The following is a 72,089-nucleotide window of genomic DNA, read 5'->3' as shown; positions in this document are numbered from 1 at the left end:
GTTTCCTTTATTTCTTTTTAATTTATTTCTGATCTGATCTTCATGATTCCTTTCCTTCTGCTAACTTTGGGGTTTTTTTGTTCTTCTTTCTTTAATTGCTTTAGGTCTAAGGTTAGGTTGTTTATTTGAGATTTTTCTTGTTTCTTGAGGTAGGATTGTGTTGCTATAAGCTTACCTCTTAGAACTGCTTGTGCTGCATCCCATAGGTTTTGGTTCATTGTGTTTTTATTGTCATTTGTTTCTTGGTATTTTTTGATTTCCTCTATGATTTCTTCAGTGATCTCTTGGTTATTTAGTAGTGTATTGTTTAGCCTCCATGTGTCTGTATTTTTTACAGATTTTTTTCCTGTAGTTGATGTCTAGTCTTATAGTGTTATGGTCAGAAAAGATACTTGATACAATTTCAGTTTTCTTAAATTTATCAAGGCTTGATTTGTGACCTAGGATATGATCTATCCTGGAGAATGTTCCATGAGCACTTCAGAACAAAGTGTATTCTGTTGATTTTGGATGGAATGTCCTATAAATATCAATTAAGTCCATCTTGTTAAATGTATCATTTAAAGCTTGTGTTTCCTTATTTATTTTCATTTTGGATGATCTGTCCATTGGTGAAAATGGGGTGTTAAATTCCCCTACTATGATTGTGCTACTCTCCATTTCCCCTTTTATGGCTGTTAGTATTTGCCTTATGTATTGAGGTGCTCCTATGTTGGGTGCATAAATATTTACAATTGTTATATCTTCTTCTTGGATTGATCCCTTGATCATTATGTAGTGTCCTTCTTTGTCTCTTGTAAGAGTCTTTATCTTAAAGTCTATTTTGTCTGATGTGAGAATTGCTACTCCAGCTTTCTTTTGATTTCCATTTGCATGGAATATCTTCTCTGTCCCCTCACTTTCAGTCTGTATGTGTCCCTAGGTCTGAAGTGGGTCTCTTGTAGACAGCATATATACGGGTCTTGTTTTTGTATGCATTCAGCCAGTCTATGTCTTTTGGTTGCATCATTTAATCCATTTACATTTAAGGTAATTATCGATATGAATGTTCCTATTACCATTTTCTTAATTGTTTTGGGTTTATTATTGTAGGTTTTTTCCTTCTCTTTTGTTTCCTGCCTAGAGAAGTTCCTTTAGCATTTGTTGTCGAGCTGGTTTGGTGGTGCTGAATTCTCTTAGCTTTTGCTTGTCTGTAAAAGTTTTAATTTCTCTGTCATATCTGAATGAGATCCTTGCTGGGTAGAGTAATCTTGTTTGTAGGTTTCTCCCTTTCATCACTTTAAATATGTCCTGCCACTCCCTTCTGGCTAGCAGAGTTTCTGCTGAAAGATCAACTGTTAACCTTATGGGGATTCCATTGTATGTTATTCGTTGCTTCTCCTTGCTGCTTTTTTTCTTTGTATTTAATTTTTGATAGTTTGATTAATATGTGTCTTGGCATGTTTCTCCTTGGATTTATTCTGTATGGGACTCTCTGCGCTTCCTGGACTTGATTGACTATTTCCTTTCCCATATTAGGGAAGTTTTCAACTATAATCTCTTCAAATATTTTCTCAACCCCTTTCTTTTTCTCTTCTTCTTCTGGGACCCCTAAAATTCGAATGTTGGTGCATTTAATGTTGTCCCAGAGGTCTCTGAGACTGTCCTCAATTCTTTTCATTTTTTTTTGTTTATTCTGCTGTGCGGTAGTTATTTCCACTATTTTATCTTCCAGGTCACTTATCTGTTCTTCTGCCTAAGTTATTCTGCTATTGATTCCTTCTAGAGAATTTTAAATTTCATTTATTGTGTTGTTCATCATTGTTTGTTTGCAATTTAGTTCTTCTAGGTCCTTGTTAAACGTTTCTTGTATTTTCTCCATCCTGTTTCCAAGATTTTGGATCATCTTTACTATCATTCCTCTGAATTCTTTTTCAGGCAGACTGCCTATTTCCTCTTCATGTATTGGTCTGGTGGGTTTTTACCTTGCTCCTTCATCTGCTGCATATTTCTCTGTCTTCTAATTATGCTTAACTTAATGTGTTTGGGGTTTCCTTTTCACAGCCTGCAGGTTCAAAGCCTGCAGCCCCCAGGCTACGAACCTGCAGCTACCCATTGTTTTTGGTGTCCGCCCCCAGTGGGTAAGGTTGGTTCAGTGGGTTGTGTCGGCTTCCTGGTGGAGGGGACTGGTGCCTGTGTCCTGATGGATGAGGCTGGATCTTGTCTTTCTGGTGGGCAGGACTGCGTCTGGTGGTGTGTTCTGGGGTGTCTGTGAACTTATTATGATTTCAGGTAGCCTCTCTGCTAATGGGTGGGGTTGTGTTCCTGTCTTGCTAGTTGTTTGGCATGGGGTGTCCAGGACTGGAGCTTGCTGGTCGTTGTGTGGAGCTGGGTCTTAGCGTTGAAATGGAGATCTCTGGGAGAGCTCTTGCTGACTGATATTACGTGGAGTCAGGAGGTCTCTGGTGGTCCAGTGTCCTGAACTCGGCTCTCCCCCCTCAGAGACTCAGGCCTGACACCTGGCTGGAGCACCAAGACCCTGTCAGACACACGGTTGGAGAAGAATCATGGAGTCCCTCCAATCTATTTTTCCTTTCTCCCTCTGTCTTATGGTGCTCTGGGTAGTTTGCCCATCTAAGATCCCTGCGTCTTACGGCTGCTTTAATCACCGAAGCTTCTGAGGTAATTGCAGCAGTGGATGTTTCAGGGTAAGGGAGACACCTACTGTTCATTTTGAGGAGGACAGCTAACTTTAGTCCTTTGAATCCAATGTCGTGTGTGTGTGTGTGTGTGTGTGTGTGTGTGTGTGTGTGTGTGTGTGTGTGTGTGTTTGTTAGTGGGAGGGATTTGTAATCACAATGCCTGGTGGTGGGAGTAGTGAGGTGGCGGCAGGGTTATTTAGAGAGTTCTAGAATGTCAGAGCTGAAAGAGTTCTTGGAGATCATGTTCTAGAGCTGTGCTGTCCAATATGGCAGCCATTACCACATATAGCTGTTTAAATTTAAATTAAATTGATTAAAATTTAAAATCCAGTTTCTTGGTCTCAGTAGCCACATTTTAGATGTTCACTATTCACATATGGTTGGTGGTTACCATATTGGGTAGCACAGATATAGAACATTCCATCCTCTTAGAAAGTTCTGTTGGACAGTGGTGTTCTAGAATCTTCTGGACAAATCCCTTGGTTTTTGTTTTGTTTTGTTTTTGAACAAGAAATAAACTTTTATTGTGTCATCAACAAGGTTTGAGATCATTTGTTACTGCAGCATGACTTAGCCTAAGCTGGCTAAAACAGTTGAAAATTTTAATAATGAAATAAAAATAGATGTATATAAAAGTACAGGTAAATTCTTCTTTTCTCAAACACTTCAAAGTACAATGTCTTAATATAAAATGTCTTAATAAAAAATAAAATGTCTTAATATAAAAAAATATATATATATTTTCTAACATGCAGCCTCGAGCCGCTGCCGTGCCTGCGCTTGGCACTTTGGAGTCACACTGTCGAGCTGGAGCCCGCACTTGCGCATAAATGGGGCCACTTGGCCCCACGGCATCGGCCCTTTTAACTAGGAGCCGGCATCGCCGGGCTGCCAGTGGGTGAGGCACTGCAGCAACTCAGGCCTCAGCCCTTAAAGCCAAGGTTGAGATTTCTTTGGGATATGTTGGGGATCCTGCAGTCTCTGTTACTTAGTGTCCTGCATATCCTGTGCCTTTGCTGTAAGTTTGAGTGTCCTCTCTTTGTGCCCTCCCCTTGTTTTGAAAATGAGGAAACTGAAGCTCAGAGAAGGGGCTTACCCAACTGGTTCCTACTAGAGCTGGGACCAGGACTCGGGTTATTGGCACTTCTCGCCTGGTGCCACCAAGGTGCTTCCTACTTAATTTTATGGCACTGTGCCAGGTATGGGGGGTAATGAACGGTACAATTCTGACCTCTTGCCCTCCTAGAGATCATAGTCCCAGTACATGGGCTACACCAGTGTTTTTCAGATATCTTATTTTTTAGCAGGGAAGCTTCTATTCTCCATGAAATCTTCTGTGGAAAACTACAATATAAAATAGATGAAAACCAGAGCTGCTCTTGCTGAAGCACAATGTGAGTATATGTATATGTGTGTGGCTCCCAAGGCCTTGCCATCCCAGTCTCCTCCTCGTGGCCCCTTCACCTTCTTGGAACTATAGGGCTCCAGGGAAGAGCTGGAAATTTGTGGTCTATACTCAGGCTCCTTAACTGGAGGAATCTGGGCTCTCAGATTTGCAGTGACTGTAAGGCATGGGGATGGGGGTGTGCAGAGGGGGCCATGGGAATTATTGCTTGTCTCGTGCTTCAGAGGCTCAAGGGGGTAGAGACAGAGGTTTGACGATGATGACATGTCTTCCCATTATAGCCTGTATTTCTTGCAGAGGTGTGGAGGGGCAAGGCACGGCCAGAAACATGGGCATTTGAGAAAGAAGTGGTTCGTGGCACAGCTTTTCCCAGACTTGTTGGGCTTTTCTTGTAGGATTTCATGCTTGCATTCATTCATTGGTTTACTCATTCATTTGTGGGATATTTACTGACTTCCTATTATGGGAAACATGCTGACCTAATGTTCTGTGTGGAATGGGTACTAAGGTAAATCAGATAGAGACCTTGTCTTAAAGCAAGTTAGAGTCTAGTAAGGGAGATAAGATAGAAATATCAATATCTAAAATACAAGGTAGAAAATGCCAAATGCAAAGACCTGAGAACTGCTAAAGCATTATGGAATTCTGGAAGAGGAAGAAATTACCTCTAATTAACCATTGGGCAAGGGATTGTGGAGGAGAGGATTGGATTTGGATGTACAGAGGTTGGGGAGAGAGGGCAGAAGTGTCTCTTTCCTCTGAAGGGAGGCTCGTGCACACATGCAGGGATGTGGGAAAGTGTCTGGGGCACAGCAAGCAATTCAGTTTGGTGGGAGCATGAGGTTACTTAAAGCGATTTGGAGGCTTTTGTCTCATCCACCACCCACACCTTGAAGAACACACTATCATATGGAAGACAGTACCAGGCCCAAATCTTGCCTCCATTAGTGCTAAAGAGAAAGGAGTTAGGGACAAAAGCTACCTCCATCCTGGAGTCTTTAGGATCCTGCCGAGGAGAGAAGCCTGCCAAAAGGCTAACTTGAAAACTGCCTTCCTTGACAGATTCCTAAGCAGATTCTGACAACCATTCTAAAGGGGACGGGCAACTCAGGTCTCCACACAGACACCGCTGGTAGTTCCCTGCTGCCAACTCTTCCTGAGTATTGAAAGCTCCTGGTTTCATGAGTTGGCTCCTTTGCACAAACCCTAGAAACACACAACTGTAAGTGAACTGTATCTTGGAGAAAGAGCTGAAGTGAAAGCATTCCATTTTTTGGATCTAGCACTGCCTTTATTCTGGCATGAGGAAGACCTTTGGTGTGTACACATTTAGAGAAAGGATGGGAAGAACATCAGAGGGCCCTGGAGTGGCTTTTGCGAAAATATTTTCACAGGCTCTAGATGTTAATTTCCAGAAACTAAGTATATACAGCTTGGAAGATGTTGAGGAAATTAATGAACATCTTTGAAAAATTCATCCATATTGCTGCATAGAATAGTGGTTCACTTTTTTATTTTAAAAAAATTAAAAAATTTTGCAGGATTTAAAATAATTGTGGTAAAATATACATAAAATAACATTTACCATTATAACCATTTTTAAGTGTTCAGTTCAGTGGTATTAAGTATGTTCACATTGTTCTGCAACCTTCAGTAACATCCATCTTCAGAACTTTCTCCATCTTCCCAGACTGAAACGCTGTGCCCATTAAATAGTAACTCCCCATTCCTCCCTCCCCCGGTCTCTGGAAACCACTGGTCTACTTTCTGCCTCTATGAATGTGACTACTCTAGGTACCCCATATAAGTTGAACCAGACAGAATTTATTCTTTTGTGACTCGCTTATTTCACTTCACATAATGTTTTCAAGATTTTTCCATGTTGTAGCTTGTGTCAGAATTTCCTTCCTTTATAAGGCTGGATAATATTCCTTTATATGTATATACCACATTTTGTTTCCCTATTCATCCATTGATGGACACTTGGGCTGTTGTGAACATGGGTGTATAAATATCTGTTTGAGGCCCTGCTTTCAATTATTTTGGGTATATACCCAGAAGTGGAATTGCTGGATCATATGGATAATTCTATTTTTAATTTTTTGAGGAACTGCTATACTGTTTTCCATAGCAACTGCTTTTTACATTCCCACCAGCAATGCACAAGTGTTCCAATTTCTTCATATCCTTATCAACACTTGCTATTTTCTGTTTTTTTATGTTAGCTACCATAATGGAAGTGAAGTGAATGAATGCCTTTTGAATAATAATAATTTACTTAGCTTTCCACAACATTGATTACAAAACAATTTAATGCATCTCTTTCACCAGGTACCTATTCTAAGTTTCACATGGATGTTACACTGACTGACTTCCTTCTGAAACTTGGACAATTAAATTTGTATTTCTCAAAGCAAATAGAAAAACAATGCCATAGAAATGTGATGAGATATCACATAGTTACTGTGTCTGATGCTCTTGGGCCCTGCAGGACTTCCTATTCATGTTCTCTAACCGAAAACCTCCAACCACAGGCATCTACAGATCTTTGCCTGTGAGGTTTCTCTAGCTGTTGGCGCCCTCTCAGCCTATGAACAGGGCAGCCTGGAGGTGTTGGGGAATTAACACCCCCTGGAAACTGTTCTCAACACACGACTGATGGCGGTTGGTGTAGAAATATCCCAACTGCTTCCCTCCTTGGTTGGGCTAACTCTGAGGCTTGTTCCACATTGTCTTCCAAAGGTCCCCAGTGCGTATTGAGCCCTGGTTGCCCACAGTGATAGCCTGCTCATTGGCATTCTTCCCTGTCTCACTTCCTTGGTTTTCTGAGTGCTTCTTGGAATCACCTCCTAAAGAAGCTATTTGCATTCACATCTGTCTCAGCGTCTGCTTCTGGAGGAACCCAGCCTACGACAGTCATTACAATGATGGATGACCAGGTGGACTATGTTGTTACATGATAAACAGTTTATAAAATAGTGATACATGAAAAGACTATAACTAGATTAAAATTATGCTTGTGTGAAAATAACCTTCAGAACTGGTCATACATTTATATAAACAGGGGTTTTTTTTGGTGGACGTATTCTATGTGTGTTTTCCTTGTGAAGTTATTTACATATGTAATAAAAAAATTTCCTTGAACATTTCAAGGTTTTGATCATCCTGCTATATACAACATTTGAAAATGTCTTGTCTCTATTATCCTTAGAATACAACCTGTGTCTTTCACAGATGTCTTAGGTTATCTTTAATGGTTCAGATTCCTCCAATGTCCTACCTTGGAAAGATGGCTTCATGCTTGTTCCTGGGTATATTATTGTTTCCAGCTATGCTTAATCTTAAAAGGTGAGTGGAACTTGAAGTTCTATTTTCCTTGCTTTACATATGTAGAGAAATATTTATTGCCTTTTCTTTTTGTGCTGAGAGTCTCATTTGTGAAATTTCACCCCATCAAGTCTAATGGGAAATATTTAACATTTTGTTTGATCGGCCATTCTTTGAATTCCCTATTTCCAAATATTACTTTCATGAGTGTCAAGAAGGAAGATGATTTAAAGATTCTTGGGCAAATTACTTCTAGTTAAGTGAGAACATGATTTGCCATAAGTTGCATACTCTGTATGTCTTAAGTGAGGATTTATGTGGAACATGAAAAGTATGTGGTCAAGGAGTTGTTTTTAATTTTTTGAGTGCTACTGGCAGTCTAACTGTTTCACCACAGACTCACTAAAATTTTTTTATTTCAGATGAAATTTATAGCCAGCAGCTCAAGGAAGGGGATCCTGTCCAGGGGAAAAAGGCAGACTCTGAGGAGGTAACTTCTGATGAGAAATACAATTTCCCCTAAAGCTTTGGGGCCAGATGAAGGTTAGATTTAGTTGGTGGCCAAGAATCCTACAAACCAATCTGAAGATTTTCCCAGAGAAGCTGAACCCATCATAAGTGAGGCCATTAACAATTTAAGGAGAAACTGACCTTAGTGTGGTATTTGGTTGTTACGAAACAGGTGGTAGTAAATTGATTTTCCTTAATAATTGATGGAGGATTGGAGGTGAGGTCTACAATTTATAAACTCCTGTAACTCTTCCAGCAATATAAATATTCCTAAGAAGCCCTTCCTTAGAACTCTGGACAATGCAGCAAGGCACTGAATTCCCATAGGGTATGTTCATATTGCTCGGCAATTCCTTCTTTAGATAGGTCTCTCTGCATCGGAGCACTGAGCTTGCTTCTGAAGGATGGGAGAACCAACGGCCAGTGAGTGAGCACCAGATACCATTGTGTATCTGCTTGGTACTGTGTTGGACACTGGGGACACATCCCTGAACAAAAATCCTCAAGGGCAGGGATTATCCATATCTTTGATCTTTAATTGCTCCAGCGCATCCTGCTGATTTCTACATGTGTCCGTCTGCCTCTGTGATCTTGGGAGCAGCATTAAATTTAATATAGAGTTTGTTGGCAGTGAAGTGGTGTTAAACCACCAGTTTATCTTCTTTAACTACCGTCTTCCCCCATGCATCTCCTGTCCCCCATTCATGTTGTCTTTGAGATACAGATAAAACTGTAAAGATGGCGCCTATTATATTTTATTATAATGGAAGCATATGGAAGACTGGGTTAGGCCTTTGATATATTCCGTAGAGGGCTCAGTAGAGGAGAGAAATCACAATCTGACAAAGCATTAAGTAAAACAATATAACAAACCTATTCTGACATAGCATAATTAAAAAACAAAAACAAAAACAAATACCTTACCTCCTTGGATATTTTATCTCTTTGTAAAATGCCCATCCTTTTACAATTTCACCTTTCAGTCAATATTTGTCCATAAAAGAAAACACTGGCTCAAAAGGATACTTGTTCTGGCTTATACCAACTCACAAGAGCCAATTGTTAAATTTTCAGGAAAGTTGCAAGCCAGTTGTTAAACACAGGCAATATTAAAAATTAAATTAGATAAACTTGCAATTAAATAAATTATATAAAATAAAGATAATACTCTAAACTCATCACTTAATCATTTTATGGTGTTCTATTAATATCTGTGCTTTTGAGATATTTTATTTCAGTCATATCTGTGCTATATAAGGATGGATTACTGTGCATCTCTTCCCAACTCCATGTTCAGTGATGTCACATTGGTTGTTTGAAATCAGCTATGGTGGATTATTTATACCACAGAAATTGGCAAACACTATAAATTAGGGCTATTCCCCTTAAGGGCCATCCTGTTGCTAACCATTTACCAGTACACCACTGACTCAGTGCTTTCAAAGGCATTGCACTTACATCACACTTTCAGTGAGACCTGGGGGTCATCTCAAAGACTGAGGCATCACCCCAGCATTTGGTAGGGTCTCTTTCCTCCTCTGCAGGCAGACCAGCTCACTGAGACACACAGGAAGTGGTGTATCCGGGACGCTGGCACAGTGTAACTGGCACTGACTGACTCAAAGAAGTTTTCTCTCTACATTGAAGATGTGGCCCATGGCCAGTTTTAGGTTAGGCTGAGAGACGTGGCCATCAAAACTCTTGTGGGTTCACTTGCCAAGCAGCAATCTTGCTGGACACTGTGCTTTTTACTTTCTCAGTTTTTCCTCTAGAATTGTGAACTTTGAGTGCATTCAGTGGATGCTGTGTAATGGACTATCATCATTTTTGAAGCAACATGTGTGACTGCCCATGTTTAGTGATCACATGACTTAGCTCTGTCTTGGTCACTTGGCCAGTCACTCCCTGGCAAAAGATACTTCTGCCTCTTCCCAGTTCTCTGGGTCTCCACTTGCAGGCTTCTTAACAGGTAGCACCATTGGAGTGTTCAGTTTCTAAAGTTTCCTCTCATACTATTCATGGTGTCTGACTAAATCTGCCTAGTCCTCCACACATTTTTTCAGAATCCTCCCCTTCCCCTTTAGTAAACATAGTATAGATTTTGAGGTCAGTCCAACATGGTGCAAATGCCAGCTCTGTTATTTACTGGCTATTACTATTGGCTGTTATTGCTGTCATCACCCCTAAGTCTAAGTTTACTCAACTATACAATGGGTGCGGACCAAATAACTCTTCGGTCTCACTTGTTTGAGTATATAAAGGAGATTATATTAAATCTGCTACTGGGTGAATGTTCCCACTTGGTGAGAGCAGGACCTCTACTTCTTTTCAAGGTTCTGGGGGATTGGCTGGCAGGTGTCACCTCATCAGGTCCCACTACATCTGTGTCTTTGCAGTCACCTGGGGGAAAACTGCCTCTTTGCTAAGCCTCTAGCCACTGTGCCTGTAGTTCTGGATGCCCCTCCCCAGCTCCTCCTATTGCTGCCCTTTTATTTCTCTGGGCCACAAGTAAACATATCCTTTCCCTTAATTCCTCATAGAACTGCTTGGCTAGGCTGTATCTTTTAAAAGATATTATTGATGACTCAAGGGTAAGAAAAAGGAATTATAACATGAAGAGTGATTATCAACTAGCTACTGGGTGTGGCTTCCCTTGGGACCCACAGGCCCAGGATCTTCTGCCTTGATCTCCACTTAGACCCCAGCCTGATGCCCTGGAGAAGGGGCTAGTGTACCCCTCCCCACGTCTGAGACAGGAAGAATTAGTGAACTAAAATATGGAACAATAGAAATTGCCCAATATGAACAGTAGAGAGAAAATTACCTGGAAAAAAAAAAAAAAAAGAACAGAGCCTGAAGAACCTGTGGAACCGTAATTAAAGATCTAACATTCATGTCATAGGAGTTCTGGAGAAAGGAGAAAGTGGGCCTGAAAAAGTACTCAAAGAAATAATGGCTTGAATGCTTCCCAAATTTGCCAAAAGACATGAATCTAAAGCCGAGTAAATCCTAACCAGGATAAATCCAAAGAAGTCCACACCAAGATACATCATAGTCAAACTTCTAAAACTACAGACAAAGCAAAAATCTTGAAAACAGTGAGAGAGAACTGACATCTTACCTTTAGGGGAAAAAACAGTTCAAATGACAGATGATTTCTCATCAGAAACCATGGAGGTCACACAACATTTTTCAAATGCTGAAAAAAAGAAAAATTGTCAACCCAGAATCCTATATCCAGTGAAAATATCTTTCATGAATGAAGAAGAAATCAAGACATTTTCAGATGAAGAAAAACTAAGAGTTTGTTCTCTGTTGATCCACTCTAAAAGAATGTCTAGAGGAAGTCCTCTCAAGAGAAAGGAAATGATAAAAGAAGGAATCTTGGAACATCAAGATGGAAGAAAGAACATAGCAAGCAAAAATATGGATAAATACAATATATTTTCCTTATCTTGAGTCTTCTAAATTATGAGATTGGACACTCAACTACATATATTATATATCTATTGTCATAAGTTAGAAGTTGAGCTTAAAGCTGTGGGAAAACTTTTTGTAAATTCTGTTCTGTTTTGTTTTTGTTTTTCCCCCTCAAAGCATGGACAGTAAACTTGATCTAATAGGAGTGAAGTTTGTGGTCCTGCCTTAAGGTCAAAGGGTCATGAAACAGACCACAGTAGGGAACAGCCAGTCCAGGAGAGGCCCCAACAGCAATGTTGATTGTTGTCAGAGGGCCATATCCTCCCCCTTGATTACAGCTGCTGCTTCTGTAGCCTGTCAGATGAACATGCTGTTCCAGCCAAAGCCCATCAGTTTCAGGCCCACTTCCTTTATATGTGGGCCTCCCACTAGGAATAAAATTAAGTTTGGAGCCTTCATTTAAGGTCTTCCTTCCAGCCTTAATATCCTTATTTTCTTACTTTCTTGATCTTTTGTTTTTAGGGCAGCAGCGACATAAATAAACTTCATGGGAAATTGTTTCTGAGGCTTCAACTTGCTGGCAGACACTAATGGACCACTAATTGGTTGAAAGACACACAGCAGTCCTCTCTCTTTGGGATATGATTGTGGCAATGCCTGGGGAACCTGGAATTGACAAACTGTTGATGGAAACGTGTTTTGGCTGGATAAAGAGAGTAATTCATAACAAGCAAGTATGGGAGGAGACTCAGTTCTGCTGCATCTGAAGGGGAAGTGTGTTTTGCCATCCATGTAGTGCAGCCTGCATAAGTTTTGCTTGAGAAAAACTGTGACTCTGGCCTTTTGTGACATGATCTATGATCTGCCTCACACCTATTTTCCACTCTTATCACCTTTTCCTCCTATCCCATGCTCCTCCCACATGGAGCTAATTGCTCTTCCCTTCACTTTCATGCCTCTGTGCCTTTGTTCATGCCATTTATTTTGCCTGTAATGACTTTTCCCTCTTATCCATCTTGAAAGTTCCTACTCATTCTTTAATCTAGTCCAACAGCTTCTTCTGTGGAGCCTTCCCTAAATCTACTCCACCCTCACCTGCACCCCATTCCAATGAATTGCTTTCTCCTGGGTCTCCTATAGCACTTTGTACAGATCCCTATTATAGTCTGCGTTACTTTGTTTTGTCTCCTCTATTGGACTGTGAAAGTGAGATCTTGTTCATCCTTGTAACTTCAGGGACTGATTCAGTGTTGAACGTGTGGTAAGAGCTCAATAAATTCTCACTGAATTAACAAATAAATGGATGAGAATACATACATTGTCACAGTGATAAAACACTGCCTAACACATCAGTGTTAAAAAAGAGGGAATAGAAAAGTGCACTTCTGGGAAGACACAGTATCTACTTTATCCTATTCCTTCTTGGATATTATATAAAAAATAAGCATAAAAAGAGTCTGAAAGTTGGAGAAAAGAAGGCAGACTGGTTAGGACCTGGGGATCCAAAGAACTCGGGGGTGAGTTCTTCAGGTTTGCTTTCTGCCTTTCATACCCCAGACTTATAGCTGATGAAGCTGGCAACCTGGAAATACCAATACCAAGAAAGCCCCAGTAAAAGCCTGCTCTCTCTAGTCAGACAGCCAGGAAAGGAGCAGACTAGAAAGACAGAAAACTTTTAGACAATAACTACTCTACTCCAGCCAACCTCCACAAAAAAACCTCTGGGGCCCCTGCCATGCCAGCAGAAACCAGGTGGGAATCTGGTTTGTAATAAGTTTTCTCAAGTCCCCCCACTGGGGGTTGGGGGGTGACGACAGAGAAAGCTGAGTAGGGAGCTGACACTTCGTTCCCACTGAGAGGTAATGAGTCGCCTGTGCCCACGTGGTATCAGTAGAGGGCATGTGGGGGGGGGCACAAATGAGGTACTCCTAACCCTCCCAGTCAGACACATATCAGTGGAGGCCTAGTGGGAAGCCAGAACTGCCCCCTCTGCCCAGCAGTAATGAAGGGCTCCCTTGCTCAGCGATCAGTGAAGGCTAAGTGGGAAACCTGGACTTCCTCCTCCATGTGCCAGGAATGAGGTGGCATCTTCTCTCTTCTCATTGGAGCAGTGTCAGAGGAAGACAGCTAAAGACGAAGGTTAAAATCAGGTTTGCTACCCAGGAACTTTTTGGTTTGCACCGAACAGAGGTATTTCCTGTTAAAACCCTGGATTCATTTACTTATTCAGCAAATGTTGACTGAAAACCTACCACACGTCAGGGTCAGTGTGCGGCACTGAGGATAAAATTCAGAGCAAGACAGACATGGATATGATCTCTGCCAACCAAGAACTTACCTTCTAGCAGGGAACACAGACTTCACAGAAACAAATGAATTATAGCATGATAAAATAATTAAAGAGCTATTAAATAGTAACAGTATAATGAGAGAACCACATCATCATTAACCTTTTGGTGGTGCCTGCTGTATACATGTACAACTACCTAGGAGCCAGACTCTTCTCTTCCACACTGGTTACCAACACCTCCAACCTCTTGGTCAAAAATTGAGTTTGGGCCAATTCAAAAATTGGCCCAGAAGGTAAACCCAAGGTTCTATGATTCACTGAGAGTATCTTTTAAAAAATACATCCTCATGATGAAGTAGCTAGGAGACGTTTTTAAATTCACAGTACTTTAAGATAAAGAGTCTTTGAGTATGTAAAATATTCACTAACCTATAGGATTAGTGCTTGCCTCACCAACATTTCCCAACTTTTATTCATGAAATTAACTGGTATATTTGTAGATTTTACACATGAGTGATTGTGCTTTTTACTCACCAAACATTCATTGAGCATCTATTATGTGTCAGACTCTGTACCAGGCCTTAGGGACACAAAGATAAGGAAGATACAGAGGGTTGAGAATAGAGGCAAGGAGAATTTCTCCCTCAACTCTCTACGTGTGAATCTTACAAGAAAAAAATAAAAAAAACAGTAAAGAGAGACATCCTATTTATTGCAGCATTATTTGGAATTGAAAAAGATTAGAAATAATCCAAAGGTCCATCAGTAGATGACTGGTTGAATAAATTATTGGTATATCTATACAATGGTGTACCATGTAGCTGTAGAAGAAGTGAGAAATATTTCTGTATAACTCTATGGTGTAATCTTTAGAATACAGTGTTAACTTAAAAGCAAAGGGAGTGAAGCATGTAAAGTATGCTATCATATAAAAATAGAAGTTTTAATAAGAACATAGTTACTTATTAGAAAGGAAATGAATAAGACTCTGATCAAAGCTATACTTCTCTGAATATTTCTTGTTTTGTAGACTTGACTTTGAAACCACATAAATGTTTCACATAATTGAAAACAAAGTTCAATTAAAAAACTAATTTCTAAAAATTGAAAGCATTAAGAAACAAATAAACCTGTGTGTCAATTTGGTTGCATAACCACACAAATAAAAACTCTTCTAAGTGTCTGTATAATACAGGATTTTGTCAGTAAATTCTTAGTGAGATATACCCTAAAGGAAAAAAAGCCCTGCAAAATAAACACACCTCTCCAAAACAAAACCAAAAAACCCTTAAAATGTTTTTAGTAACAATATTTTTGGTGATATTGTTGATGTTGTCCTTATGTGTGTATTTTGTGAAAGAGCAAATGTGTGTGTTTTTTATCATTGAGAGCTGGGATTTCAGCATGAGAAAAAGGAGCTATGAATGCAAGAATGAGATTAAGTACATACCCTGTGGACCTGAGTTCAAGTAGTTAGTATTAGTGTGAACTGGTTATGTGTTTTCTTAAAACAAACAAACAAACAAACAAATTCCTTTCCTGTCTGTGTCCACCGAAAAGGCCTAGAAATGATGACTGATCCACTAGCCAGGAACACTCTAGTGAATGAATGGATATAGGCAATGATCAATAACTGCTAACATTACAACAAGAAAGACAGACAGGTATTTTGTGTTCCTAATAGAAATAGAAACTGAACCTTAATCTGCTCAAGCCTCTAGATCTTACTACCAGTTCATAGAAAATAGAATGGAGAGAGGAACATGTTAAATGACACTATGGAAATGCAATAATCAAAAAACACTCTGGAAAACTGTATTGGAAAAATGGCCCAGTTTCTTCAACAAATAAATTACAAGGGAAAAAAAGTGATGGCAGGAAAACTATATATTTAAAGAGACTGAAGAGACATATTAATCAATTTTAATATATGGACACTATTTGCATACTGACTTGAATAAGTTACTTGTTTAAAAAACTAGACAATTGGTGAAACTTGAACATTGACTGGACATTGTTTGATATTAATGAATTAATGTTAAATTTTAAAATATTCTAATTAAAAAGTTTTAAAAACCACAATAATAGTTACCCTTTTAAAAAGAGACCTTGTCTTTTAGAGATACATATTGAAATATTTATAGGTGACATGATATAGATGCGGATTTGCTTCAAAATATTCCGGAGTTGGGGAGACTGAATAGGATGGACGTGAAATAAGATTAGCCATGAATTGAAAATTGTTGAAGCTGGGTGGTGGGTTCACAAGGACTCATTATAGCATTCTCTTTACTTTTGCATATGTTTGAAAGTTTTCATAATAGAAGGTTAATAACAAAAAATGACAACCTACTTAACATAAGGTTTACTTTCTAAGTTCATTTAGGCTTGGTTTGACCATGTTTAGGGTCTGTCATCTGGTTCCCGTTTCCTCAGATACCAACAAATATTATAAAAACAAAAATGACTTTGTGTAGATACTTTTTCTGTGTGCTCCCCTAATGTAAGAAAAATTGGGGGCTGCCAAACCTGTGAAACTGAGACTGGAGTAAGGAGCCTCGTGTGGTTGCTGACTTGCTCTTGAGGGTTCTGCTTCTTCCACTTGGTCTCTGATACTGATACCCACCAGCCATCTGTGGCTGTGGCTTGGAAATGATGTGGCAACTGAAAAGGAGGGAAGTCGAACAGCAGGACTGTGGCAATTGCTCAATAATGAAGAACATAAAATATTGCCCCCGTGTAGCATAGTAATTGAGAAACATTTTTGAATCTAGGGTCATGGATTTTGGGGGCTATTAGAAGCTTATAGCTTTTCTAGTCCAAATCATTTGTGGCAAATGAAAAAATGAAAGCCCAGAGACATGAAGTGACTTGGTCAAGGTTGCAGAGCTCACGGAGGAGTTGGGATCAGAGCCCATATTTTGCCAGTTTCCAGAGATCAGTGCCCTTTCCTCCACACTGCATCTGGAGTGGGTAGGACCTTGATTTGTTTCTTTGGTCTTAGTCTGAACTCCCTATAATTGATACACTAATTCTCTGGAGCAACATTCTATTGCAATGTGGAATTTTCTGTTCTTCCAGTACAAGGGGAAAGGGGCTAGTAAAGTGTGTGTTGGTGGGGAGGGGAGTGTGTGACTTTAAAATAGTTAGAATATGCATCGCAGGGAGATCAGCTCGGTGCTTTGTGACCACCTAGAGGGGTAGGGTAGGGAGGATGGGAGGGAGATGCAAGAGGGAGGGGATATGGGGATATATGTATACATACAGCTGATTCAGTTTGTTATACAGCAGAAACTAACACAACATTGTAAAGCAATTATACTCCAATAAAGATGTTAAAAAAAATAAAATAAAATAGTTAGCATAATTGGCTGAAGGAAACTCCTTAGGGGGAGTTGTGACTCATACTTGGTAGTGAAGGAAGCTGCATATCAGGGCATGAGTTTGTACTTGCCAGATCCCAAGGAAGGAGTTTATAGGACAAGTGGGCTCTGGAGTCAGATAATCTGAGACTGAATCCATGCTCTACAGGTTTCTAGCTGTGTGACCTTATACAAGTTATCAATCTCTGTATCGAATCTATAAAATGAGGATAATTATAGCAACATCATGGTGTCATTGTGAAAACTTAATGAGTCAGTACAAGTAAAACTCTTAGACCAAGGCCTGGGGCCGTTCAGTCAGTGTTGGCCATGACCTAAGACTGAATGCAAGTAGCAGTCATTGGGCATAACCAGCAGGACCTACATAGGAGACCATTAGGTATCTTGGTAATTTCAAATAGGGCCTGCTTGCTGAAACTACTTGTTAGGATATTAAAAGTCTCCTTCAATCTAGAGCTGATAAAGTGCCTGAAAGTCTCAGCCCTGGTGAATGAAGTTAAAGACTATGTTACAATCAATTGTTATCTAGAAGTAGTAAGTGTAATCACATAACTCATTAACACTTCATCATCAATTCACTCATCATCTGAGAGAGCTAGTCAGTTAGCCAAGCCTTTATGGTAGGAAGCACAGTCAAGAACAGTATTGAGGGGGTCTGATGAGTACCTCCAAAGAAGTTATAGCAGACACTGTTGGCGCCCATATCCCCCTAGCTTTCACCTCTGTACACTGAAGGCTGCTTGCTCAGAAACCTTGAACTCTGTCTCAGGGTGCTTTATTTTCTAGCTGTGGGAGTACATTCAGCCCATGAGCAGGGCAAGCTGAAAGTGCAGGAATATTAATGACCCTGGAGTGACTCTCTATCAATGATGGTGGGGGAGTTGGTGGCTAATATCCCAGCTTCCTATCCCCTTAGGTGGAATAACTCTGAGGTGTGTTCTATACTGTCTCCCAGTTTCCCCATAGGATTGAGTTCCATTGCCCATAGTGGTAACAAGCATGAAAAGTACACTTTACTGGTTTTTCATTCTCTCCCTTCTTACTCCTCTGCTCTCCTATTGGTTTCTCGGTGTGCCTCATAACTAGGCTACCTGCACACTAAAATTCTGGTATCAGTTTCAATGTGTGTATGTGGAGGTCCCCCCATACCACCAAGCAATGCTTTGGTACCAGCTGGGGTATGCTACAATTTAACTCAATTCTGATAGTATCTACCTATCAGAGATAGCATCAGGTTCCACAGGTTAAGGGCTCAGTCCCGTAAGACTGCTCCCACTTCAGATGCCATTTGAAAGTCTAGGTTGTTACCTGTGTTTTTGACCTACTGGCTATAAATCAGAGTTTCCCATGACTCCCTTAATTAATTTGTGGGAGCGGCTCATAGAACTCAGGAAACCCTTGTACTCACCAAATTATGGATTTATTACGAAGAATACTAAAGGGTACGAATCAACAGTCAGATGAAGAGATACATAGGGCGAGGTCCTGCACAAAGAAGCTTCTGTCCCCGTAGAGTTTGGGCCTGGAATGCTGGCATATGGAAGGGCTCTGGTTCACCAACCTGGAAGATCTCTGAACCACCTCCTTTTAGGTTTTTATGGAGGCTTCATTACATAGGCATGATTGATTAAATCATTGGCCATTGGTGATTGATTCAACTTCTAGCCCCTCTCCCCTCCCCAGAAATCAGGGAGCAGAACTGAAAGTTCCAACCCTCTATTAATGGTTGGTTCCCCTGGCAACAAGACCCCAAACCTTTGGTACTTTCCAAAAGTCATCTCATTAACATAAACTCAGTTGTGGTGGAAAGGGGCTTCTTATGAGTAACAAGATACCCATTTCAGCTTTATGGCTCTGAAGCAATTTCAGGAACTGAAGACAGGAAACCAAATATTATAAAAAAAAGGATGCTCCCATTGCTCTTATCACTCAGGAAATTCCAAGGCTTTGGGGAGCTGTGAGCCAGGAACCATGGACAAAGACCAAACATATATGAGAAATATATCTTGGTCATCTGAGTGACCAAATATATATTTCTTATAAACCACAATATCTCACATTGAAATCTATATTGCAGGATCTGCTTTGGCGGAAGCCCAAACCAAGATAGCAGACTTCAAGTATTTGATTGGGTTCCCCCATGCCTCTTGTTCTTTCTGTCTCTCTCTATTCCCCACATCTCCAACTGCAATTCTTACCCCCAAATTTAGGGGCTATTTTTCTGATGTACCTACTAATATTTCTATGGCAATCTCCCTGGGGTAAGTAAGGAATAGGTATTCAGAATTAATAGTATCACAGAACCCTCCTGATATAAGTGAGCCACATAGAATGACACTTGGGAAGGGGAAAAATGTCAAAAAACCACTTCTCTGTAGAGCTCAGGACTTCAAACTTCTTTGACAACCAATTCCTAAATGAAATCAGGTTATTCAGGTTTGGGCTGGAGGCAAGTCATCTGACCTCTCTTGCATCAATACCACCATCAATAAGATTTGCAGGTTGTATCCATTCTCAGACTTACTGACCCAGATGGTACTATAATGATTACATCAAGTTCATCAGACTCCTTTGAAAGTATAGTTTTATATAGAATTGGAAAATATTAACATTTCTAAATCCTTTAAGTATATGATGAACTGAAGAGAACATGCATCTTATGAAAATTAATGAAATAATTTACCACTTAAGGTTCAATATTGCTAAAAGCTAAGTGGTATTTAGACAATGATGACAAGGCCAAAACAAGTAACTTTGAAAGTAATCTCTTTCAGGCCAGGAATACTAATTATTTTTATAACCTATTTTCCCTTCTTACAAAGTAAGGACAGTGCTTACCAAGTCTTATATAAAGAATAGCTCAGTAAAATTTCAAATTAATAATAATATTCAATGTTTATATAGTATTTTTTTTACCATAGTGCTCCAAGAATTATCAAATAATCATGGAACTTTCTAAGTCACCTACTTTACTCCCAGTACCATTTTACCCCTTGCCTTTATAAAAAATTTTTTAAAATGACTTCAAGCATATGATAATTATATTCTTAAATTGTTCCAGAAGTAGAGATTTATTAATTCATCATTCATTTTTTCAATCAATCATCCATCAATATAATAAATTCTTCCATTTATCCATCCATTCATCCATCCACTCATCCCTCTATTTACAACTTTTTATTAAGCAACCACCTCATGCCAGGTCCTATGGTAAGTTCTGGCTATACAGTGGTGATCAAAACAGATCTGGGTCCCAGCTCTTATGGAGCTAGTGGTATAGTGAATTCTACAGCTTAAATTCTAATAAGATTTCTGTGATTATACTGTTTCTATCTAAAATAATTTTTGAAATATGCTTTTCTTAATTAAGAGTCAGACAGTTAATTTGAGGTATAATACTTTCAACTACACAGATGTAAAGGTAAGAACACTTGGAAAGAGAATGGAGACCTCGTCTAAATACAACTGAGTTCAACAAACCCAGACCTGTATTCTGTGCAGGTTAATGTGGTTAGATCACACTATGAGGTATACCAGTCCCTTGCTTGGCAAAGCAAGGCAGTGGCCCATGGAAATCAATATATTAGCCCACTTCTGTTTTAATGTTGTTTTGTTGAGTTTGTTTTTGTTTGTTTTTGTTTGTTTGTTGTTTTTTTTTAATGATTAAGAGAACAGAGGTTGCAGGCAAGCCTAAAGTTTGTGATGGTTCTATCCTAGAATTTCCATGTCAAGTTGGGGTTCACAAATGTTTCTTCTGTTCCCTGGTCATGGAAACTTCTAAAAGGGCAGATAAATAATCATTCCTGACTGACAGGGCAAGCTGAATCATCTCTTGCTGAAATGGAACATTTCTTCCAGAGATGTATCGGCTCACACTGCTTAGTCTTAGATGTCTCTATGGTTAGGTTAGGTCCTGAGAGAGCTGAGTTCTCAAAAAGAGCAAATGAGTTCACCTTTATTTTCATTGACATGATTTTACTACAGAAATTCCTGTAGCGTTTGTTCTTTTTATCTGGTCAGAGGTGGGTAGTACAGATCTGGTGATCTACCTTGGGAAATTGTTGACAAACTACTAGTGAATCAGGCCTCATCTGTACAGGACAAGAGTGTTAGAACAAATTGTCCTGCAAGGATTCTGAATGACCCGCACTTGACTTAGCTTTCTGTTCCCATGTTCCTGTTTCCATTAGAACAACTTTTGTCTTATAGTTGTTTTGTACCTGTCTCCATTATGACTATTCTATGCATGTCACCTTTATAATAATTTTTGGAGCATAATATATTTGTGTATTTACATGTTCATATTTGCTCGCTAGTCCATGGGTTCCTATAGGGCAGGAATTGTCTTTTCTTCTTGGTATTTCCAGGGACCAGCTCAGTAAATAGAGGTGCTTGATAAGTGTTTGTTATATGAATGAATGAATGAATGAATGAATGAGGGAATCTCTCTGGATGCTCAATAGTGAGGACTCAGAAGTCTATCTGGATTGGTTGTTAATGTGGTCACTCTTTGTACTGTTGGCTGGTCTGACCACATGTGGGTCTGCTTTGGTTTTCTACAACATTGTTAATATTCACGGTATTACTATATCCAACGTCCTTCCAATGGAATTGCTTTTGTAGTTTGGATGGAAAAGCTGCTATATTATTTCAAATGATTGTGAAATAATAAAACAAATAATAACCTCAAGTGCCAGAGAACATTATTTTCATGGAGCTTTACAAAAAACAGTTCTACAAGATCCACTTACAAAATATACACAAAAGGAGAAAATAGTGTTACAGGCTACTGAGTACCATGTATTATTTTTATAATAGGAACAAGAATGTTTGCCATGCAGCAGTATGTGGTTAAGATAAAAATATCTTTTCAAGTTAAGTGAGGGCATTTTCTCCATGTTAAGCCACAGGATGAAACAATGAGAAGGAAGTGATTTATTGATTATAACATTTAAAGGTTACTTTTCTGAATCAATTCTTATTTAAATAGGGCCTGGTAGAAAGCTAAAACCATTTTGGATTTTGGAGGATCTGGGCATAAGGGCATAAAGACATATGCTTGCCATTGTTTGGAGCATATATGAGGGATAGAAATTTTAGATTTCTGATTTTATCTATTAGGATTGGGCAGGGTTGTATATAACAGAAAGTTCCAAATAATAATGGATTAAACATATAAATGTTTGTTTTCTTTCATATAAAAGAATTTCTCAGGTAAGAGTACAGAATTAGTATAGAGATTCCCCTCTGCTTCATTGTCACTAACACTTGGCTTCTATTCAAGTTTGCCACATGGTTCCAGCATTTTTGCTGGAGTTCTAGCCATCACATCTACAATCCAGACGGTAGGAAGGAGGAAGGGGAAAAGGGCACTCCTTCCTGCTGAATCAGCTCTCTTTAAAGGAACTTCCTGGCTAAAAGTTTATCAATTTTGTTTATCTTTTCTAAGAACCAGGTTTTAGTTTCATTGATCTTTTGTATTTTTTTTTTAGTCTCTATTTCATTTATTTCTGCTCTGATCTTCATGATTTCTATCCTTCTACTAACTTTGGGTTTTGTTTGTTCTTTCTCTAGCTGCTTTAGGTGTAAGGTTGTGTTGTTTATTTGAGATTTTTCTTACTTCCTGAAGTAAGCTTCTATCACTATAAACTTCCCACTTAGAACTGCTTTTGTGGTGTCCCGTGGGTTTTGGATGGAAAAGCTTCTGCACAGCAAAGGAAATCATAAACAAAATGAAAAGACAACCTACAGAATGGGAGAAAATATATGCAAACAATGCTATCGACAAGGGATTAATTTCCAAAATAAACATACAGCTTAATATCAAAAAAACCCCAAACCAATCAAAAAATGGGCAGGAGACCTAAACAGACCTTTCTCCAAAGAAGACATAAAGATGGCTAACAGGCACATGATGCTCCTAATCAGTAATTATTAGAGAAATGCAAATCAAAACCACAATGAGGTATTACCTCACACAAGCCAGAATGGCCATCATTAAAATGTCTACAGTTAATAAATGTTAGAGAGGGTGTGGAGAAAAAGGAACTCCCCTACACTATTGGTGGGATTGTAAATTGGTGCAGCCACTATGAAGAACAGTATGGAGGTTCCTCAAAAAACTAGACTTACCATATGATTGAGCAATTCTACTCTTGGGCATATATCCAGAAAAGACAAAAACTCTAATTTGAAAAGATACAGGCACCCCAATGTTCATAGCAGCACTATTTACAATAGCCAAGACATGGAAGCAACCTAAATGTCCATCAACAGATGAATGGATAAAGAAGATCTGGTATATATATATATATATATATATATACACACACACACACACACACACAATGGAATATTACTCAGCCATAAAAAAGAATGAAACAATGCCATTTGCAGCAACATGGATGGATCTAAAGATGATCATATTAAGTGAAGTAAGTCAGACAGAGAAAGACAAATATCATATGATATCACTTATATTTGGAATCTAAAAAAATGATACAAATGAACTTTTTTACAAACCAGAAATAAACTCACAGACACAGAAAATAAACTTATGGTAATCAAAGGGGAAAGGGAGGGAGGGATAAATTAGTAGTTTGGGATTAACAGATACACACTGCGATATATAAAATAGATAACAAGGACCTACTGTATAGCACAGGGAACTATATTCAGTGTCTTGTAATAACCTATAATGGAAAAGAATCTGGAAAAAAAATCTATATATATGTGTGTGTGTGTGAGCGCATGCACGTATGTATGTATAGCCAATCACTTTGCTGTACACCTGAAACTAACACAAATTGTAAATCAACTATACTTCAATTTTAAAAAATTTAAATTAAAAAAAAAAAAAGGAACTTCTTGGAAGCTCCCAGCCAATGATTTTCACTTACATCTCCTTGACCATTACTAGCAGTGAGAGAGGCTGGAAAAGACCATCTTTTAGCTGTGTACATTTCTGACTCCAAATAAAATGTGAGTTTTGTTAACAGGGAAGACAGAGATGGCTGTTGAGTAGCAAACCAGCAGGCCCTGCTATGAAGGAAACAGATAAAACACAGCTTAAAACCCCATAATACTTCTTGGAGTTATTGGATGATCAGAGTACCAATGGGGATATGCATGTATAAATACTCCAGATATGAGCACATTTTATGCCCGTGACCAGAGCAGGGATGGCAGAGTACTCTTTAGGAGAAAGGTAGGTTGTTGATCTGTTTAAAAGTCTCATGCGGTAGTTAAAATTCATCATGTTGCTGAATTTATCAAGGTTCAGAGTTGACCTTCATTACTGTAGAGATTGAAACTTGATTTTTTTTTTTAGCACACTAGAGTAGATTTGAGTCTTAAAGAGAAATTCAAATTACCCCAACTTAAAGGTAAAGAAAAAAAATCATAGATGTAGAGAAGCAAAACGTTTATTATTTTGCAATGAGAAGTAACTGTCAGGGGGAGCGAAATGCTCACCGAGGATTGCTTGGTGAGTGTGGAATTAGAAAAAGACCAGATAACTCCTCTGAATGTCTAAGGGAATCAGGCTAAAGGCAGGATGGGCTTGCTGTGGGATCAGAAGGCAGGTTGAAGGGCTCACTTCCCCTCTTTCCCCGTCAGCTCTTGTTAGACCTCTGCCTGTGTTGTCTCCTCTTCCCTGTATCCACGGATGTCCTCCTCTCCTTCTGACTGGGACACTCTTGAGAGTTGTTAACTTTCAAGCAGATTACAGCCTATCTTGTAAGCTTGGGAACTTCACTGTCTCTACCCCAATATGTATGGAGTTTACATTTTAACTCTCAGAGGGCAGTTTAATTCTACTTACTTCTAAGTTCTCAGGAGATGCCTCAGTATAAGCCCCATAGGCTGCCTCTAATAAGCTGTTATATAGACATTTATGGTTAAAACCACAAAATGAACATGACTCTTTCATGGTAGAGGATGAAAGGTGATGAGGACGGTTTGTAAGTCTGGAGTTGACTGATATGACTTAGCAAAAAGACTGAAGAAGTTAACATTTGTAAACAGGAAGTCAGTGTGTGAAAGCCTGAAACCAGGGTTGAATCATCCAAGACTCGAGGAACCCAACTGTTCAGCCAGCATGACTTGGTACTCAAAGAACTCTTAAGACAACGTATGGGCAGCTTTCATGTGTGTCTCAGTAATCTTGTGGTGTCTCAGTAATCTTGTGGAAGTGTAAGCTTTTTGAGAGATCTGAGTACATTGTCCTTGGACAGTCTGCTTTCTCCCTCATCACGTGTGTGTCCTTTCCCAAACTGAGAGCTTAGTCAAAGAGGAAGAGGGGCCCTGATTGATTGAGAGCAGTTCTTTAGTGAGATACTTTCTGAAACAATCAAGCTCTGAAGCACTGTAGTTCTAATCATTTCAGGGTGAGCTGGGATTTATTTTGTATAAAAACTACGAGAGAGACTAATTCTGCTACCTAGTTCTAGGCTGGTTTATTTGCTCACCTGAATTAATATTGATCTAGTTCAGGCATTATATTTGGACCTAATTGTTTTCAGTGCTGTCACTTTTTATTAAAACTGGATGGACGTGAAACATGAAGCTTTTTTCTGTGTCTGTGAGGAAGGAAAATATGCTCTGTCTACAGTCATGAAGAAGGGAGGAGGTGGGATAATTCAGAATGACAACAGTTCCCCTAAAACCTTGGAGCAGTTAAAAACATTTTCTTTTAATTAAAAAAAATTTAAATTGAAGTATAGGAGCAGTTTTAAAATCTGTTTATTTGCCTCATTTTTGACTCTCAACTTGTCTTTGAGGCCACAGATGGAATCAAATAAGCTCTCAAAGACAGAACTCCCCAAACTAAAATGCTATATTATTTTAGGCTATTTTGGAAAGATTTTGGTATGTTTAATAAAATAGTACTTCCCTGAAAGGATCAGGGATACTGTTCAATTGCAGCCTCCATCATCAGCTGCTTTTCAAAATAAACTGTTTATCTTCCAGTTTCAGAGTCACCAGACCTTCCATAGCTGTTGACAGAAGCTTCCTCTTTGGCAATCTGATCTGGTTGGACTATTGGATGTGAACAGCATGGAGCCTAAAATCAAAACACAGCTCTCAGGTTTTAGTGACAAATTTTCAGGATACTCACCAACTGCAATCCGAAGAAATCTCAACAGTCCTTTTGTTACATTAAAGAGACTTGCAACAATATGTTCCATGGATTTGAAATTTAGATGAGATAATTATTTTTTTAATGGTGAGTCCAGAGTTTCTACAATTCCTCCCACCCCTTTTTTTCTTATGAAGTATAGTTTGGATTTCTCGGTCATAATCAGTATATTTTTAATGAATCAAAATGACACAAAATGGAATATTTAGAAATTTTTTATTACTTTATTCTCAAAGCAGTTCTATACTTTTAATAAGGTTGCTTTTTAATGCAGTGCTTCCATTTGGCTAAGTATTCATAGTAGAATAGTGCTGGTTAATGGTTTCTAAAAGCCATGACAACAAACAAACAAACAAACATAAAAGAATCCTTTTCTATATGAATGTAACAAAACTCAATGGTGGTACTTGGAAATAAGTGGTATTTTTCTCCTGAAACCCAAATTAAATATAAAGGCTGAGATGAACCTTTTGGTTTCTGACCATTGAAGGAGAAGCCTGAAATGATGCTCCTGTCCTCTACCACCACCCACTCAAATTAGAAAGAGTTACCAATCTAATCACTGGACCACCACAGTCAAGGACAGCTGAGACCCTCAAGTGCCCCTATTGAATTGCACTTTGGTCTTCTGTTGTCAGTTCACATTGAAGGATTTATAAAAAACAATGCCAAGAACTTACTGTTCTTTTTTGTAATATGTTATTAAGGATGTTCATTATCAGTGGCTTTTGGATTTGAGCGTTTATCAGAATCAAATGTATTGCTTTTAAACAATGCAGGTTTCCAGGCCCACCTCAAGCCTATTCAATCTGAATTTCTAGGCAAGGACTCAGAACAATCTATATTCCAAACAGTCTTCTCAGGTGATCCTGATGCCTTTGGTAGGGACATAGGAACCATGGCACAGTGTCCTTCTTAAGAGGATCGTGGAAGAAAGTTCTGTTTAGTTTTAATTCTAGCACCAGTGGCCCTACTTCTGGGAAAATAGTTTATTTTTATTTCCTGGATACTGTAATTCATGTAACTGATTCTGTTGATCTTTTTGCATTGACTCATATGAAGCATAGAACCAAATATGGCTCCTTCTAGCAAAAGTGTAAGGAGAGGGCTTCCCTGGTGGCGCAGTGGTTGAGAGTCCGTCTACCGATGCGGGGGACACGGGTTCGTGCCCTGGTCGGGAAGATCCCACATGCCATGGAGCGGCTAGGCCCGTGAGCCATGGCTGCTGAGCCTGCGCGTCTGAAGCCTGTGCTCTGCGACGGGAGAGGCCACAACAGTGAGAGGCCCGCGTACCACAAAAAAAAAAAAAAGTGTAGGGAGAAAATTATGGCACTTTGGGTATTAACAGCATTCCTATCTTCATCTAATCTCTCTTATTCTCATTTCCTCCTTGCCTCAATTTCTTCACCAAATTATTATTTATTTTAATTAATTAAATGTATTTATTCATTTATTTACCATTTGACCCTCTTCACCCATTTTTCTTACTCCTCATCCCCCACCTCTGGAAACCACCAATCTAATCTGTTCTCTGTATCTAAGAGCTTTTTTCTTTTTTTTTTAAAGACTCCACATATAAGAGAGGTCATTTGATATTTGTCTTTCTCTGTCTGACTTATTTCACTTAGCATAATGCCCTTGAGGTCCATCTATGTTTTTTGCAAATGGCAAGATTTCATTCTTTTTTATGGTTGAATAATATTCCTGTGTGTGTGTGTGTGTGTATACACCAGTTTCTTTATTCATCATTCATCAATAGGCACTTAAGTTGTTTTCTATATCTTGGCTATTGTAAATAGTTCTGCATGAACATGGGGGTGTGCATATGTCTTTTTGAGTTAGTGTTTTCATTTTCTTCAGACAAATATCCAGAAGTGAAATTGCTGGATCACATTGTATTTTTATTAATTTTTTGAGGAAAAATTGTTTTTAATTTCATATTTTGTTTTATTGCAGGTATTTTTGTATTTTGCTTTAAATCCTGTTTGGAACAAAATGTGACATAAAAAAATAATAAGTGCTATCTAAATATTTGTATAAACCTTGATGATTTTTTTTCTTTTTTTTTATGATTTTTTCTTAACTTGAGTTAGGGTGTTTGAATTTAGTGTTTCTTATTTTAAAAATACAGCTTAGGATGATCCAACAGAAGTCACAACATAAACCTGGTTAAAGGTGATGCCATTACTGTCTTGTTTAATCACCTTTTTGCCCTTTTGGGGGAGAGCGCGTGGAGTCGGGGGATATATCGTTCCCTGTATCTTATTTCCATACAAGACAAGCAGATAGTCTTCTAAATTTTATTCAGAATAAGATCAGCAGAGTAGAAATACATCAGTGGTACATGTGAAAAAGAACTTGATTCCTTAACAAAATCAGTCCTAATGGGTCAGGAGTGGACCCTAACTGTGCTCCACTTTAGCTACATTCAACTACCTCTGAAGATAAGTTGGCCTGTGGAACATATTATGAAACAAAAACGAAAACAAGCAACTGGTAGAGTTAAGAAAATCATGTGTAGTCTTAGTTTGCATGAGATGGGGCCAAGATTCTTTTGATCCAAGCCTGGTATTTCCAGGTTAATAGGATGTAGATTCCAGGTTTCTTGGCATCACCACATTTATGACCTCCAGAGACTAGGGCGTGGAAGGCACCTTTGCAGATCAAGGGGCCCCCTGAGTCACCCTGGAAAGAAGAAAACAGGCAGATACTTGGTAAGTAGCTGTTGAACTTTTTCAACCATCAGCTGTTAGTTACTCAAAGGATTATTATCTGGGTCCTTGGTTTCTTTGTGTCCTGCAGAGTGCCTGATACAGCCCCTGACGCAGTATAGATTCTCTGTGTCTCTGTCTCCATCCAGGACCATGGTTCTGTCCATCTGTCTGTCTGCCTCTCTTTGTCCATGTCCCTGTCTCTGTCTAAGACTATGTATATTTACATCCTTTGGTAATCAGTGACTGCTGAACTTTATTCATGAAGAAATGGGTAGGCATAAAGTTTGAAATAACCCACGGAAATAAAAGAAATTTTCAAAATTATGAATTCCATTTTGGTGCTCATGGATTTGAAATCAAGTTGCTATTGAGACTGGTAGAAAAGAGCAATGTATTAAAGTAAATGTCTTGGTGGCAGGTACTCTATCTTCTCTATTATTCTTTTCTATCATCATATGATTGAATGTGGGGCTCTGCACATACCCAACACTTTGTAAATACTTGCTCAATGAACTGATTCTTGACGACTCACTCTGACAACAAAACAATAAACAAAAATTCTGTCAAGGAAAGTGACAAGGTGATAGAGCGGGAAGCCTGGCCTTTCAGATAAGGAGCTAGCTTTCAAATCTAAAGAGCAGTCTTTGCCTCTGCTGCCAATCACATCAAAAACTGCAGTACTTTGTGCTTGGTTGGCTGTGAAAATAGAGGCTGAGGGGGTTGATGATCTTGGGGCACCGAAGTTACACATGATCTTTGTCATCATCATACCCTCCCCTTGATAATGCTTAATATAGTATAATGTGAATATTATATTGTATTTTTTAAAAAATTAGTAATCCATCTGTGCTAGGTAGCCTTCATCACCTGTAAACATGATCACCTATTTTTTTTTTTGCTATCTCAGGAAACAGAAGATTTTGAAAAGCATGACTGTTGTTCCTTTTAGTCAGTTAGCAGTTAGTCAACATTATTTAAGAAACACATAATATACATTTGAGCTTTTTGCATTTGAGTTTTAGAAGACCTATTAGTTTAAAGGTGGTGATGGTGGGGGGTTGAGAAGTTATCTTCTAATCACCACTACTGACCTCAGAGTTGGTAGGCTTTCTAAGGGCAGTAATACCCCTCAGTAAAAGTTATCAGATATAGTTAACTATCCTGATTAACAAGCACTTAATGAGTGCTTACTACGTGTTGTGCAAGTACTTATGACTCATTTGCATTGGTAGATGAAAAAGCAAAGAGAACACTGTGCAGGATTGGAGAGCACCTTTTTGGAGTTGTGATGCGATGTTCTCCACGCCTCTCCTCCTCGGGGCGGGTGTGCAGGTGGGGCCTGACTGTAGCTCAGCAGCCTGAAATGCCTGTTTGAGTGAGGGGTTCTTACCTGGCAGGAATCCTTCTGGCCTCTGGCATCTCCTGCACATACCATGTTTTTAGTTATAATAGGGTCGTGGTTGTAATAACTTTGGCTGTTGCAAACTTTTCGACTTATGACAGTAACAGTGACTTCTCGCAGGGTATCAGAGGGCCTTAAAAATTCTGGGTCAGTGGCTCCCCAGCCAATAACCTGGCATTTTGTTCCAGCTTTAATATCATTTTTGGCTCTTGGGTGGAGCAGTTGGACATGTTTGTTGAGTTTTGCGGCCGAGTGAAGCTGACAGATTGAAAAGAGAATAAATTATCATTTGTCCCCAGTAGTATTATTAGCCTGAGTGATGTATGTGTGGTCCCTCTGTGCTAGGAGGGCGTCCCTCTTCTTGAATCTACTTTGGTGGTAGCCCACAGCTGCATTTGTGGTTGTTGCTTTTCTGAACATGCTCTTCATTTCCCTTAGAGCTCAGTGATCCTTGGGGAGGGAGCTTACACAGAGCAGGAATTTTGCCCAGTCTCTAGCAAACTGGCCTTTGCTCCGCATTGGATGGTTTGCTGTGGAATAACATCCATAGGTCATGACTTTGAGGGCTGGGCTATTTCCTGCTAGATAGGACCCTTGAGTATGGTCTAGACTAAGTTTGGACTAGACTAAGTATGGTCTAGACTAAGTTGTAACTCACTTCTATATCCCCGAAGTCACTTGCTTGGCTCTGTTGTATAAGTGACTTGTATTTTTCATTTGCTAATGAGAAAAGCATTGGGGAAAAAGCTTGCAGCGTGGATCCTTGGGCCTGTTGGGGTGTTCTCCTCCCACGTATGCGAGCATCAGAGCTGTTTTAACTTGTATAAACACAGTCCAGATGCATCTGTGATAACTTCTTGTTTCTCTCAAGGCAGTAAATGGAGTATAATGGGCCCTTATAAAATATGTCACAATCACCTCGAACAAGGGGAAAGTGCCAACAACATCCTTTTGTGTAGATGACTTAACAACTGAACTGTGCTGTATAAGAATGTTGGAGAAACTGAAGGAACGCAATGCTACATACCTCAACCAGCATAATATCATTTGATTTAGGATCTGATGTAAATCTTGGGAATCGTATGAATCTTTTAATCTCAAATGTTTGTTTGGAGGCCTCATTCTTTGAGAGAGAGTGTGCTCCTAAAACCACTTTGGAAGACTGGCCTTTGGCAAACCTAAAAAAAGCAAAGAGAATAGACACCACAGAATGATTCTCAAATCTTCCAGTGAGGAGTAGAAATGGTGGAGGAGGCCATATACCTACAGGAATAAGGACCAGCTCCAAGATAACCTGTGTAGGATTAGGTGGAGTGACAGAGGTGTCAGTGGACCCAATCACGAATGGATGATAACAAGGGCCAAACCCATCCCACTCCAATTCCCCAGCCTTGCAAAAGAATATCAGGACTTGTACCCTACTGTGGGGAAAAAGGAGTGAAATACTAAGTGACTGAGATCAAGTTTACAATAAAGTTGTGTTAATTTATATAAAAATAAAGGAACTTATATTTCTCGAGTTTGTGGGTTGTGATTTATATCCACCATTGTTAAGTTTTTTTTATTGAGGTAAAATATACATAACATGAAATTTATAACTTTAACCGTTTTTAAATGGTTCTGAGGCATTAAATACATTCACATTGCTGTTCATCCATCACCACCACCATCAATATCCAGAAATTTTTCATCTTCCCAATGTTAAGTGTTTTAATAACTAAAAGGTAAAAAGGCACAACTCTACACTTGCTAATCTGGTATGTCTAAACCTCATCTCAGGGCAATATGGAGAAGTAAGGTCCATTAGATGGCTTTCAACTATACTCATATGTTCTGTCCCCTCAGTTTGAAAGATGATTTAGACAAGAAGGGAAAACTTTCCTCAAGGTGAAAAATCATTTGAAATTAAGACACTTTAGAGTTAGTAGTCATTGATAATTCCATTGTGGAGATTTAGAGGATAAAAATGGTGAGTCAGATGAAGAAACAACAGTTTTTTTTTTTTAAATCTCTAGTCATATACAATTTTAGTACCAGTATTTCAACAGTTGATCTGATTTACTGTATGTTGAATAAAATTATATTTACATCTAGTTATGAAATATATAAATTTTTTTTTTGAGATCTTGACAACACCTTGGAGCCATTTGCATACTACAAAAATATCCCATTTTAATGTGTGTTCTCAGGAAACGACTTCAAATCCTTTTTTGGAACAAGGAAGGTGATAAAAAGAATTATATTTGTTTACATGTAACTATTTCATTGTCATGTGGAAAAGAGTCAGGGCAGTTTACAATAAAAGCATACATACCCAATAAACACACATATATACATATGAATAAAGATTAATAAAAATTAAAAAGAGCACAGAAACATATGGAAAAAGGAATAAGAGGTTGTTTTAGGTTTGGGGAGCCAGTATATGGCTATGCTGGGGTGGGTTTGCATATGGCAAGGCTGTGACTGCTGGGAATTACCGTTTTTGGTTTCTACCAAAAGAGTTTATTCTGGTTTATTTTGGGAATTCCAGCTCTATTTGTTGAAAAGTTTGTCTATTGCAAAATCAGGATGGGGATGAAATTTCTCAAAGGATGTAGATTGGATTTCTCAGGATTGATTCAAACCCAAATTCAGCGTACTCACTAAACCCAAAGCTTTGGAGGGGAAGGATGATATAAAATCCCTGGGATTACTGATATAATAGAAAAGATGGATACATCCATAAATAACTAACACAGGAAGGCTGGGAGATACAAATGCAGGATGTGGAAGATGAATTCTGAGTAGGGGAAGGGTGCTGAGAAAATGTCTGTTTTTCCTTCATCTTTTACCAATTTCCTTGATTTGTTAATGGCTTTGAAGTGTTTTAGTTATTTTTGTCTCCACTGGGACATATGAATACCAAAAACAACTCAAGCAGACCATGAATGTTTTCTGAACTTTCCATTTCTAGATATACTTCAACTGTAATCTGTACTACAGAGGTCAATTTTTTTCTGCCCACGGGATACCTGGAATTACCTGAGTTCTAGGATCCCACCTCCTTACCTAAATCCAGGTATGATTGAGGTATGATGATCCAGGTATCATCCAGGTATGATCCAGGTATCATCCAGGTATGATGATATGAGGAGAAGTGACAATACTAGTGTCTCTTTTGCACAGCGCAGTGTTTCTCCACAGGTGGTCTTTGGACCACCTGCGTCAGAATCATCTGGAGGTGTCTGGCTGCATGGCACCCCTATAAGCCCCGTGCCAAGCCCCTTCAAGCCTCTTATTTCCTCTGCCACTCTGCTTTGGCACTGAGCAGTGTTTCTGCTTAGACCCATTCCTCTGGGTGTGTTAGTGAAGGTAGGGTCCCTATTTTTGGAATTCTCTTGCCCAAGAGAGGAGGGAACTACCTGGCTGTCAGAGATGGGCTGTCATGGTTTTATCCCATCAACACGACTGGACCATGATATTTGTTCCTCAGTGATTACCATGGAAGGTACAGATATTAATATAACATTAGATGACATTTATTAGGTTACTGTAGTGTGCCAGGTTTTGTGCTAAGCATTTTACATATTTTCCCTCATTTAAACCTCACAACAGCCCTGTGAAGGAGGTATTATGATTATCCCCATTTTGCAGATGAGGGAATTGATGATCAGATAAATTGACGAACTTGAGAAAGTCCCACCAATATTAAGCGGAGGCTCTGGGATGCAAATGCAGGGGGGATTAAAGCTTCTTTTGTTTGAACCTGGGGTCTGGATTGGTTACCATTCTACTTTGGGAGCCTTGAGTGATTTGGGATGGAGTGAGGCCATGTGGAAGGGGCTGGGTTGGAGCGAGGAGGTTCCATCTATTCACTGGCTAGGCAGGTGAAAGGATGGGGGAGTGTTCAGTGGGAGAAGGCATTGGAGGAGACTAGGGAAGACAGTGGACAAGAGTTGGTGAGAGTTTTGCTTCTGATAAATTGAAATGCTGAAAATGTTATACAAGAGGATTTTTTACTGGTTTCCTTTTATAATTGGCATGGCAACTAATAAAGGGGCCAAGAGACTAAGTGAGGAACTTAGTGTGGATGGGTAGTGAGAAGGGAACACCCCAGATTTGGCCCCCTTCACCATTTTGCTGAGAGAGGGGCCTGGAGTTAGTAAGCTTTTCTCGTAGGATACTTGGGAGTCCATTTGTGGGAAGCCACCATTGAACTATTTCATAAATATTTTGGATTTCACAAAGCTTAATGTTTTTCTAAGCACCAATCTGCCTACATTTTTACACCCAAGTGTCCTGTAGAGGAAATCTGATCCACATATTCTGCAGTTCTTTAAACTACAGCCATTTAAAATAATATTTAGCAATAGTTTTTTTTTTTTTAATTCCAAGATCTCTTTTTCCCAATTTTTCAATTTGGGAATCTATTTCTACTGAGTCAAGTTCACTTGACAAAATTTAAAATTCAACTTAATAATACTATTTACCTTTGGATAGCAATTTATGGCTTGTGAAGGACTTCACATAGTGTTCATTTAGCTTAGCAACAACCAAAACCCAAAAAATCCCCTCCCCTCCAATTTATTTCCTTTTTTCTATCCAGCATTTGTTCAGCATTTATAATAAATCAAGCTCTGTGTCTGGGGAGGTTATAATCCATTTGAATGTGTAACCACAAGCATATTTGAAGATGTGCATATTCTGAATTGAATGAACATTTATTGATAGTCACCCTCTGCTTAGCTGGTCCCCAGGGGACAAGTGCCCTAGAAAAGACAGAACTGATGAGGACGCAAGGGTGATTTCTGTGACAGCAAGAACGCTGCTTAAATGAAGTAGCCATGTTAAATCGGAAATTAGTGGCTTGCTATTTAGAAATAAAACAGAAGTTCTCACAGTTTGCAGGCTTCAGAATTTCTAATTTGTGTTCAAACAGTCTCATTAAAATGGAGCAACCAAGCAAAATCCCCAAAATATGGGAAGCAAGTCAATTCAGTTGTTCCATTTAGATATAACTGATGCCTAGAGAGTAAATGATTATGGCTAAGAGGTTCTTAAGTGAAGTGCTGTCATATTTGTAAGAAAAGGAGAAGGCCCCATCTTTTCATAGCTTATTCAGGCAAGAAACATAAGGAAGAAACATACAAACAAACACCAGCCCCCGGGCTTCCCTGGTGGCACAGTGGTTGAGAGTCCGCCTGCCGATGCAGGGGACACGGGTTCGTGCCCCGGTCCGCGAAGATCCCACATGCCGCAGAGCGGCTGGGCCCGTGAGCCACGGCCGCTGAGCCTGCGCATCCGGAGCCTGTGCTCCGCAACGGGAGAGGCCACAGCAGTGAGAGGCCCGCGCACCGCAAAAAAAAAAACAAAAAAACAAAAAACAAATCACCCCCCAAGCCGAAACAAACAAACAAAACAACAAACGCCAAGTTAATTTTCTATTGCTTTTCCTTTTGTGATGGTAGCGGCATCCCAAGAAGGGTTTTGGACATTTTTAGCTGAAGTAAGAGAATCATAGAATGAGAGGTTATAGTCCGTCTTTAGAAAATCTTTCATTTTACGTATCCCAGAAAAAATAGCTCTCTCTCTCTCTTTTTCTTTGTAAATCATCTATACTTTTTTTTTTTTTCACCTAGTTAGATTGTTGCCCCTTACAGCTGTGATTCCCAAACTGTGGGCCTCAGACCTTTGCGGTGGGCATTGAGCAGAGGAGTTAAGGTAAGGGGTCTCAAAAATCTATTAGCAAAGCAGGCTCCTCATACGTATAACAGTAATAAGAGCTGCAACTTATTTGCAGCTCACTAGGTGCTAAGCATGCTAAAATATTTAAATAGATACTATTTAATCCTCAAAACCCCATGAAGCAGTTATATACTACTATTATTATTTCCCATTTGTAAAGTGGGGTGCAAACTCAGGTTGTCTGATTTCCCCTAACAAGGTCAGGAATACTGCCGCTTCATAACTGTTGCTGTGTTCCCAGGCATTACATGAAGGACTTGAATTTGTCTATTGGGTTGCCTAGATCTCCCAGAAAAGGAGAACTTGGGGCAGAATCGCGGATGTGTGAGAGGGTAAATAAACTCCACCAGTTGGTCAGTTATCACAGAAGCTAAGGGTAGATCAAATTCTCTCCTGGGAGAGGCGAGCTTCTTTTCTAGCCAACTTGAGGAAACACAGTAAGCCTAATACTCACCGATAGTGGCAGTGGGCCGCCGTCAGCACCCACTGTGGATGGATTAGCACGCCCCCGCAAATGTGATTGCCGCCATACTGCACAGAAGCCATAAATGGCCTGGAATGAGGCGACACTTCTCTCCCACCGATGATCTCCATGTTGAAACCTCCAAAAGAAAACCAAAAGATTTAATGCAAAAGATCTAAGCAGATTATTTCATGTAATTCTTCTTTTGACAGTCATTATATAATTTTTCAAAGATTAAAAAAAATCTTTCAGTCACCTAATAGTTATTATAATTTTACTGATGAACAACTGTATAATACATTACAGTTTAGAGGGAGCTACATGGAAGTAAAAATTATTTTCATTTATAATGTAACAATACAATCACTAGAAAATCATTTAATTCCCACATGTGGTAGGTATAGGAGATACTTACACTCTGGAGTCATGTAAGTCCCGGCTATTAGGAAACATAGAAAAAAAGAAGAAAACTTAGTCATTTCAATGGCTTAGATTTAAGAAGCCCAGATGAAATATTGTGACTGTATTGGTGAAGGAAGAAGAGGGTGAAGACTGAGTTTCGATTTTGCAAATTTAACTTTCTCACCACAAGTGTTCTAGAGGTAAAGTTTTTCACACCTAAGATTAAAGGTATATATCAGTTTGGGGAGTTTCGGAATTGTGCTTTTAGCACTTTTTAGAGCAAGGTATGTGTGCCATAAAGTACTCATTTCTGTAGTTAACCATTTTCAATATCTGTATAAGTATTCATGTTATAAATGGTGGGAGAATAAAAAATATGCAAGCCATAAGAACTTAATGAAGTTCAAAGATGTTCATTGCTCTAAAGTAATACTTACTATTTTTCCTGGCAGAAAATGATGCCTATCATATTTAGTTTCTCTCTATTTTTCATTTGGACATAGATTTATTATGTAGAGAGACGTGGAACCTTTCACAAATCACGGCTGCTTTACAATAAGGCTTAGCTAAAGCCTGAACATCATCCAGAGAAACCCATATGTTTTGTAGCAAATTTATTCGTAGTCATGCCATTTTCTCTAAATTTGACCAAATTTGGTTAAATTTTCATTACAGTTTTGGAAAATTTAACAATGTTATTAAACGGGAATATTGGCAACATATTTCTAATTCTGAGTGTCTCTTTTACTCATTTTTAATTGAAAATGACCATGTGTTTATCCAGGGCCTTAATAATAATATCTTTTAAAAATCAAGGACTGCACTTTGTCACTCTCCCCAGGAACAGATGAAACACATTGCCAGGCTTTCTACTGTACTTTCTCCTTCACTACGAAAGGTATTCGACTTAAGATTCTACGAGATTCTGTTTGTGCTGGGTGCTGATCAATAGTGCAAATGTTATAAAATGAGTATGGATAGACAAGTCAGGCACCATGCATGACCCCAAACACTTTGCAGAAACACTGACCAAAATTTACCTTGAATTAACAGATCTTATTTTCCTTTTTCTAAGATATATGTGTCCTATCTTTTTTTTTTTTTATAAAGGAGAATTGAAATACAGAGCTATTTTTCTTGGCAGATTGCGAAAGACTCCTACTAAATTGCTCTGTAGCATAAGACAGTGGGAATAATAAAAAACAATATTATACTTGTATATTCTACATTATAATTTAATGTGTCTTAAATTATTTCCAAAATTCTCTTTACATGATCATTTATATGTTTTCATGTCTTATGTCTGTGAGAAAGGCAGGACAAACTACCATTTTTATGTTACAACTGAAGAAATAGGTTCAGAGAGGCTACGTAATTTGCCTAAGGTTACACAGCATACAAGCTGGACCAAATCATTTGCCTGATCTGAAATAACTTGTATGTTAATAAATATACCACCGGAGCACAGAATTTGAGAAGTATCCTGTTTGCACTCTACCAGGATTCAGCAACAGTAAAGCTCTCCTGCATGGTAAATAAGAAGAATTAACAAAACCAATGCAGAGTAGTGACTTCCTGTCTCATAGACCTGTGGGTGAGACAAGGAGGAGCCGGATTAAGAAAAGCCACAAACTTAAAGCAGATTTGTTATTTCCAGCCAAAGGTCCTCGTTACTTTGCAAGTCATTGTTGTCACTGTTGGTGTGCCTTGATGGACTCCTCATGTGCCACTTCTGCAAGCTGTAAAGTGGGCTTGATGATGCCAGCTCCCCACTGTATTGCAGTGACGTTGGGAACATAAGAAAGATAATGTGTGACATTTGGAAGTGATTTGAGCTGTGAGGAAGAAATGAACTGTGTGAAAGACAAAGCTTCATTTTTGCCGGGGTGGCAGGGGGCATGGTTAAAAAATCTCTCAGCTGCTTACTTCTGTGTAGTAAGGAGTAATATCCACATAGATTTTTACAAATTGCTAGGCATTTTCAACTCTATTTCCTGGGAGGTGGCTGTCATTAGTCTTGTTTTGTGGATAAAGACTTGCTGGAGATTACTGACCTAGCAGGTGGCAGATCAGTTCTTAAACCCTTAGGTGCTGGCTCCAGGGTCCATGTGGCTTTCAACCTGACCACATGCCTGCCCTACTTTGACAAGTTCTGGGGCTTAGATGCTCTAAGAGGCAAGCTGGCTGTGCAGAGGGAAAAAGGATTTAGCCATATACACTGCAATTAGACATGGTGAGATTTAATTCAATTGGGAGGATTTTTTTTTTTTCTTTAGAATTTTTGGCTTTTTTTTCCGGACGGTCTCATAACTCTTTCTTGTAGCTGTCCTGGAAAATTCTGAGAATCATGTTGGTTTATAGTAAGGAGTTATTTGGTTTGGGCTTTAAACTGATGCGGGGGTTAATAGCATCATTTGTTATAACATTCAGGATCCTGGATTTGAGAACAGTGAGCTGTGTAACATGATGAGCTCCACCATCTAATTTATTTCTTGGTGTCGATTTTTGTTCTGTTGAGTCTGCTGCGGGGAGAGCCGTGTTTGCTTTGGATGAATTTTGTAGCAGCTGTGCTGGGCTGAGCAAGTGTGAGGCGGTGCTCCGAGCGGGACCGGTTCACAGGTCAGGGGCCTTGAGGTTCTCCTTTGCTGTGTTGTGTTCAGCTGTCCCTGTTAGCTGTTCTTGGCGATGCTGATTTTGAGCTCCGGGTTTTTGTTTTCCTCCATCCCTACTCTCTCTCGACCCTTCTGTGTTTCGAGAGACCCATACAGAGCAGTTGTCTGGAAGCTCCAAAGGCCACATGTGGTTCTCTCCTTTGGGCTTCCATCACATTCATTAGCCACGCCCTCTAAAGCCTTGTCACTCAAAGGATGGCTACCAGACCTGTGCCGGTGTGTGACCTGTTTATTACCCATCTAGGGCAAGATGAGGACAGAAGTTGAGAGACAGAGTTTAGAGGCTGTTACAGTCATTTATCATGACTCTGTACTAATTTACTTTATTTAATGAAATGTAATTTAATGTCTGTCCAACCTAATCATAAAATAAGGCATGCATTTTGTATGCCTTTTTAAATTTTCAATTTAATTTTCCTACTCATCTGTGTTTCATTGTATAAAAGTATCAGTCCACGATGAATTGAAACAAAAACCAAACAAATGAACAAACAAACAAAATTTCAAAACATACCTGGTCTACCCCATGGGTAGTTTGAGTACTGCTCTGTAGACACAAATGCAAAGCATGTCTATTTCAAGCCCTTCCCATTTCTTCCCTTTTGACCTCCTTTGGAAAGTTTTCCAACACCAAGGTTTCCAAGACTCCCATGGCTGTCCTGCACCAGGCACTTGAGATCAAGATTTGGCAGAATTCTACTGGGTCCTTCCTTTATGACCACCACCCTCTGGGCCTTGGTTTCTGTCCAGTAATGACTTAGCTAAACGCATCTGCTAAGAATTATGATGAAACTATGGCAGTTTTGAAAATTGGAGTAGGGAGGGTTATTGGGGTGCTGTATGATGACATTATGTCCAAAGGTGCCCAGAAGACAAATCCTACTTCAGATTACAGCCATTCCTTCCATGAGATTCCACCAAATGGATGAGCTTGAGAACAGCTGCAAAGGAAAGCGAAGTATTCCTTGACTCATACCTGAAGCTTTGGACTTAATCTCAGTGTAGAGAAACTGGATAAGCTGTGTTGGAGCATAAGGAGCCCTGTGTTTTCCTAAGCTACTTCATTGTAAATACTTCAGAGAACTGCTCCATGATCTCCCTTTGGTGGAATGATGATGGTGATTAAAGTAGGATGGAGGGAAATTTGTTTTATATTTCTCTGCCTTTTAATCAGAACATATTTTGCGTATTGATTATCTTCCTTTATTAAATATTAGTATGTTTCCTACTCAGCACTATTGAGTTAAGTAACACAATAGTCCTTTAACCTCCTCCTCCTTTACTCCTCTCCAAGTCAACTATGAAATAACTGCAGTGGATGAGAGGTACGATGGGTAAGTATGGACGGTATCTTGGCATAAGGAATAATCACATGAAAACAGCTTGAGAATCTGGCAGATGGGAATTTTCCAGTAAACCTGGAGCTGGCTGCCTGGCCAGATACTGTCCTAATCTCAGCTTTTTCTCCAGGCCTCAAGCTGCCCTTTTGTGACAGCTCTTCTTTTTCTTTTCTTCTTCAGGGTGGCTTTTGATGTTCATTTTCACTGAGTTGAAATGTTATGGGAGGGAAAGTCCCACATGGTGTGGTCCTGTGATGTCACTGGACATAATCACTCACACTGTCTGCAGTGTTTGTCCTAAAAGATTTACACATGTGAAAATCCTTTCAACAGGGATGACTGCCAAAGGAAGGTTTGTAGCCCTGATCTCTCTCCCAGCAGCAGACTTGTAGGGCCACTGGCCTTGCACAGAGGAATTGAGGACTTGCATGAACCTGGTGGGGCTTCGGGAAGAAAACTGGGGTCCATATGTAGTCAAGGGAAAGATGTCAGGGAAAGAACTTGGTGATAGAAACCAGAAGAAATGTGGAAGCAGGAAGGGAAAGGAAGGAAATAAATAAATACTGCAGAGGAAAGAAGAAAACAATCAATGGAGGATGGGAGGCCTTACAATGAAACACTTCCATTTATAGTTGAACATCTCAGATACTGTGATGTGTCCCAAGCCAAATATATCATCTTTTTTTACAATAGAAACACATCTGTTAAAAGGAATAATCTTATCACATTGAAAGCAATTAAGTTGTTTAAATGAATCAGCTTGGTTTCATAAAATAAAGCAGGAAAACTAGTAGTTATTTCAGAGAGGATGGTCAGATTCATTCATAAGGGAAACACAGTAAATGCTGTAGCCAAGCTGGAACTCAATAAATCAATTGATTCAGTAGTCCTTAATTTTTCACTTACAATGAATTCAAGTAGAAATTGTCACACAGTTCTAAGTGTGATAGAAATACTTTTCCCAAAGGCGAATGATTAACCAAACAACACACACACACACACACATACACACATTTGCACATTCCCCTGCCCCACATCCACTGATACCTAAATCCCTATCGTACTCTTTATCACAAATAAATTCCAGGTGGATCAAAGATTTTCTATGAAAAAAGTGAAACCATTATAAACATTAAATGAAATTGTAGGTTAAAAGCAATGTTTGAGAGAGGAAGACATAAAGGAAACCAATACATAAGAGTATATAAAACTTTGACTTTTGTAAGGCAAAAAACACCAGAGGCAATATCCAAAGACGTATGATAAAACATTCCCCCCAAAGATAATATCTTTAGTATGTGAAGAGCTCTTACAACTACATCAAAGAAAATAGGAGTAATAATAAATGAGCTTGATAATGAACAAATCAGTATAAGTATAAACAAAATAATGCTTTAGTTAAATTTCCTTTTAAGGAACCTAGCATATACATAATATTTTTAAAAAATATTGATGATTTTAGGATAGAAAATAAAGCACATTTCACATTTTTGCAAGTCTTAGTAAGTAAAAGTTTGATGCACTAATGGCAAAACTATAGCAAGTGCTGATAAAAAGACCACCAAGCTGAGAAGATATAAATCAACCAAAGTATAATCTACTACATTCACATTGTTGGTTGACAAGTCAGTGAATGGGTTTTGGCAACAACGTAATGATCGTGCTTTTTTCTTTTAGATCTTGAACTCTGTAAATCCTCTTTCCTTTCACAACTTCCTTAATTCTTCTCTACTTCTCTCCAAAATCCAAAGCACATATTTTCTCTTCTCGCCAGAATTTCAGATCATTGGCCTTCTTGCAATTTACCCACGTCCACTAGCTTTCTTCTGGACGCATCTGACCTCTTTTCAGTCTGAACAAGATGGTCATGTTAACAAGGCCCACCTATCTGGAATTCCCTGGCGGTCCAGTGGTTAGGACTCTGTACTTCCACTGCAGGGGGCACGGGTTTGATCCCTGGTTGCAGAACTAAGATCCCTCATGCCTCAGGGCGTGGCCAAAACAAACGAACAAACAAAAAAACCCAAACAAGGCCCACCTATCAACTCCAGGTATCATGCCTCCTTAACCTTCTACTGTGGAACTGCCCAACCATACATCTCCCTTCCTGTTTGCTTTCTCAGATTCTAGGTTAAAGAATTCTGCTGCAGAAAATCACAGTACCCTAGTGGGCTAGCCCACCAGCTCAAGAGTAGAGAGTTCACTGTACTCTAGAAATCCTCTCACTTATCTCCTTCATTCTCTAGATCACTGGCCACAATAGCCTTTCCAGACTCTATCTTTCCCAAGCCCCCCTTTCCCTCCATTACTTCACCTTCTACTTCAGACATTGAAGGTGAACACTCTTTTTATTTAACTACTCATCTTTTCTTCCTGGCCAAGCGAACACCTCCACAGAGGGACACCTCTATTCTTCTCCTCATCTCCCAGGTCTTTATTTCTTTATAAAGCAATTTAAATTTCTACATCTCCACTAGCTCAATCCTTCAATACCAATCCATCCATCCAACCATCCATCCATCCATCCATCTATCCATCCATCCATCTCTACATTAATTTTGTATGCAAGCACACAGACCTATCTATTCATGAAAGATATTCACTTGAACATGTTTGACCCTCAGTTTATCCTTCCTTTCCTTTCCTAATCAGAGTTCTCTCTTTCATAATCAATTTCTTGCTCTCTTGTCATCCCAACAAATTGTTTTCATTTCTCACTGCTAAAACACGCTATCAGTGAAACTTGTGGGCTCTTCTCAATACTCATTCTTGTTGATTTATCTGCATCTTTTCTTTCTGCTGACGAGTTTTTCCTTGAAGCATCCTCTGCCCCTGACTCCTGTCATACTCTCTGTTCTGACATTTTTTACCGCTTCAATCACTATTTGTCTCTTTACTGCCACATCCTTTTTCTGTTCTCCAAATTCTCTCTATGAGTCTCTTCTATTCTCTTAAGCCCAGCCTGTCCCAAAGCAATTAAACAAAGTTAAATGTAGCTCTAGTCTTCAGGACTTCTCAGAGCCTTTAAATGCTAATGTGTATTGTTAATATCCCAGAGGATACGTAGGGATATAGTATGCTCAGTGTCTCAGACTTGTTGGACTAAAGAACATTTATTTTCACAGAGCATATCAAGGGACATGGATTCCTTAGACCTCATGGTGGGAAACCTGTGTACAGTTTCCGATTTTCCACCTTGACCTCTCTTCATAATATTGCTCCAACAACTTTTTCTTCTACTCTCTAGCCTCCTTACTCTCAAGAGGGAATAGATTATTTTCTATTCACCACCTCTAGGCCATCCAAGCACTTACCTTATTATTCAAGTGCTATAGGGGGTGCCACCTTCTCCATGAAGTATCTCCTAATCATTGCCGGTGGAGGTGCTTGTTCCCTCTTCCCAAAGCAAGAGGAACCCTTAGAAGTAATAGTTAACATCTTCATACATGTTATTATGGTGTTTATTTTATTCAGTCTATTCATCTCCGAGATTGTCAACTTCTTGAGGACTGTGTTTATGCACTTTGTACCTGCAAGGAATGCTTTCAGCTGTGAGTAATAGAAAACTCAACCCAGAGGGATTTAAACAACAAGGACATTCACTTTCTCATGTGACAAGAAGCTCAGGGGTAGCGGGGCACCAGGGCTGATGAATCCAGTGGCTCAGTGTTACTATCAGGACTCAGGTGTGCATCCTCGGTCCTCATGTTCACTAACCTCATGGTCCCAGGTGTCACATGTGGCTTCTACAAGGTTAAAGGACACAGCTCTTCCTGTAAGTGTATTTTACGATCTCACATCTTTTCTAGAAGTATGATGACACCTCTCCACTCCCACATGTATTTAGACAGAACAAGATCACATGCCTTCCCCAAACCAAGGGACTTTCCATCGGACTGGCTTAGACACATCTCCCAAGCTGGGATTTGGATCATCTTTGATGAAGAATAGAGACTTGAAAAAATAGGGGTTCCAGTAGCAAGGTGGGAATGGGCAGAAGTAAATTTCTACCTTAATATCCTGTTCAGTTCCCCACAGATTGCACTGCACATTCCGTAGATTTGCTGAGTGAGTAAAAGGATGGACAGTGGGGTATGCCAAATAATGTGTTTAGTCAAGATTTTAGATCTCATTACCCATCTTCTACCTTTCCTGACTCTCTAGGAGGAAGATTCAAAATTTGATTTATAAGGAGGAATATTCATAGGTGAACACTTATAGTTGTTAATTCTATATTTGAAATATTAAAGCTTTTGCACCCTCCTCCCACCTCCCGTACTCTTCACACCAGTAGTATCAGGAAAGAGGAATATAATAGAACCATTTTGAGTAAATGTCTCCAAGGGAATTCACAATGATAAAATCAAAACATAAACATAAAATAGATTTTAAATTAAGATTTTCATTGTCTCCATCAACAAAATTATAACGTTGGGAAGCTTCTCTTTCTTTTTCCTCATATTCAAGATAGCAACCATATTTCATTGTAAGTAATATGATGCCAGTAGTTGAATCAGTCTGTCTTTTAATTTAGTATTTCCTCTAGACATTCTTTGAACATGTGTCAACAGGAAAGAATATGTTTCAAAATCCTCTTCTGCTCATTTCTCCCTTAATAAACAAAATGAAGTTTGAAAATGTGTCTTTTGGTTCTCTCTATGCTTCCTAAAATTTGGCAAAAACCAGAATTATCAGAACTGGTCAAGACCACATTCTGAAGCAGGTAAAACTGACCGTGGGGACTCTTTCATCTCCACTCTCAGAATTCCTACTTCTCTTAACAGTCCTTATCTGCAAGCATTTATTTTCAGCAAATACCCACCAACATCTCATAGCTCAAGAATATTTTAAGGTGTTGCTACTTTACAGTGTATTCTCATTTTATTTAATGTTTCTTAAATAATTTTTTAAAAACCTCTAAATATTCAGAAGAAGCATCTCTAATGATGAACTGTCAGGTATGGATTCAGGGATGGAGACAGTTTGGGTAGAGAATATTCCTTGTTCTGATTAAGTCACATCACATAGGCATCACCTACTCTGGGTACATAACAGGCTGGCTCCAGGAATGACTTTTTTTTTTTTTTTTTGCATATTGTTGGGTAATTGAAAAGCCAGAAGTTCCTGAACTGCTGCTGCCAGGGGGATGTTTAAAACAGTCACACTACAAATGCTAAGGCACTGCTGCTGCCAGGGGGATGTTTAAAACAGTCACACTACAAATGCTAAGGCACATGTATTTCTGCCCATGTGGGTAAGTGGGAAGAGAAATATTCGTGTGGGAAGTGGCAAGAGAAATATTTTAAAGTTTGGACTTCAATCAGAGAGTGCTTTACTCACTTAAATATCCCTATGAAGGAGCAAAGAACACAAAGGGTGAGGGCTCCAGGAACAGCGTGGGCTTCTGGTTCACAGATGGCACCAACACACACACACACACACACACACACACACACACACACACACACACACACACACACACACAAGCCATTTCCAGGTCCTATGTACCAAGGGTATAGGAAGCTGGGCAGTGGGGTAGCCTGGTGTTAGGAAAGAAGGTCCTTCTCTAAGTGGTGCTTCCCTTGTGTTACTCTCAGACACCTGCTGTAAGAACAAAGTCTCATACATTCAGAAGTCTTAGAAAAGTGACAGGATCCAAGCCAGCAGGTTGCAGCCCCAGCTGACAGCATGCAAAGAAACCAACCCAAACCAAAGTCAAGGATGCTTGTTGTGGGATCTAAATCAAAGTGCAAGGTGTTCTATATGATGAGGAGACTTTTAATAATTCATAGTTCAGGGAAGAAGGAAAACTCTCCTAGTAGACCTATCAGCTTTCCATCCCAGACATCAAGAACACTGTTCACTGTTCATTCTTCAGGCTTTTATTCTCACATTGTTGTTCTGTGAAAGTGTCAGAAGAGATACAGAGAGAGAAGAGACGGGTGATGAGAAAGATTGTGTGCATCCAAGTGGCCAGTCCTCTTGGGGAAAATGGTCAGGAAAATTGATGTAACATCTCTGGGTCAGAAACCAACATATGGTAAACCTGTATTTTATTTAAAAATCATTTCCTGGGTAAAGTCTCTTCATTCTCAAGTTTTAAAGTAGTAATAATAACCATTGGCAATAGTTGGCATCTTGAGCTATATTTTAAGCTTATTAAATAAAGGTTACTCTTCCGATGGGAAAACAAGGAATAAAAGAAGTAGGCAGCCAGCATTTTGCCAAGTGTGTCAGAGCGAAGCCAAGACTCCATAGCAATTTAGCAGTGAAGGATTAGTCCCTGCTGAAATTCGCTTTACAGACCGCGAACCAAGCCCTGGACGCAAAACAAAATCAACATGGAACGTACACAGAAGGGTCATCAGAATGCGGACAGTGCAAGTAAGAGACAAGGGACAATTCAGACAAGTCTCCAACAGGGATTATTCTGTTTTATCCAGTTCATTAGCGAACACAAAGTTTTTACCTGAACTCTTACCAGTAATACTATTTTAGTATGTATATATATGTTCATATATATATATATATATATATATATATAATATATGCTTTTAAAGGTAACTGTTTAGTAAACTTGATATAATGAGATACATCCTTTTATAGCCTAAAGTCTAAAGGTAAAGAAATAGCCAGGTAGGGTTACTTACTCATGGGGCAGAACAAAACCCACCTGAGTTGCAAGTCATAATTCTGATGCCCACAATGTACTTCTTTCAGGATGTTGTTTCAACAAAGCGTCTGCTTGGGCTACAAGTGTTAGAATCACAGAATGTTATTGCTGAAAGATACCTGTTTCAATCAGGTTCTGTCAGGGAATAGAATCTGACCCAAGTGATTCAAATGAAGAGACTTTAATGAAAGGACGACTCACAGAGGTGCGGGCAAGGTAAAGGGCCCCAGGGAAATGCAAGCTCAGGAGCCATTGCTGCTGAGTATATTTTGAGAGCTCACTACTTACCATGCGCTGGCTGGGTGTGTCAGTTTAACCCTAGGAAGTAGGTATTCTCATGTGTGTTTGCATCTGGGGAAATCAAGACTTAGAGATTTCAAATGTGCTCAGTTTGCTCTGTTAAAAAGTTGTGGACTCAGGATTCAAATTCAAGTGATCTGACCCCAAATCATACTTTTTTAGGCACTGCTCTATATAGCGAAATAAATCTGCTGCTTCTACCTCCCTTTAATTCCTAACAGTGGAGCTAGGAGTCACGGGGAGTGGTAGGCGTGCAGCAGGAGGGATTGGTGGGGGCAGAAAGGAAAGTGATCTGATAAACTCTTTCGCACTACTGTGCTCGTGATGTAATGCTGGAGCTGTTTCTAGCGTTTTAACTTCAGAAGAGGGTGAAGTGAAAAGAGCATGCCTGCAACCACGGCTGCCTGAGAACTCGGCAGGGTGGGAGGATGCTGGGGGCTGGGGACGGCTGTCTCAGTCACTGTTACGTGAGGGTTGGAATTTGTGAGGCTGTCCCTGAAGTTTGCTTATTTCTTTTTAGAGCCTATGCCATTTCTCGAGCCCCTTGGATGTTCAGGACCTGAGGGAAGCATCGTGAAGATCACGACAATGATCATAAAATGGTTCCTGCTCACCGGAACTAGAGGGCCCCCTGCACGTCAAGAATTGTGTTCGGAGTGCCGAGATGCGATGTTGGGTGAGGGGTCCATTCTGGCCTGGAGGAGCTCAGCGGGGGCATCATACAAACCCTGACATTTCTGCCTTGAGGGGTGAAGTGTTTTGATGGATGGAGAAAAGAGGGGGAGCAGACTCAGCCCAGGTCACATTTGTCATCAACTGTGGACGCATTTGCCTACAATCTGGTCATTTTTTTTTTTTTTTTTTTTTTTTGTGGTACGCGAGCCTCTCACTGTTGTGGCCTCTCCCGTTGCGGAGCACAGGCTCCGGACGCGCAGGCTCAGCGGCCATGGCTCACGGGCCCAGCCGCTCCGCGGCATGTGGGATCCTCCCGGACCGGGGCACGAACCCGTGTCCCCTGCATCGGCAGGCGGACTCTCAACCACTGCGCCACCAGGGAAGCCCCAATCTGGTCATTTTTGTTTTCAATGACGAGAAATACTTACTCAACTGTAAATACTAGTGTTGTATAATTACAACAGGTCAAGATTAAAAACAGAAGTTTAAAAAAATATTTAGTTAAAAATAAAGTATAAAACCCCAAGTTATTAACTGTTTCTTAACTCTGACTTCTTTGGCAGTTGAATAAACAACTTACCTGGAAACACTTCTTAATTCAGACTTTCTCTAGCTCTAAGCTCTGGTGTATTTAGGTCTTGAGACACTTTCTGGGGTCACATTTATTGCTTCAACCCCTTTCTCCTCTTTTCAGGTACTAAAGGTCTTTGATTACCTGTTTATTCTAGTTGCCCTGGCAGTGGGACTGTATGTGGAGGGAAGCTGTACTTTGCGTTTTGAGGTTTTGAACGCTCCTAACTGAATGTGAAGCACTCTGATGATGTATCCACCCCTCAAAGGAGAAGCCTGTCTTCCTACAGCAGGTTTCTGTGGCTTTCCAATTGCAGGTGAACAGTTTTGAAAGCTCACCACGTAGGATTGTTTGACAGAGTGAACCCCTAACTGTTTTTGTTGCTGCTGCTGTTGCGTTTATGAGGTGTGTGTGTGCGCATGTGTGTCTGTGTGCTTGTGTTTTAACCAACTAGGAAGAGCTTATCAAGGCAAGCGTGCAACATGTGTTTTCTCTTTCTCAACAGTTTTACTAACTGGTTCCTCTCAGGTCCCTTCAACAGTGCCTGCCAGATATTCCCTGGTAGGATCAGATACCCTACATTTTCTTGCTTTCAGTATAAGCTCTTGTCTGGATGTGGGATGCTTAAAAGGTGATCATTCGTGACCTTATTTGAAGTCCCATTATTTAAATTTATAAAATGAAGGCATTAATGCTAAAAAAAACCCAGCGTGGGTCAATGCTCCAAAATTATCCATTTGTTAGACTCTTGGTCCTTCCTAGACTAGACCACATGAAGGTTGAAATTTTGATCTTGAGAACACTTTGAATGCTGAAAGCCCAAAGTACATTGGATTCCTTTCATTCTTGGAGACATTGTTTGGTGTTTTATTCAGTGACGACTTCCTAAATATATTTACAAAGGAGACAGGCTCAGCGTGCTGTCTGGAAGTGGTGATGTGTACACAGGCTCATGATCCACTGTTAGAAATGTAAGCTGTGTGTGTGTGTGTGTGTGTGTGTGTGTGCGCGCGTGCGCGCGCGCGCGCGCGCGCCCGCGTGCGCATGCGCACACGCGTGCACTTTTGAACTGAGAGTGGGATATTAAACTTGGGCTTTACAGCACATATATCGAACCCTGAAATACCTGATCAGGTTAGGATGATGTTTATCAGGCAGCTTGCAAGAGCTGGGGCTTCGATTTCATCATATAAGGTTCTAGTGGAAGATTAAAGACTGATGAAACACTTCATTCTGCTGCTAAGTAAACTATTGATGGTGGATCAATAAAAATAAAAGCAGGTCAATTTTTATTTAGACAAATACTGTATTTTATTAAATCTAAAATTTTCTCAGTATATTATGTGCCATTATTTTATATACCATTGAGAAAGAAAAAAATTCTTCCAATTAGAAGAATTTGTGAAATTCTTCCAGTACTTTTTTATCACTAGTATTTTTATTTATACTTATTGAAAGTACTCTTGTAGGCTTTTTTGGACATAGATTTCTATCATTTAGAACTTTTGAACATTCATAGGAGGAAAAAATATAAATTCAGTAAATTGGTTAGAATATTCCTAAATGACTCCACATTCATATCTGGTCCTTCTGAATCACAAGTCAATGTCATATCTTTTTGATAGATTATAGGCCCCTGGGCCACAGAGATGATTAGTAATGCAGCATTACTTAACAACTAGCTCCACTATTTGTCTTTGAGATTCTTTTCCAAGTGACTGGCACTCATCCTGCACGTTCTGATGTGCATATGTAAGCAATGATAATTACATCGTAATGGCTGTATCCCAACTTCAATCATTTTAATGTGTGAAGATGTATGTCTTAGAATCAGTAAAATATGCTAAAAAATTTGAAGTGCATAATATAGTTAAAAATTCTAGGTCAATCCCTCAAAGATGGGCTTTTCCTTTCAGAAATCTCCAGAGTAAATATCATGTACTAATTCTGCTAATGTGAAGAGATGTGATTGAGAGAAACCAGTAGTTTAGAAGTTTCTCAAATTTTTGAGTTTGTCAGAATCAAGTGGCTTACTTGTTAAAAATGTTGATTCCTAGGCCCACCCCTGACCCATCAAACTGGACTCCCTGGCAGTGGCATTTTGACTAGCTCTCCTGAACATTCTGATGCTGGTGGTCTGGGGAACAGTGCTTTGAAGCACGTTGCACCAAGCCCTGCCTGAGGCACCATTGGTGTACATTGAGCTCTCAGATTGTAAGCTTGGAAACTTCATGAACTCCATGGCAGCCAAAAGAAAGCACTTAAAACAAGATCACAATGTGGCCTTTCATTGAGAACATCCTAGGAATAAAGGAGCCAACATATTTCAACACCAGATTAGAGAGTGTGTCTGAAATTGCTATTTCCTTAAAAAATTCTAAATAAGAGACTTGGAAGATATGCTTCATGTTTCTCCCCGTCTAGTGCTCACCTTTATATTTTTTCAAAAACATTAGATCATTTATTCAACGCACATATCATGTAAAGGCTAAGGCTCTTCATCACTAGACAAACTCTGATGAGTCTGGTGAGAGTGGTCCTGATTAATATTTTATTACATTATAAAAGGGGTCAGTTTAAGGTTAGGCAAAGGAAGTGCCACGTTATTTGAGAAACAAAGTAGCAGAATCATTTCCTATGATCTTGTATTAATCAGAACCCCTAGTCTTTCCAAAATTCCTAGTGAAAATGCCAAGTGGCTTAGCAATAACTTCCAACATGACTTTTTAAACCTATGTTCTCTCATGTTAGACAGTTCTAATGTCTAAATGACTTCCAATGCCTAAGCTAATTCTTCAGTCATTTAGAAACTAGTAATTAAAAACAACTCTTTGGGCCCACAAGAGCAGTTTGTGGGCTGTTTAGTCATCTCACTCCAGATGGGGCGAGGCTGCAGGGAGAGGTGGTGGAGTCCTCTTAAGCCAGAATATGGACGTTTAGCCATCATTCTGTGAGCTGAGTGAATGAAAAATTGCACCTTGAAGAAGGTGAGGGGAATGAGGCCTGGTATATAATTTGTCTTATAGAATAAGTAACAGTGTTTCACACCTGGTAACTTAGAGATGACAACATGTTTTCACATTTACCTTATCTTTGATCTTCACAACATCTCTTTAAGAAAGGGCTGACAGTGTTTCTATCCCTTTATTTTGCTGGAAAAAAAAATGACATCATGTTAATCAGGAAAGCGGGTTGGTGTCTTGCACCAAGACCGATGGTGGAGCTGGGCTCAAACTCAGGTCTCCTGGTTCCAAGTTCAGAGCTGCTTTTGGTACTCAACATTGCCTCTCGTCTGGTATCCAGGAAGTGCCCAGTGCTTCTGGATGTGGGTTCATATTTGGAGGCAGAAGAACACTGTATGACATCTTGCAGATAGGTTCATAGACTCAGAACCCTGATTTGAGAAAGAGCTAGCGGTTAACAAAACTTGCCTGACTCCTCACATTAGCACCTGCCGGGACTTGGGGTAAAGAGGAGACGCAGGCAGCCGGGAAGTGAGAGCTCCTCACATGTCCCCAAGTCTAGACTTTCTCACTCTAAAAGAGTTCCTGCCAGTCTGAGCCCATGGTGGAAGTTTCTAGATTTGGCCAGGGTTACAAAAACAACCTGATTCTGTGGCTGCTTTCTCAGGGGACTCCATTGGAATCAGAGCTATGGATATGGTGTTCAAGTTCTTTGGGGGCTGCCCAGAGATTCAGGGTCAAGGTTTGTCAGAGATGCTGTGGGTGTCCTGTGCTTATCTTCTCAGACTTTGCCACACTCACGGTTCTTGCAGGGCTGTTTGCTGCGAGCAACTGTGGTTGTCCCCCACCTGCCTACAGCCTTGACCTTCTCGTTAAGACAAATCAGAGAACCCCATGCAGGCAAGAAGCCCAATTTAAAAAGTCCACTTCTCTGTACTCTTCTAAGCAGGTGTAGTTTTTGAAAATTTCCTGTAACATCAAATCCCTCTCTGCTATTAGAATTGTCTTCACTAAGAACTGAAACTTAGAGAACTGGAGAGATATTTCTTTTGGGAAAATGTTTACTCCAAGACATAAGATCATTTTTAAGGAATGAAGCAAACCTTTAGAAATTTAGACTCTTCATAATGATAGTCATGATGCCCCTTTTGGTCTTCTTAAATCATTACTGAGGTAGAGAGGAGAGATGAGGGGTTTAAGGTGACTTTCTTAAGGTCACATAGTTCGGTAGTGGCAGGGCTGTTTCTAGAACTCCTGCAAGCTATTTCCAGGGCCTGTGACAGCTGACCTGTGACTGCTGTAAAAGTTGGTTTGGCAGAGATATATTTCATCAGGGTCTATCGGCCATGAGGAGCTCCATGAACTCCTTCTCAGGGTGGATGTGGTGCTGCCACACCCAAGGCTGGAAGGTCAAGAGGACAAAGCTGGTTAGCTGTGCAGGAGCTGACATGATGGGGCCAATGTCTCTGTTCAGACCCTATTCCACCCTCAGCTGCTTCTGTTGTCTCTGAAACTTCTACCTCATTCCAACCTGTCCAAGAACCTGGGTCTTGCTTTGCTTGCCCTGGGGAACACAGTGGTGCCCGCTGTAACTCACTATTCTCTGAAAACGGTTCTGGGAAACAGTTGATTATGTTTACATATTTATTAAGTATAAGCTCTTATTATATGCTAGACCTTGCCCTGGACCCATGCAAAATTGCCATCAGCTGGTGTCAAACAGGAAGACTTTCAGATGGTGCCAAAAGCAAAAACTAAAACTAAACTAAAAACAAGGTCTCACACACCTAAACCTCTCTGCTTGCCCCTTGGAAATTTTCACCTTCAAGTCTGCCTTCGTAATTCAATTGAAATCAAACCTATCTGGTAAAGAAATTTCTGAGGAAGGCACAATACGCATGGTACCATTTGAATTGACCGTGAGGGTTTGGAACCTTCTCAGAGCCTTTCCCATTTTACCTATCTAGAAAAGATGCTTGATATTTGGTTACAAGCAATTATAATGTGCACAATGAAATACAAAATACCAGTGCACATTACCTAGGCTTATTTTCTTGCTTGGCACAATATCAGGTTTAAGAAAAAAATTACAATGATATTTTAAATGTGCAAGGTATACTGGGTTGAATTGTTATGTGGTTTTATCGTGTCTCTGGCCCCCGCTGCAGGAGGCCACGTGTTGTCCTTTGGATCCTGGGATGGTCTGTTTGACCCACCATAGCTTGAACTTGCATTTGCAGAGCTGTGAAAGCTTATGTGATTCCCCTTGGCCTCACTGACAACCGATGTACAGAACAGGTTAGAGATTTGTCAGTCCCAGCTCAAAGCAAGCCCGCCAAGGGGGACCTCAAGTCCTCATCATCACCAGCTCTGCCTTCACATCATTTTTTTTCTGTGCAGATTAAAGTTGGCTGCTTGTTTACTCATGCTCTGATTTCCTAACTCCTTGTGGTCATAGCTAGCTTTCTTCATAAGATAGGTTGATCTAAGCTCAAAGTTGGGAAAGATAAAAATACAACTAGACAAAAATCCATTAGGGACTGTGTGGGGACCAAGTTTTTGTTGGGTCTTGGAAGGAATTGAAGGAGTCCCCAGAATGAGCTGTTAGGTACTATGTATTGAGATAGTTCCACCATTTGTGAGCTCTGCTGAGCATAGTTTCTTCACCCCTCTGTGTATTGTGTTTTGGTTTACTATTACTGTGGATTTGGTATCCTCAACTTATATCTTCTCTCTATGTCATTGTCATTTACCAGAGGTATTATCAATTTTGAGAAATGCAGAAGATGGTGCCCACAAGCTCCTCTTCTTCTTCCCCTTAACACTTGGGATTTTGACATTCAAAGGCCTTTATTAGGGGCTTCCCTGGTGGCACAGTGGTTGGGAGTCCTCCTGCCGATGTAGGGGACACGGGTTCGTGCCCCGGTCTGGGAAGATCCCACATGCCACGGAGTGGCTGGGCCCGTGAGCCATGACCGCTGAGCCTGTGCGTCCGGAGCCTGTGCTCTGCAACGGGAGAGGCCACAACAGTGAGAGGCCCGCGTACCGCAAAAAAAAAAAAAAAAAAAAAGGCCTTTATTGTTTCTTCCTTAAATTCCTGTAAAAATCAGAAGGTTCTTACTTTTTATTATTTTTCTTTATTCATTGCCAATTCTAAGGTGACTATATTTTTAAAATGAAGAATAGCCATCATTTATTGAATGCATATTGCTTGACACTTCCCATCCCGTATCTTAACAATAACCCTATTAAGAAGGTATTATTGGCCCCATTGTACACCACGAGGAAATGGAGGCTTAGAGACATTAAACTAAGTTCCCTTAGGGAGTAAGTGGCAGAGCGGAGATCAGATCCAGCTCTGACAGAATCCAAAATTTATAGCAAGCCCAAACTAGTGTGCAGACTGGATCCAGTCTAAAACAAATGAAGGCACAGATAATGTTTTCTAATTTGAATGAAATGCTGGTCAACATTTAAAAATTAGGAGATTACTTTCAAAAGTCTGAATTCTAACTTCTCTTTGAAGAAATTAGAAGATTGGGCACAGTGTGCTCATATTCCTGTATGGTAGCAGTCAGCCAGCCCTACGGAGTGGCTACTTCCCTTAGAGAAGGCGTGTACGCTCAGGTGGACAAAATCCTCTCCTTCCTATTGCATGACACCTTGTGTAGCTCACCACCTCACCCAACTGGGTCACCTGCATGCCTTTGATTTTGCAGTCCTTATTCTAGTCTCTGGAGGTGGTCTGTCTTTGGGTTGGAGTCCTGGCTTTATCATTTGCTAACTCTGTGACCTTGGACAAGTTGCTTAACTCCTTTAGTCCTCAGTTTTCTCATCTCTAAGATGGGGATAAGAACAGTACCTAGCTCTTGAGGTTGTTTTGAAAGTATGGTAATCCACATAAAGTGCTTAGCATTGTGTCTAGTACCTCATAAGCTTTCTATAATAGTTAGGTGTTATTATTGACCACATTCCAATTAACCACTCTCCTCAGAAAGTGGGGTTCAGCAAAGTTTGAACAAGAAACCTTTCCCAGGGTCAGCCTAAATTGTGAACTAGGCCATCAGAGCATTGGCCATGGAAGCATGATTATGTTGTAATAGGCAATAGAGAGTGTGGCTTTGACACAAGACTGACATGGTTCAAGTTTATCCTCTGACATTTTGGGGATCTTGGACAAATTATTTAACCTCTTTCTGACACATTTTCCTCATTCGTAAAATGGGTATGAGAATAATGCCTACTTCATAAGGTTGGGTGAGGATCAAGTGAGTTAATACATGTAAAATGCTTTGGAACAGTGCTTGGTACATACCATGCACTCAGTGGATGTTACCTACTATTGAAAACAATTAATCAGAGTGTGCTGTTTGCTTCTGGGGAGATGAAGATAGAATATTTTAAATTGGATTGTCATGAAAAATTTGGGAAATTTGGAGGCTAAGTTGCTGGCCTTCACTTCCCATCTCCTCAGTTCCCTGCAGTTCGGTTTCCATTCCCTCCATCCTCCTAAAATTGCATATTTGAAGGCTAATCATCAAGTCACATCCAATGAACTCGACCTCATCTTCTAGAAGGGACAAGAACTTTAGCGATCAGCTAGCCTAATACTGTCAGTTCTCCAAAGGGAAGCAGAGGCTGAGAGAAGCCCTGTGGCTTGCCCATCACTAACTTGTGACTGACCAAGAGCGATCGACTTCGTTGGTTGTATATTTACTAGATGACAGTGGGAATATGTCTATTTTCATAGGTGGTGGGGCTTGGACTCCAACATGTAGCTAGTGTAAGAACTCTCTTCTCTCTTTCAAACTTGCTCTTTCTGCCCCACAAACCTTGCTTAATGAGGCCGAGATCCAGTTAATATATTAAGAGGACTGCTCTGTCTTCCCCAGTGGGACCTAGGCCCTGTGACCCTCCATAGCTTGAAGACCTTGTTTCCTGATGGGTAATGTTTTCCCTTCCCTGTGACTTGCCTCTCTGGGCCACGGTCTGATTTGCCTGCTGGCTCATTTGTTTCCTTGGGCTGCCTGCCTTGTTTGGCGGTTTTTAGTGAGCGTTCCGATCGATGCCAGGAGGTGAGGGGAAGGGCTCTGAATGGGCTCAATCATTGGACAAGCAGACTTGGTGATGGATGAGTCTTCTCCCCAGTGAGTTTTGGGTCAGGACAAGTCCAACTGATAAGTTTTTCCAGAACTGAGTAAGCCAGAAACAGTGTCAGCAGCATCGTACCACTTTTGTGGGTTTTGTATTGATTTTAAAGGAAATTCTCAGCGGCCGTTCCACATCTTACTAGAAATATAGCTACATCCCTGATAAACTTAGATATATGCCATGTGAATTGTTTTAGAAATAACATTGGATGAGGGGTGAGAGGAAGGAAGAGAGGGTCTTTAAAAAAATCCCTTTCAAAATATTTTCTTTCTTCTAAGTATTGAAAAGGCCCACCATAACCCTTTCTTCTTCCAAATGATCTCATAGCTATTTATTGAAAGGAAATACCAAATGTTTATTTATTTTTTTAAAAGGAGCTTCTTCGGTCCTGATGATTCATGTCGATATAATTTTCCTCATGACTGCAGAGGCTCGTAGGCAAAGCTATGCCTCAACTGATGTGCTGGTGTCCGAACAATTCCTGTCCTGGAGGAGGGTGTGCAGCCTTCTTTATTCCCCCTTCACAGACGTCCTTGAGCCCTTGAGACGGATGTGAGCGAGTGTTTTAGTCCTCATGCAAAACAACCATCTAAACATAACAGATGACATCAGCTCGGGCTTTTCAATTCCTGGATGGCAGCAGCATGTTAATCCAGCCTTCATCCTGGATTTCATAAACTAAAACAAGAGAGCCTGGCAGGAGGACAGCGCTGCTGCTGGGTTGAGGAAATTGATGACGGGGAAGCATGCGGGCAACCCAGTGTATAAAACTCATAAACGTGTAGGCAGAGGCTCAGCTACCACTTTGGACGGCTTCTTCCCGCCAGCAAAGACCCCGCCGCGGGAAACATGAAGAGCCTCCTGCTGCTGGCCACGCTCCTGGTCCCCGCGCACCTGGCGGCGGCCTGGAGCACCAAGTACGCGGTCGATTGCCCGGAGCGCTGTGACACTAACGAGTGCAAAAGCAGCCTGCGCTGTAAGAGGACGGTGCTGGACGACTGTGGCTGCTGCCGGGTGTGCGCCGCTGGTCCGGGAGAAACTTGCTACCGCACGGTCTCAGGCATGGATGGCGTGAAGTGTGGCCCCGGGCTGAGGTGTCAGTTTTACAGTGAGGAGGATGATTTTGGTGACGAGTTTGGTATCTGCAAAGGTAAAGAGTGACCCCTTTCTTCTCCCCGCCCAGGGCACACTGAGGGCTTTTAGCCAGCGCGAGAGATGAGGAGCCTTTTCTCAAAATGCAAAGAGGGAAAATGCAGGTGGGTTAGGGACCAGGTCCCACACTGATGCTGTCATAGAGAGAGAGAAAGATAACTCTGCAGATTGCAACTGAACCCAGTGTGCAAGAAAGCCCAGAAAGGAATACAGCATTTCACTCATTATGCCTGGGAGATTTTTTTTTCAAGTTCCCATTGAAGACTGTGTTTGCCTCCTTTTCTGGAAAACTTCAGGAACTTGACAGGTAATCTGTTATGGATGGTTTAGGTGTTCTCTCTTCTGCAGTCAGTGATTACAGAGGTCTGCACTGGATAACCTCTTGGAGTGGTGGCTAGCCCTGCGGTTTAGTGATTCTTTGATCTTAAAAGGGTCCACGGGATGGAGGGCACCTCTCAAGATCAAATATTTCTGATGAACACTAATGCACTTTGTGAAATAGGGCAGCTTAAGTCATCTAGCAAAATGACTCACATTCCTGGAGGAAGATACCCTGAAGTATAAAACAAACCTCATTCCACTCTATAAAAGGTTTTGGTCATCTAGAAAAATGAGTGTAAGACCAGGAAAAATAACACCTAAAGAAAAACTAAAATTGGAACTCTGTAAAGAAAGAGGTTAGCACTCTTACAGACTTAAAGAAAAACTTTATTAGGTTGAAATTATAGTTAAACAATGTAGTTAAACATTTGTAAAATTTATTTCAAACTTAGTGACTGTAGTTTACAATGTTTAACATGTTTAGAAACGAAAGAACGGTGATTTTAAAATACTCTGTGTATGGATACCTCATGATCTCATGTTAAGAACTATTATTAAGATTCAACACATATGTTATAGCCCCATTCATCAGTTTTACAGTACAAAGAAGCTTTTATTTTTATTTTTTATACATCTTTATTGGAGTATAATTACTTTACAATGCTGTGTTAGTTACTGCTGTACAGTAAAGTGAATCAGCTATAAAGAAGCTTTTAAAATTAAAGGGACTGAGAAGTTTCTAAATCATTCTTATTTTCTGTGTTTAATACAACTGTAAGCTTTTATGAATGGTAATCATCCAGTATTGAGCTAATCCCATTAATTCTTTTAGAAAAATATTTTATAAATCAATTACCTTTTAGGCCACAAAACATACTAAAGGTTAGGAAATAAATGCTTGAACTTTTAGGAGAATTTTATTTTTTGCTTAGCTTATTTTTGTTTATAACCAATAAAAAGTAGAATAGTGAGGAAACATTTTCTCTGGTGGACATTCACATACATTTCTTTCAGCTGAGTAGGATCTCTATTTTCTGTAAATTATAGGGCTTATCAGCCAAGAAAAAAGTACTTCACACAGGGAAATTAGGGAGGAAGTGGTTAACACAATCATACTTGTGATATAACAAGTATATGCCGTGGATTGCTTTTTCTCTTGGCATAAAAATTGACTCTGTATGTGTGATTGTAAATGTCCAATTACATATGGGTAAAGAAACAAGCTGTAAGGCATCTGGAGTCTTTAGCACTCCAATATTCACTGAATGATTGAGGTAGCTGTTAATAAGATATATTTTTAAAAGCTGTTTAGGATAGCTCTTGGACATCCTTCAGATTGCAAGTGAGTCTGGTTTCGAACATTTACTCTCTGCTGGAAATAGTGAGGCTGTGTGAACCTCAGCAGTTAGATACATTATATTTTGCTATAAGCAAACTCTCTACTTTAGCTTTTTTTTAAAAGAACACCCCTATGAAAACTGTATACTTTAGCTGCATATCTGGATGTTTTTTAAATATTCAGATGTTTGGCGTCGCGTTGCCCAGATAACAATATTTATTGAACACCTACTATCTGCCCAGCATTTTTCAGTACATTGAGGGATACAATAGAAGCATAACTGAGAATCTGGCTAAAGTTTTAGTTTTCAATATCACTGGAGACACAGTCAGATCCCAATGCTGTGTGCTTTTCTGCCAGATACTTTTTTCAGGATCCCTTTTAAGAACTATTCTTCCCAACAGAGAGGCCAATGTTTAAAACCAGGTGCTTCTCTAATCTGTAGGATGCAGAGTACAGCAGTCCTAAATCTCTTTAAAAAATATAGTTCATTAATATCTCTCTTGATCATTCTGTGGAATATTAGATTGCTAAAGACTTAGATGCCTTACAACTTGTTTCTTCACCCATGTGGGATTGTATATTTACAAGGATATTCTTATGCCATGAGAATAAATATTCTGCTTGGCTGTTCAAGCCTGGCTAGTCTATTGAGATGCTATTTACATCATAAAACCTATGCATTTTTACTAAATGAGTTTGTTCTCTTTTTCTCAATATAGTATGTTTTAGTCTAAGTATGAAAACATTGAAGCTCTAAAAGCTTCCAGATTTGGTTAGGTATACGAATACATTCTCAGCTTCCTTTTCATTTAGCATATTGGATCTTAGCTCTGCAGAGGGTTTTAGTAGTGAATCCTCTTATCATCTGGAGGAGTTAGGTACATTTGTACCACCATTTTGATAGATAAGGAAGTTGATAAGAGTTGGAGCAGATTGAGGTTTAGCCACTTCGTGAAGAGCTAGGATGATCGCCCTCTTAGCCCCTGGTTAGTTTAAGCCCTTTCCTGTACCTTTACAACAGTAAATTGTCTGTGATTACAGGGGATTCAAATACAGCATCATATCTCTTAAGCTCTGTGAGGAGCTGATGCACATGTCTATTCAATTGCCCACCTTCACTGAGCTGTCACAGAGGTAGCCCATGAGACCTTGTCTTTTGGTATCTAAGCAGAAAGTAGACAGAATTAAGACTGGTTCAAGGATATTGGTTACGTGTATCTGTCTTCAGTTAAACTTCACAGCAAGACACTACAAGTGAGGCATCCACTATCTGGTCTTAGTGTGTGATTTCACATTTGTGACAAGGTTTCAATTTTCAAAGCCTGGGATTTTTGGAGAATTGGGTTTTATCTGATAGGCAATATTCTGAGATTTGTCCAATTCCTGAGGCTGTGCACACGGGCTGTGAGGATGGACGCTTATGTACAACAAGCAGCTCCCTCTCTCAACCTTCCCTTTATCCTTAGACTGTCCGTATGGCACCTTCGGGATGGAATGCAAGCAGACCTGCAGCTGTCAGTCGGGCATATGTGACAGGGTGACCGGCAAATGTCTGAAGTTTCCCTTCTTCCAATATTCAGTAGCCAAGGCTGCCAACCAGAGATTTGTTTCTCACACAGGTAAGAATTGATTCCTGTATAAACATTGAAACATAGCCTCATTTTCCGTTTGAATAAGAAAAAATATGGATGAGTAGAATAAGACGTTGGTTTAAATGATTTAGTTTCTTTTATTTAATTTAAAGGAAAGGTGGGAGGTTGTTGAAATTTGTTGCTTTTTTTTCAAAGAAACCTCATTAATAATTTTGAAGATTATATAATTTTTGTAAAGTTTATCCAGTTTATATGGAGGATAAATATTGATTACAGAAAAAAACCTGTAATAAAAAATAACCGAGATATACAAAGTTATTTAAATTCTTCAGTGATCTGTTTTACATACATACTAGACAAAGCTGCTTCTCTCCCAACTTCACATAGAAAGAGTACTCTGAGGAATTTATTGGATAAGACTTAAGAGCCAACATAGAAAATAGAAAACATTTCTTTTTTTAAACCAAATGGAAGTGTTTAAATGGAATAATTCCAAGCATGCCTTTTTGTGGCTTTTGGAGAGAATAAGAGATAGTATCTGTGATTAAAATTTGGGAATCATCTCTAAACCTTTGAATGAAAGTGTGTAATGTTCACATACTGCTTGTTAGTGCTTCTGTATTTCTTACACAGGTTGTTAGAATGTGAGAAATACAGCCTATAAGACTATACTATTAACCTATTTGGTTATCTTGTTGAATAAATTGTTAGTACAGTAAAGCTTTATTAAATTGGAAGTAGCTACATGTTTAAAATAACATGTAGCCAGAGCAACTGCTAGTATCAACAAACTGTATACTTTTCCCCCTCAGATACAAATAGTTGACAGTCCAAATCTATTTCAGTTTTTGTTTCTGGTTCTTTGCACTTCAAATTAAATAAGATTTGACATATTGACAAATGTGCTTATTTCCCAGCTTTACCTCCTTCTTACATGTGGGTTTAGTTAAGTACATCAAGATAAAGGGGAAATACTGTGTTTTTCAGTGAATTATTATTTTTAAGTGTGGCTATGCCCTTAAACATTAATTTAAATTGAAAACCTGTTTTTAACCTATTAGGTGAATATCTACGTGAATACTTGATCTGGATATTGAGATCAGTATTAACATTATAAATACTTATGACTTGTCCCTATAGTTCTTGAAAAGCAAAATAGAAGAAAATTGAATTTTAAGTTTGGAAAAATTTTTTTGTTGAGGTGAAATTCACCTAACATAAAATTAACCTTTTTCAAGTGAACAATTCAGTGGCATTTGGTACATTCACAGTGTTGGGAAGCCACCACCTCTATCTAGTTCCAGAACACTTTTCTCAGCTCCAAATAAAACCAGTACCCATCAAGCGGTTACTCCCACTCTTCAACCCCTAGCAACCACCAATCTACTTTCGGAAATGAGGAATTTTTTTGTTTGTTTGTTTGTTTTGCGGTACGCGGGCCTCTCACTCTTGTGGCCTCTCCCGTTGCGGAGCACAGACTCCGGACGCGTAGGCTCAGCGGCCATGGCTCACGGGCCCAGCTGCTCCGCGGCATGTGGGATTTTCCCGGACGGGGGCACGAACTTGTGTTCCCTGCATCGGCAGGCAGACTCTCAACCACTGCGCCACCAGGGAAGCCCTGACACGAGGAATGTTTTGAATGGTTTGATTGTCTTTAGTGCAGGGAAACCTATTACCTCAGCACAGCTAGCTGCCTCAAACACTTGTAGCTCCTTTTGTCTTATTTTGCTTTCTTAAAACCGTAGGCTACAAAGAGCATTGAAGGAGCGCCTTTAGAATCCCTCTTCACTCGTTTAAGATTGCACCTGAATCTTTCCCACCAAGAGAGAGTTAAATCCCTGGTGAATCTTTGTTGCTGTTTGGGATGAAGGTCTGGGGGGCTCTCGAGCGCCTCTGGAATATTCCTCAGTGATGGAACTCTGTTGTCTCACCTCCATTCTTCCTGCTGCACACACAGGAGCACATCCTCTGCTCCTCTGGACCCTTGTGCAGTCTCTTTCCCTCGGGCCTGTCACCCTCTCTCGTTTGCTTGCAGATTCTGCAAAAATCTTGACCACTGTATAGATGCCTTGGAAACAGATACACTTGACCCTTGAACAACATGGATTTGAACTGTGTGGATCCACGTATATGCACATTTTTTCCCCCAATAAACATAGCACCTGTATTTTCATGTTACAGATCTTTAGATTAACTAAGTGTGGGGAACAGTTTGTTTTCGATTAGAGATCACAATCCGTGGAGTCAAAGAACTAGGGTTTGAGTCCTGATTCTATCCAAACCCTTTCAGCTTCCCCCCCTTGGGTGAGTCATTTACCAATTCCTTTGTTTGGGGGCAGGTATAACAATAGGTGGGTTTTCTACTGCATGGGGGTTGGCATCCCTAACACCAGCGTTGTTCAAGGTCAACTGTATTTTGCTGGATGAAAGTTACATTAAGGGTTACACAAAAAATATTTCTGTGCCCAGATTAGGTATCAAGATTCTTATTAGAAATTTATGGAAAAAGCATTTTCTGACCTAAGGTGTTGCCTTTCCTCAGCTAAAGGAGCAACTAAGGATGACTATTAGTGTGACCTCGGTTATCCTTAGTCAGGTTGAGGATGGAGCACAGGATATCCTAAAGACCTCATGGGAAGGCTGCCTGGGAGCCCTTCCATTCAGTTTTGCATTGTCCACTTCCTGGGCTTCAGGTGCTACTGCTTACAGGAGGGGGCTTGGGGCCTCTGTCCTGTCTTGGGCTTCACATCACCTCTGCAAAGCCTTTGTAAATGGCACCAAGGTTCCTCAGCACAGGGACCTTGGAGGTGCCTTTCATACCTTGATTGCATGAGGTTGTCTTCTCCAACTTTCTACCTGTTGGTCACAACATTCTTGGCAAATGGACTTCCTGGTTTCCCTTCTTCATTTGTTGTTGTTGTTGCTGTTTAGTAGTGAGCTCTCCACCTTTCTAAGATTGGGAATTCACAAGCAGCTTTTTTTTTAGGGGGGGGCGGGTGCGGGGTAGTGGTAAGATTTATTGAGTTTCATGAATTTACATACATTCATTTAACTACTGAGCCATGCTAATCGTCATATAGCAGAATGTGCACTGCTAAAGCAAACACACCTCATTTTTCTTAGAAGCTGAGAACTTCATTTAAAAAATTCTAAATATTACAAATTTTTATGTAGAGCAAGAACTATCTTTATAAAAGTCCTGCCCTTTGGTCTGCCTTCTGCATTCTGGAGTCACATTGATAAGCTAATTCCTTTTCCATATCAGATAGTATAAGAATCTTACTTAGAGATCTATACTTACAACATTTGCTCATTCCGAAAGTATTTATTAAGTGCCTACTATGTTCCAGGCACTGTTGCAACAGTGAACAAAACAAAGTCCCTGCCTTCATGGAGCTGATACTCTAGTGGTAGAGTGAGATAATACAGGGAACAAAAGACAAATGCATATATAGAATAATGTCAGGTGATAATAGGAGAATGAAGAGAAATAATTCAAGGAGGTGCTAATTGATAGCAGGTGAACACAGCATAGACTCTTGGAATCTATTAAAGATTTCATTGTAAATCCATTGTAATACAAAAATAAGACAAAACCGTACTTGATCTTGAAGTTATAAACATTTGGACATGATTTGTATTCCTTCTACTTTCAGAGCATGACATGGCGTCTGGAGATGGCAATGCTGTGAGAGAAGAACTCGTGAAGGAGAATGCTGCCCGGTCTCCTGTAATGAAGTGGTTAAATCCACGCTGATCCTGGGTGGGATTTCCAAGAGAAGACTCTATTTTAATGATCATTCAACACACAGCCAACACTTTAGGAATTGTCTGTATTATAGCATATGGACACGTAACTTTTGGAGAATAAGTGTGATTCAGGGTGGGTCTAGAAAAAAAAAAGTAGGCTATTAACAATCCATAAAATGCATATGACTGGAGACTCTTAGATATTTGTTAAATATTTGAATGCGTATAGATTTGTTTAATATGTGTTTATAGTAATAGTGAAGAACTAAAAATGCAACTTAGATCATCTTAACCTGGAGGGAGATCAGCCAAAGGGAAAGCTAGCCAAACCTGAAGACCACAGCGAGTCCACGGTTCTTGACTTGATGTACATTAATGTTGGGATATGGGCTGGAGGAAGAGTTAGGAGCAAGAGAAGGTGGCACTGGGGGTGGGAGAGTATGACATTTAGATATTCCTTGTGGTAGCCGCAGTAGAATTTAATTGTGCTTTTTTTTCACTTTGGGAAAAGTGAAAACAAAACAGTCCCTGAAGGAAGTGGGATGTTGGAAACTTGCAGGAGTTTGAGTAGTAGCCTTGAATTGAAGCAGGTTTCAAAGGGCTGCTAATGTAGTTCCCAGGTTACCGCATCTGAAGGATGGTTCTGGGGCACAGGGCAAACACACACTTCCATAAATGGTTTTAAAGAATGCCACCTCAGATTGAGAGAGCAAGGAAGTATTTTGCCCACTTGGGGGAAGCGTGAAGATAAATATTTATATATTTTTGTAAACAGTTGTTAGTACAAGTCATCCTCCATACCCATATTTATCACCCTCTTGAGAAAATAAACATAATATTGTTGTTTAAAATGGTTAGAATAAAGGTATAACTCTATAAGGTTTTCAAACACCCAAGGCATGGTAAATTTATTATTAATAATTATAGTAATATTAACAGTAATAAGTATACGAGAAACCTAGAAAAATTTAGTCACTATGGATTTATAAAAGGTCAAAAACATGAGCAACAGAGGGAATTTATTTAAAAGTAAGTGCAGTGACATAGATGAGTTTTAAATTCAAAGTAGAAAAAGCTTTTTAGAAGGTTTGGAAGAGAGTCAATTTCAGCAGGAAATGTCAACTTTAAAATATAGTTCATATTAATGTATTTTTTTCTTTAAACTTGGTTGATAAGTGGAATTATGAGTACACTTGGAAGGATCTTAGCACAAACAGGACTGTTGTACTAGATTTTGTTAGGAAATATTTGCAGAAATATTTTATTTGGAGTGAAGAATTATTTAAGAATCATTTCATTATTTACCTGTATTTTATTCTCAAAGTTTGCCAACAGAGTTGTGAATGTGTGTGTGGCAGGGTCTTTGAATGTAAGCTGAATAAGCTGTTAGGATTTGTTTTAAAAGGACAAGTTTATTACTGATCAATAAAACAAACAAGACAGCCTCTCCGAGTCCATTCATGACTTCGTTAATCATTAAAATATTTAAATGATTCATTCAATGAATAACTCTTTAATACATATCAAAGGACAGGCTCCTCATGTAAATTTTCTGAACAGATAAGCATCTTCTGTCAAAATGTGAGACCAGAATATGTATTTCTTTTGTTGCTATTTATTTATTTTTTACATCTTTATTGGGGTATAATTGCTTTACAATGGTGTGTTAGTTTCTGCTTTACAACAAAGTGAATCAGTTATACATATACATATGTTCCCATATCTCTTCCCTCTTGCGTCTCCCTCCCTCCCACCCTCCCTATCCCACCCCTCCAGGCGGTCACAAAGCACCGAGCTGATCTCCCTGTGCTATGCGGCTGCTTCCCACTAGCTATCTACCTTACGTTTGGTAGTGTATATATGTCCATGCCTCTCTCTCGCTTTGTCACAGCTTTCCCTTCTCCCTCCCTATATCCTCAAGTCCACGAAATTGAGCTATTTGTAATGAGGTGGACAGAATATGTATTTCTGCCTCACGTTTTTGGTCAACCGATGCCTTAGAGCTTCCTGAAAAGTTGGTCCTTATACATTAACCTATTCCACAGAGGCAAAACAAAAACCAAAAACCAAAAAAGCTTCTATTGGTGTTTGAAAGTGGTTACAAACCTTTCAGTTAGGCAAAGACAAGCCTTTCAGTGTCCATAAAAGAGTAGTTAAAAAAAATAAAAATAAAAAAGAGAGAGTAGTAACATACAGCTTTGAAGCTTGAGAGTATCATATACAAGAATAGTATTAAACCCAACATTGTAAATCAACTATACTTCAGTAAAATTTATGAAAAAGAATAGTATATGTTCACTCAGCCTTATATGCAAATTATGGAAACATTTTAAGTGAATCAATACGATACGGAAAAATAATGTTTGTATTAGGAAAAACATCCAGTTCGCATGAATTAATTCTTTTTTTTAAGAGGGGAGAAACTGGATGTGAATGAGGTAATGTTACATTAATACAAGTTATAAATATTATTATTAAATGAAACAGAAAGCACTGAAAATCTTTACTTTCACTAGTGTGCAATGAAGTTTCAGAATATACTCTCAGGGCGTGGGGTTACTTAAAGATCTGCCATCTTGACCTGAAGCCCAGGACACAGTTCAGTTGCCCCTTTGGGGTAATGTAGATGGTGGAACATGAGCTAGACTAGGGCAGGGCTTGCCTCTGCTCCTGACCATGCAGCAACCACCTGTGTGATCATGGGCAATAAAGTCAAACAAAGGTGAGCTCATCCACTCTCAGCTGCAGGCATGTTTTCTAGCTTCCCAGCTTCATGCTACTGGGGGCCTTTTGTTTTCTTCATTCCAAACACTAGTACCTGTCTATCCTGAATTGCTCTGTCATCTTCTCACTTATTCTTCATAGCAGTGGTCTCCAAAACCTTTGGATTCTGCATGCTTTTTGATTGCAATTTTTTGAGCATGCAATTTTAAACTATATACATAGTATGGTATTTGTACATTATGCTCATTATAAAACATACACTAAAACTAAAAATTTTTAAAAGGATAAGAAGTAAATAGAAGTTCTGAGATTTTCTTCCTACATCCCAAGGGGCCATCCTCGGAAACACCTGAGAAGCAAAAGAAAATGCCATAGGTCAGTGGTCTGGAATGAGGCCCAACCTCATTTGATATTAAAGAGAAACCAAGCTGACACATATTCCATACAATAAATATTTCTGGAATGAATGGATGGATGGATGAATGGATGAGTGAAAGGATGGATGGGTAGCTAGGAGGATGGAAGGATAGACGGGAAGAGAGATGGATGAGTAGATAGATGAGTGGATGATTGGAGGCATGAATGAATGAAACTGGTGATAGGCCTTCTGTCTCCAGCAGAGCTGCAGCTACTGAGGGAGTAAGTAGCCTCTCATTTCCCTTCATCCGCCAGCTCCTCTCTTTCCTTAATGGCTAACTTATTGTGCCTATTGGAATTGAAAAAACCAGGGGCAGATGTTAGAGTCAACGAGTATGACAAATAGGGATGCCCAGAGCAACAGAGACAGGGAGTGCATCTCCCGCAGGCATTGCAGACATCACCGTGGTAGCAAAAATAAAGTAATTTCCTTGGTAGCCAGACTGGGTGGTCATTTTCGGTGAGAGGCAATCTGGGAAGACTGTTGTTTCCATCCTACACTTTATTCCTTCCCTTTACCTTGAGCTCCCTAGGAGAAAAGAATCCATAGATTTAATTCAACATCACACATACTTAGAGGGTGAATTGATTATTTCTGATTACCCATCAGTTAACGTTAGTCATTAAACTAAGGCTCATCTTTAAAAGGGTATGTATTATAGAGCAGCGGTTCTCAAATTTTAATGTTCATCAGAACCGTTGATAAAACACAAATTACTGATTCAGTATGTCTGAGGTGAGGCTCAAGGATTTTCCATTTTAACAAGTTTCCAGGTGATGCAGGTGCTGCTGGTCCAGGGACCGCACTTTGAGAATCACTGATATAGGGAAATCTAGATTTGCCTAGAAGGGAGATAATCTAAGGGGTATCAAAAGCAATCATTGTTGGCCTTATGAAAGAATGCACTGCAATATTTCTTAGCCACTTGGTTCATTTAATTTTTTGTTTGAAGATACTTTTTTTAAAAAATTTATTTATTTTTGGCTGTGTTGGGTCTTTGTTTCTGTGCGAGGGCTTTCTCTAGTTGTGGAAAGCGGGGGCCACTTTTCATCACGGTGCGCGGGCCTCTCTCTATCACTGTCTCTCTTGTTGCAGAGAACAGGCTCCAGATGTGCAGGCTCAGTAGTTGCGGCTCATGGCCCTCGTTGCTCCGCGGCATGTGGGATCCTCCCAGACCAGGGCTCGAACCCGTGTCCCCTGCATTGGCAGGCAGATTCTCAACCACTGCGCCACCAGGGAAGCCCTACTTAACTATTTAAGTAGCTGAGAAGATTGAAATTTCAGAAATGTTAAGCTAAACTGTGGAGACTTGTGAGGTACAAGTAGAAGATTATAGGAGGAGGATAGAAGTGGGAGAACCAAAGACTTAGGAAATAATCAAGGAGCCTGTGGCCTCAAGAAGAGTGACGAGTGGTACCATGCGTCATGGAGTGATCAGGCAGACCTGAAGAGTCCCGGTGGCCAGAGTCGAGCAGTGTCCATGAAGAGGTCAGGGTGGAAGTGTGAATGAAGGGCATTGCATGCAGGTGAGCACTGTTCCAGAAGGTCATCTGGGAAGGACAGAACAGCAGTTAGTCTGCAACTGGAGAGGAGAAACCCTAGTTACTAGCAGAGTATTTCTTTCTTTCTCTCCCCCTCACCCCCAAGATTAGAGAGACACCGTTCTAAGCTAACGGTTATCAGTCAGAAATGGAGATAAAGGCTTTCTGAAGCGATGGTATAGTTTGATGTGATTACATGAATCCAGTTTAGAAAATTCCACTTATATAGATTTTTGAGACATAACTTTTACATAGTAGCTGTATTTATACACTTTTCAACCCCCTAGAAAATACAGCAGTGCATAGAAATCTGAGATCCTGGGGTTGAGAAGAGGGGCCTAAAGAATTAGTCTAAATCTTTTATTTTACAGATAAAAACACCTCTAGGTCCAAAAATTTCAGTGATAAAATGTTACGCTTGGTGGTGGTAACTCTGCTACTTATCATTGTACCACTTTTAGCCATTGATATTTAGAAATGAAAACATTAAAGTCTTTAGTTTACCTACCCCATATTTAAAAATATGCACACGCACACACAAACACGCATACACATATATATGAAAGTTTAAAAAAGTATACACCCTTTCAAGCAAAAATTGTACTTTTATAAGTTTATTCTAAGGAAATAATTTTTTAAAGTGTTCAAAAATGTTTTTACAACTAATTTTCCATCTTTTACAGCATTGAAAAATTATAAATGATGTGAAAAGATCGTGGATAGGGTATTGGTTAAAGAAATGACAGTGGAGCCAAGAACAGACTCTGATTTAAACATTGAACATGATGAGGTGCATAGAGTGATTGACGTGTTCACTGCAAAGCAGAGGGCGACAACGTATTTAGTGCTAGGATTTGGTCAGGTAGTGTGGCCGATGGTGGAGCACACAGGGTCTTCCTTGTTGAAACCACAATCAGGATGCAGAATCCTTTTAGATTTCCATGGCTCCCTCGCCCCAGCTGTTTTTTTTTTTTTTAAACCTCTCTATTGGAGTATAATTGCTTTACAATGGTGTGTTAGTTTCTGCTGTATAACAAAGTGAATCAGCTATATGTATGCATATATCCCCATATCCCCTCCCTCTTGCATCTCCCTCCCACCCTCCCTATCCCACCCCTCTAGGTGGTCACAAAGCACCGAGCTGATCTCCCTGTGCTATGTGGCTGCTTCCCCCTAGTTACCTATTTTACGTTTGGTAACGTATATATGTCCATGCCACTCTCTCACTTCGTCCCAGCTTACCCTTCCCCCTCCCTGAGTCCTCAAGTCCATTCCCCAGCTGTTTTTTAAAGTGATACCTTTATCAGGTTTGCCTGAAACATTCACCTTAGTTTTCATAGAAACAACAATCCTCTTTTTGTGCTGCTAGCTTATTGATCTTTTCATATTTAAATTACGTAAAAGTGATAACTGGCACAAACAAGTTTGGGAAAAAATGCAACGGGCTCTTGGTATGTTTTTATTTCAACTGGTGGAAGTGCAAGTGTGCATATGCATCCTAGAGGGAGACCTGCCTGCCTGCATCCTTCAGTGGACACGAGGGATGTCAATAGTCCTATGTTATCCAGAGAGAATGGAGTTGCATGTGATTTCTCTGAGAATATTAATTGAAGGTTGCTTGAGAGCACCTCAACTGTATATTAGGTGAAAAAAGCACACTAAAATGCTATATGAATAATATTTTCTTTGTGAAAAAAATATAAATGGATAAAAATTGAGGTATTAACAGTGATGCTTATTTTATTCTTTACACCTTTAGGTATTTTCTAGAGTTTTGCAGTTAGTTTTATAATTGAGAAAAAGAAAAAATTTCTTTCCATTTTTGAAAATTTAAATTGTAGCAAATTTAAACAAGTGAAAACAAATTAGTGGTTTATTACATGCATGGTGAACTAAGAACATGATCCTATATTTCAGTTGTTTTAGATGTACTTTGTTGTCCTGACACTTTGTTAAATATAGAGATAGGGTTTCAAAGCAAGTAAACGTAGAGAATTGTAGTTTTCTTGCAAATACTAGAAAGGCTACAACACACATTAGC

At 39.7% G+C, this 72,089-nt stretch overlaps 2 protein-coding genes across 2 annotated transcripts; one reads left to right on the top strand and one right to left on the bottom strand.

The window, feature by feature from the left end:
• Nucleotides 1-28,469: 28,469 nt before the first annotated feature.
• On the bottom strand, nt 28,470-36,988 carry GZMK (granzyme K). Its single transcript, XM_067730067.1, has 5 exons — nt 36,877-36,988; nt 36,453-36,600; nt 31,299-31,449; nt 30,260-30,529; nt 28,470-28,840 (listed from the first exon to the last, which is right to left on the bottom strand). The coding sequence occupies exons 1-5, from the start codon at nt 36,938-36,940 to the stop codon at nt 28,679-28,681; spliced, it is 795 nt and encodes a 264-aa protein (XP_067586168.1). The 5' UTR covers nt 36,941-36,988; the 3' UTR covers nt 28,470-28,678.
• Nucleotides 36,989-57,664: 20,676 nt separating this feature from the next.
• Nucleotides 57,665-66,810, top strand: ESM1 (endothelial cell specific molecule 1). Its single transcript, XM_067730677.1, has 3 exons — nt 57,665-58,358; nt 61,490-61,642; nt 65,272-66,810. The coding sequence occupies exons 1-3, from the start codon at nt 58,058-58,060 to the stop codon at nt 65,370-65,372; spliced, it is 555 nt and encodes a 184-aa protein (XP_067586778.1). The 5' UTR covers nt 57,665-58,057; the 3' UTR covers nt 65,373-66,810.
• The last annotated feature ends 5,279 nt before the right edge of the window (nt 66,811-72,089 follow it).

Source organism: Pseudorca crassidens, chromosome 3, assembly GCF_039906515.1.
Source record: "Pseudorca crassidens isolate mPseCra1 chromosome 3, mPseCra1.hap1, whole genome shotgun sequence".
In the NCBI taxonomy this organism is placed as follows: Eukaryota; Metazoa; Chordata; class Mammalia; order Artiodactyla; family Delphinidae; genus Pseudorca; species Pseudorca crassidens.
This window is presented reverse-complemented; position numbering and strand designations above follow the sequence as displayed.

Bases quoted from the DNA above. Each gene is read 5' to 3' on its own strand.
- ESM1 (XM_067730677.1), top strand. From the start codon at position 58,058: ATGAAGAGCCTCCTGCTGCTGGCCACGCTCCTGGTCCCCGCGCACCTG. The intron at 58,359-61,489 runs GTAAAGAGTGAC...CTTTATCCTTAG, and splicing joins CGAGTTTGGTATCTGCAAAG to ACTGTCCGTATGGCACCTTC. The intron at 61,643-65,271 runs GTAAGAATTGAT...TTCTACTTTCAG, and splicing joins GAGATTTGTTTCTCACACAG to AGCATGACATGGCGTCTGGA.
- GZMK (XM_067730067.1), bottom strand. From the start codon at position 36,940: ATGACTAAGTTTTCTTCTTTTTTTCTATGTTTCCTAATAGCCGGGACT. The intron at 30,530-31,298 runs GTATGTAGCATT...TCAATCTGTCAG, and splicing joins ATGATATTATGCTGGTTGAG to CTTCACTCGGCCGCAAAACT. The intron at 28,841-30,259 runs GTAAGAACCCCT...TCTTCTTTCCAG, and splicing joins GCCAGAAGGATTCCTGCCAG to GGTGACTCAGGGGGCCCCTT.